This window comes from Sturnus vulgaris, chromosome Z (genome assembly GCF_052056855.1).
Source record: "Sturnus vulgaris isolate bStuVul1 chromosome Z, bStuVul1.hap1, whole genome shotgun sequence".
NCBI lineage: Eukaryota > Metazoa > Chordata > Aves > Passeriformes > Sturnidae > Sturnus > Sturnus vulgaris.
In genome coordinates this window covers 5,261,240-5,331,969 of record NC_142283.1, presented here as the reverse complement: position 1 = coordinate 5,331,969, position 70,730 = coordinate 5,261,240, and the positions used below count along the sequence as shown (strand labels likewise).

The 70,730-nt window shown below is 47.2% G+C and overlaps 3 protein-coding genes across 3 annotated transcripts in view; 1 reads left to right on the top strand and 2 right to left on the bottom strand.

Moving 5' to 3' along the window:
- Positions 1-25,869: 25,869 nt before the first annotated feature.
- LOC148219617 (serine/threonine-protein kinase PAK 3-like) lies at positions 25,870-47,402 on the bottom strand. Its single transcript, XM_088156416.1, has 15 exons — positions 47,282-47,402; positions 45,809-45,919; positions 44,286-44,374; positions 41,216-41,350; positions 40,605-40,937; positions 40,146-40,313; positions 39,670-39,835; positions 39,308-39,371; positions 38,570-38,618; positions 37,689-37,801; positions 36,921-37,038; positions 35,985-36,084; positions 28,441-28,637; positions 27,355-27,492; positions 25,870-25,962 (listed from the first exon to the last, which is right to left on the bottom strand). The coding sequence occupies exons 1-15, from the start codon at positions 47,400-47,402 to the stop codon at positions 25,870-25,872; spliced, it is 1,995 nt and encodes a 664-aa protein (XP_088012542.1).
- Positions 47,403-50,964: 3,562 nt separating this feature from the next.
- Positions 50,965-58,770, bottom strand: LOC148219616 (uncharacterized). The gene is made up of 10 exons (XM_088156415.1): positions 58,692-58,770; positions 58,269-58,306; positions 57,717-57,851; positions 55,829-55,963; positions 55,211-55,555; positions 54,769-54,931; positions 52,937-53,000; positions 52,309-52,357; positions 51,428-51,540; positions 50,965-50,992 (listed from the first exon to the last, which is right to left on the bottom strand). Exons 1-10 carry the CDS (start codon positions 58,768-58,770, stop codon positions 50,965-50,967), a joined length of 1,149 nt encoding a protein of 382 aa, XP_088012541.1.
- Positions 58,771-68,983: 10,213 nt separating this feature from the next.
- Positions 68,984-70,730, top strand: part of LOC148219615 (serine/threonine-protein kinase PAK 3-like) — a 13,338-nt gene continuing 11,591 nt past the window's right edge. The window contains exons 1-2 of the mRNA XM_088156388.1: positions 68,984-69,059; positions 70,494-70,582. Coding sequence (XP_088012514.1) covers positions 68,984-69,059; positions 70,494-70,582 — 165 coding nt within the window. The remainder of the gene's footprint in view (positions 69,060-70,493; positions 70,583-70,730) is intronic.

Here is a 70,730-nt window from a genome sequence, read left to right as displayed (position 1 = left end):
GTTTGCTACAATGCGTGTAGGTACTTTTGTATGTAATAGAAGTCTACAAAACTTCAGAATAGGATTTTCAAAAGCACTACATCTTTATGTGTTCTAGCAGTTTCCCAAACAGTTGGAGACAGGAAAAATATCAAATTCTGGAAGCTCTCAAGTCCTTTCATCTCTAATCCTGAAAGAAAATCTAAGTTACATGTCTGCTGAAAAACAGGCATAACTACATTCTATTAAAAGAGATTTTGTATTTTTTTTTATCAGTTGTCTAGTAGTGGAAAGAAAGCAAGATCTTTCTTGTGACATAGAATGGTGGCAGAAAGAAGATTTGAGTGATTGTATTTAGAGCTTCATTTTTCTTACTGGTTATTAATTACTAAGCTGGAATTAAGTAGCTAGAAACAGCCAGAATTGCTCTAAGAGAGTTATGTCTTCAAAGAGAGTAAGAAGGAGGAGACAGGCAAGTACAGGTCAGTCAGCCTGGAAAGTCGATGGAGTAACTAATCCTGGACTCTATTCCAAACAAATGGAGAAGTAGCTGGGGAGTAATGGTTAACCTCCCTGATGCCTGGGATAGGACAGCTAAATTGACAGGATATGGTGGAGCAATGGATGATGTCTACCCAGCTGTCTTTGGTTTGAGTTGCCAATTTAAATAAACTTATTTTTTCTGTTGTTAGACAGAACCAGGAGCAAAAGAGCAAGGCAGGCCTAAAACTTGAGAGAGTATAAAATAAAATTTATTAACTACACAAACAAAAAGAAAGGAAAAAAAAATTCAGAATAAGATTTTTCAGATCACTCCTTCCCTCCCTCTCCCAATCTTCATAACAACAAAACAAACATATAACAAATACTTCAGTCAGTTCCCAAACTTAGTCTTTCTCAGTTCACTTCTGGAGAGAGAAGCCTCTTCTTGTTGAAGTTGTAGGGATTTTTCCCACAAGAAGGAAAAAGACAGTTCTCTTCTGGTTCTATCTTTCACGATTTGCATCCACCCGGGAACCTGCAATCGTGACGCTCCTCCCAAATCCACAGCCTTCCCAAAGCTGTAGATGTGGGCCATGTCTGTCTCATGGGGTATTACTTTTAAGAATGAAATGTTCCACAGCAAAGCTTCTCTCTGTCTCCTTTCTCTCTGCTCAGGCTTCATCTTCAGAAAACCAAAATCCCCTTCTTTTCTCAGGACAGAAATCCTCAACACAGGTGCCTTTTAGTCAAATCATCTATTAAATGGAACATTTCCATCCCCCCATGTCTCTTTCCATGGTTTATAGGAATATTCAGTACATCAGTTCATCCCTACAATTTCACAAAAAGATTTTCAGCCATTTCAGCATCTTCTCATTCTCCATCCATCTTACAAACTTAGCACTTATATCACTGACCTCAGAAATCTTCTTATTCCCTTTCATATTCAAAGGAAGGCCGGAGGCTTTGCAAATCTTATCTGAGCAGTAAAGAGTTAAAGTTTAACACAACTCCAAGAGTTGTGCCAGGCCCAGGCCGTGCTGGGTGAGGGTGGCTGAGGTGTCACTCAGCCTTTCTGGGGCTGGGCTGCAGCCCCACCCTGCCCATGGCCACCCGGGCAGGCCCGGCCCGGCCGGCAGCAGCAAGAGTCGCCTCCCCCCCATGCCAGAGCCACAGGCCCGTGGAGGAGGAAGCTGTGAAGGTCTCATCACACAACTTTTTCTCCTCCTGGCCATCGGGTCCCCCTCATTGGCAAACGAGGCCCAAGTGGCCTCCAGAGCCTCCCCCCGCATGGGGCAGGGGGAAGCTCGGGTTGGTGTCACCTGCTCAGCTACAGGAAAGACAAAGAGACGCAGTTCCAGATTACCTCCTTCAAAATGTGTGTTCACAGACAGAACTAACTTTCTCTAATTGGCTGTTGCAGGTGTCCCATCCCCCACAGAGGAAATTCCCTTAGGAAGAACCTCTTCCGAGTTTCTTCTTCCTAAGTCAACCTATCACACCAGCTTTAGCCAAGCCTTTGAGACTGTCTCCTACAACATCCCTAAATACAAACTATCAAAATGCCCAGGGAGGAAGACTGAAAAACGGATGGGTGGTTGGGCCCAAAGGATTGTCATCAGGGGCATAAAGTAGAGCTGGAGGCAAGTCCTTAGTGCTCTGACCCCAGGTGCTGATACTGGGGCAGATAATATTGAATGTCTTCATTAACAGCCAGGCTGGAGGAACAGTTTACCTTCAGCAAGTTTGCAGAAAATACATGATCTCTCCATAATTAGGTCACTTACAACCAGGGCTGCAGAATTAGTCACAGTGACTCAAACGGAAGTAGAAAAAGACTGCCCAAAACTCTCAGTTGGAGCACTGCTATTGCTCAAGTGTTCAGCTCACAAAGAAGCCCCTCAGCACTTGCCCAAGTTCCTTAGCTCATCTGCTATTTTAAGTTATTCCAGCAGTTTGCATGGCTGCATCATGAGAAGGTGTGTCATGAAAGCAGTGATGGGGAATGCACCTGGGGCTGGCTGTTCCATGTGCAGCTGCAGTGCCAAAGAATAAAGACTCTTTATTTTCCTTTGCCTGAAGCAAAACCTTCTGGAGATGTGTCAGACCTGGCAGCACATCCTTCCAGCAAGTGGCAAACAATCCCATGTCACTTGGAAGAATGATGAAAATCAGATTATTGGACAGCCACAGGAAAGGTGAGAGTTCAGAAGTCTGTTTGCACTGATGTGTACAACTTTTATGACCCCTGTCAGGAAAATTAATCTCCAAGCACGGGAGGTTTATGTCCAGAAAGGAGAAAGAGGAGTCCTTTTTACATTATTCGGATAAAGGGAGAGGCCATGGGGCATTCCCCTGGGATCTCTCGAGCTTTTGGAAGACACAGCCTCCTTTTTATCCTATTTTTCCACCCGCATTTCCTTCTCTCTTTCCCCATTGGCTGAGGTACTTGACAGGTACAGACTTCCCAGAACACTTGATCCCTGAGATTCCCCTCTAATGTATAACCCTCCCTTTTAATGTTTAATTCTTATAGTATTCATAGTTTTTCCCCATTGCTTCTTTCATCTTTCAACATCCAATTTCATTTCTCAGCAAACCTACAATTTGTTTACAAAGGCAACTATTTTTTTCCATTCATCAATCAGTGGAATCCATCCCATTGTTTCTTTTATCTCTCAGTGCTAGTCTTATCTACCAGCAGATCCACAGCTTGCTTGTAAAGACAAATCTGACATTCCTCTCAGGACCTAGGAAACACAGCACAATAATACCTTCATCAGCATCCAAAGGACCCTACTGCTTCAGCCTCTCCAGTCCTTTTTACTTCCTCTTGGACTTTTGGGTCCTCCACTGCACCATGGCAAGTGCTGGGATTCTAGAACTCCATAATTTCTCTTTTTGTGGCACCTCACAGGTGCAGGATGAAATGGAGACAGGGATGGAAGTGAAACGGCATCTGGAAGGCAGAAGCAAGGAAGCAGCTGCTGGATGGACTTGACAGGGCTGCTGGTCAATCCTCTGCTTCTTGCTGTCCTGGTTTAGGGCAAATTTGGGAGGAAACCTCTGAATGGGGTCCCTCTAGGAAACAGACTCCAGGGGTCCCTCTCCCAACTACTTTGGGAAAATATTTCCTTGGAGAGAAGCAGGAAAAAAGCTTTCTACTTAACAGGCAAAGCACTCCCCAGCACAAAAATGAACAATACAAAACAACAGAACCTCTCACCACTCTGACGAGATGACAAATTCAGAAGAGTCCCTTCCGTGGGTTGCAGCTCGGCTCACTCAGGTTGTTCTCAGTCCCTCCATCCCTGGGAAATGCCACGGCCCAGGCCAGGCCTGGTGTGACACAGGTGCCAGCTCCCACTGCTCCTCTGGGTTTTCATTCCAGAGAAGGTTCCAAGAATTCCAAGAAAAAGAGAAAAACATAGTCCATGGAACTACTGTCCCTCAGCTAGTCAAAAGCTAAATAAAAGCAAAGGAGAGCTCTCTCCTGCTGTCCACTGCAGACAGCACAGTCTGTATGAAGGAATGTGGGGAAGCAAGTGCAGTCTCTGATAACAAACTCTGCACCTCTTCTCTCCCCCTCCAGTCTTGGAACCAGTCTTAAAGCTGCAGAACTTAATATCCAACCTAAACAGAACAAAAAATTTGGGATACAAGCATCATAAATTCAAGCCAGGACACTTGCTCATCACTGGGCTCATCAAGTCTGAATCCAGAGGCCCAAAGTTTGGAGGAGTTTCTGCACTCTTGTCAGAAGGAAAGCCAGTTCCATTCTATAGGGGCTACTGGCACCAAGGCTCCAATAACCTGCACACCCAGCTGAGTGATCCTCAATCAAATGACAAGATTGTGTTGGAAAGAGCTCTGCACTTGTGAATTGCTCTTAGGTTCTTTTCAAAGGCATTTTGGAAGCTCTGCACACATCAACTCAAAGCCATCTTTTCAAAGAAATCTTGAGGAATTATGATAGGAAGAAGAGCTGGCATAAGGAAAAGTCAGCTGAAACAGGAAGGAACACTGAGGATCTTGGGAATCTCTCTCTGCTTTCATTCTGGGGTTGCCACAGGATCCTTTCATGTTCTTGTTGGCTTACATTGCCACTGCATACACACAGCTCAGAATGTCATCAGGTGGAGATTGTCATTTCATAGCTGAAATTGGACAAGATCGATGCAAAACACTCCCAGTTACATGGGACCGACTTAGCCCATGGAGGTCTTACCCCAGCAGCAAGTTGAGAGAACAAATCAGAAAATCTAAAAAGACAAATGAGTAAAATTAGCCATGAAACCGCTAGGATGTGGCCACAAGGGCTTGCCCTTGCACTCCTGAGGATCAGAATTCAAGTGGCTCCTAAAGAAAAATGATCCCATATGAAATGCTCTGAGGAAGACTTTCCCAAGTTACAATCGTTTCTAGAGACAATCATGTGATAGGAAATGATAATTTAAGTCTGTGTGTTTCATCTTGGGGAAAAGTGCTCCCATCTTTGCACAGTTTTCTGGTGCGAGCATCCCTGATGACTTTAGATGCTCAGGTACATCCTCATCAACCTGGGGACTGTGTTTATGTCAGAAAGAAGAGCAACAAGGCATTGAAACAAAAGTGGAAATGACCATTTCAAGTACTCCCAAGCACACCTGCAGTAATAAAAGGGGATGGGATCAGTGCATTGATATACATTTCCCCAAGGGAAGCCAGCCCCAACAAATGAGAAACTAGATGGGAATATAGAGTCAACTGAGAATCTGATGCATGAAAATATGACTTCTTCATGCTGTGTAGAATTAGTTAGAAGAATTTCCATGAAAGGAAAGAAAAGTCATGAAGGGGTAACCATGAAAAATCCTCAGTCTCAGCCCACTCCCAACAGCAACACTCTTGCACTCTCTGCCAAGCTGCAGCAGTCACCAGGCCAAGGGCAGGCAGCCCAGCAGAATTCACCCCATGGTCCCCACAGCAGAGTTCCTTGTGCTGCTGCACTGCAGAGCTGTAGGAGCATCCCCTGTGCCAGGCTACAAAGGAGCCAAGTCTCAGGGTTTAAGAGGTGACATTTTCTTGAACTTCACTTGGAGGAGAACAGAAGGGCAGCAACAGCTCAGGTATTCAATCACAAAACACTCCAGGATGTCTCAGGTATAGGGGCTTAAAAATGTTGGCATGGAGACAATTGAGGAAGTTCTAAAATACTCTCCAAAGAAAAAAGGGACATTCAAAGCCCCACTTAAGTCTATCCAAATATTGTCCTCCCTCAGCCATTTTTCTATCCTTCCCCAGAAGAAGGTTATGGCATTGCTGGCCACACCTCTACCCTGTCGGCTGAATATATTAACAACAGGAAACTTAGGAAAAGGACTGGACTGCAACGTCCCCATAGGTCTGTGCAGGAATCAACATCCATGTCTCGCTAGAAGGTTGTGACAGAGTATTTTTGAGAGAACTACAAAACAAGGTTTCCATATGGACACATTCAAACAATTTCTCTTTAAAACCTGCTGAAGTATCTTCTCTCCAACACTTGTAAATATGTTTTACAAAACACTTGCCAAGATCTGGATATTCCTGGCTCACTAACAAGGTGACACCAAGGTCTACAAGCAGTCCTGGGAGATGCTGAAGATGATTTCTTGGAGCAGACCCTGTGCATTCCTCTGTAACCCTGTAACCTCTGTAACAAGTGGATTTGGGGATGGGGTTGTCAAAACTTCTACGTCTTTGACAGCATAAGGCAGAGGATTGTTAATTTAAACAAGAAAGTTCGAAAAACACCCCTATACTTATCATGAAGACTTTCCATTTGCCACAATACGTTCTTAAATTGTGTACAACTTCATAGTAGAGGTACTGGGCTTCCACTCTCTACAGATCAAGTTTATTTCTATGGACAAACCTAAGGCTTGAAGAAAAGAATTGACCAGAAGAAAACGCCACTCCAAATGCTATATAAACAACGAGAGATAGAGTTATTAATAGTAAAATATCTTTATTGTTAAAGTTCAAAACTTACTTCTTTCAACTTCTAAAACTCATGAAGGTCTTTGAACTAATCCTATATTTTTAAGAAATAATCATCTCCTCAGTGCTATGTGCAAACGTAACCTAACTGCTCAATACTAACTTAAGTAATCCTAAAAGCCTAATCTTCTATTTGAAATAAAAATCCAGAGTTCACTGATTTATAAGGCTGAAGCAGATGTGTGGTGCCAGGACTCCACTTATTGCTTGTCAAATTCAGATATTTGCCTCTGAATATGGGACAGCTTTTTGTGGAGGTACTGGCACCTGCTCTTCATTTCAGAGTAGCTGGGACTACCCTGTGAGGGACAAAACAAAAGAAAATTCGGGCATGCAAACATTTCTACAGAGTTTAGAATCTGATCTCCTTTGCTTTAAAAAAGCCTTGAGCCAGACTTAGCAGTAATCTTGGCCCTGCAGGTCTGGTGTCACACATACCTGTTGTAATTGCTGATAATCTGCTAGGATTCGATGAAGCAGCATCTTCAAAAAAAAAAAAAAAACCCATGAAGAATGCTTCACTATCACTAGAAAATGCAAACCTAGGTAAAATACTGAAAATACCCCTGTTTGACTCTTGAGATTTTCTTCTCTCTGAGCCACCACTTTTCTGGGAGGTTTGCAAAAACAAATCCCCAACTCCCAGCATCACCCAAGATCTGCAATTAAGCCTCTCATAGGGAACAGAAGGAGCACATGCTCTAAGACTCTGCTTGGGACACATCTCACCTTACTCTTTCTTCACAGACAGCTCAAACAAGGGCTTTTGGGCAGGGTCTTGCAAAAATCAGACCCAGCCCAAGCAGTGTCTGAGCATAAATGCCAATTCTGCAGTTTCCTTTTGTCTCACTGAGCAGCTCCAGGGAATTCAAAACACTGCTGTGATGAAGCACAGCCTTCATGGTTTTAACCTTCTTTACCTGATAGGCTTCAGAGCCTGGAATCAGAGACTTCCACTGCTCAAGAAACTGTCTGAAATTCTTGTTGATCTTGTCAATCTGAGAATGTAAATTCCTGTATTCCTCATACTCTGCATTGAAGTCATCCTTGTAGTGCTGGCGTTGCTCCAAGGAGACTATGGCTATGTATTTGCTAATGGAAAGAATTCGATCATTTTTCTATGAATGAACTCTAAGAGAACATTCCGATGTGTTCATGTGCTTTAAGAGAATGTAGTCAGGTTACTCCAGAAGTCTGCCACCTTTCTATGACACTTAATTACTAATACTTTACATTGTAATGCTCTTCATTAGAAAGTGGAGCACGTTTAGAAAATATTGGCACTCATTTCAAATATCAAAGGACTGACAGAGACCACAGCCTAAGGAAGAGAAGAAACATGACTAAATTCTATTCTCCATCTAGATAGGAAAATCTTTTAAATTTACATTTACTTTTGAAAATCCATCTGCAATACATATTTGGCAGGGACTGCATTTGTGGAGTTGGTTACACAAAGTTGGACTTTTGAGCTACATTGATGTCTTGCTGTCTAACAGCAATACACAGCTAATGATAATATTTGATTCTTCTAGTGAGCAGCAGTTACAAAACGAAGCTTTGAACTGAGGCATTTGTAATACAGCCACAAAAAATCTCTGTACAAATCTGAAATTACAACTACAATAACCCAAACCACATCAGCTCTGCAGGAGGGCAAAACTCATCAATGCCTAAAGCCAAAACTCATTAATGCCTAAAGCCACTGATGGGACAAAAATTTTCTTCATTCCCTTCTCCCTCAAATCAACATGAGTGAGGTCTATAAAGCTCATGATACAAATCCCAGATGAAGTGTCAATGAGAATAATAGACACCACTTCCCAACACTGACACACCAATGCTTCTGCTCCTCCAGGCCTGAACACTTGATTCTTTTGAATGACAAAAACTCCCTCCACATGGCAATGAATCCTTCAAAGGATCCCGAGATTAATTGTTACAAGCAGTAAATTTTCAACACGTTGAAATTCAGTACCAAGACAGACAACAGCTTGTGCCAGGGATGCATCCCAGGCCAGATGTACCTGACTGGTGTGCTGGTGTGCTCTGAAAAGAAAACTACAGATGTCTTTCAACATTCTGGGAGGTGCCAGAGAAGAAAGAGCCTGGACTAGTGGCTTGTGCCCAGTGGCATTTCCTAGCAAGAGCCCCAGCACAGGCCTCACTCAGCTGCTGCCCTGCAGGGCCAGACTTGCCCTCAGCCTTGCCACGGAGCATCCCTGGCTGTATCCAATGTGAGCCAGGGCCCTGCCGCGCCTGCTCCAAAGGCCACAGCTGCCCCAGAGCCCAAGGGCTGCAGGAGGCCTGACTGCCCTTGCCAACATCACTGCTCTGACAGGAGCTGGCACCAATTCCCAGCCTTTGATACCACACACACACACACACACACACACACACACACACACACTTCTCTGTCCCCTCCTGCCCTGCAAAGACGAGGGGGGGATGCAACAGCAGTGCTGCAGCTGCCCCTGTGCAACTGCACTGCAGGAAGGGAGGGCCCGTCTGGGCCCAACCCACCTCGGGGCTCATCTCAGCTCTTATTAGCCTTGGAGCTCCTGCAAAACTTCTCAGAGTCATCCTTTCAGAACTGGAAAGAGTTTCTCATGGCACCCCACTGTGAATGGCAAGGCTTAATTGCTATTCTACTCACCTCAAGTAGTCTGCTTGGTTGGTTGTTGCAGAGCATGTGGAGACAATGGAAGTATCTTTTCTTTCTCCTGCAGAAAAGCAGAGTTTTGACACCTTACATCAGGAGATCTTTCAAAAGCCAGAAAATACTCACTGGATGGCCTTGAAAATGACCTTCAGAGCTTCCTTCTCACTGTAAATTACTTGGAAAAAGCTACAAAAATTAATAATGGGGTACACACAACATTCTCTACAGTAGCTTGTTCTGGGCCTCAGAAAGAAGGCATGGCCACTTTATTTTACAGGTTCTGCACTGCCACATGATAAAGCCCAGTTCAGCTTTTCTTTTTTGAAGGCATGAGGTGGCATCTGCACAGCCATTCAAGTCTTGCAGCAACAGATGCAGCTTCACAAAACACAACAGCTTGAGACAGACAGAGGGCGAGAGAGAGACACTGACATCGAGATTCTAACAAGAACTAGAGAAAAAAGCTGGACTTCTTCTCATGCCATGTTTTTATCACCACTTCCTTGCCCATTCCAAAGGCCCAAAGTTTAGATGAAACAAAGTTTGCATGCAAAGTTTCTGCACTCTTATTAGCAGGAAAGTCACATGTATGTTCAATACAACTTGTAAGAAGAGTTTTGCTGCAAACATTTCACTCCCTAAAATGCATTTGCTCTCATGGCTCAGTCCACTCAAAAGCTTCAGCCTAAGCTCCAACTTAAAACACAGTCCAGATTTTTCCTTCACCAGCTGCTCAGAATTCTGTAACTGGCTCCTGAAGAATGATGCTCACATATTTATAGATTCAAGCAGGAATCCTTCCAACGTCATCCCAAGGTTTGCTGGTACTGTGTGTATGTCCAGAAGAAATGTGGAAAGACCATCTGAAAGCACCTGTCTCTACAAGCACACCCCCACTTGCAAGAGGCATCTGCACACTCTAAACATGCCTCCAGGCTAAACCCAGCTAGTAATTTGCAACTTCAACCTCCAAAAGAGACAACACACGAAGAAAGCAACTGAACTCTGCCCTGCTGGCTATGTCCCTGTGATCAGAAATCTTGGTGCCTTTCTGTTTAGCTTTTCAATGTTGTTTTCAGAGGGAGCTACTTGTAAAGCTTTTGAAGAAAGAAATTCTGCAGCTAAGATGCAGAGGAGCTCATGGCACAGTTCAAACGAGAACTCCAGGAAACCCCAGCCCAGGTTTTGTAGCTTTTGGAGTTCCCATGAAAAGGCTGAGTTCAATGAACAATGATGAAATTCTTGAGATTTGATCTACATATTTCAGGAAACTAGTCTGCAACGAAGATGTGTTGGGTTTCTATCTTCAACATGCAGATTTGAAAACCTGCTGATGGAAAAAGTGTTGCCTCACTCAACTGTCAGTTTACTGGAAATTAAAGGGAAAGAAAGCATCCATTCTCTTATTCCTTTCTATCTCCCTAGTTTGCATTTACTATTAATGACATCTGTACAATTAAAAAGAATCTCACTTGCAGCTTAATTTGGGCAGAAGCTTCTCTTAATAATTAAATCTTTACATCATAGTTTTCCAGAGAGGAGTTAGGAAAAGCAGCATATTCATACCTTCATCGAAATCCAAAGGATGTGACTGCTTCAGCCTTCCCAATTCATTTTTCTTCCCGTTTGAATCGGGGATCTCCTTCTGCACCATGGCAGGCTCTGGGACAGTAGAACTCTGGAACTTTTCTTTCTGGTGCACCTCGGGGGTGCAGGGGGAAATGGAGCTGACCCTTGGAGACATGTTCAAAGTCCAAAGGGATGTGGAAGGGAGCACCCAGGAAGAAGAGAGGCCTCCAGCTGCTGGCTGGACATGGCTGGTGAATTGCTGGTGACCAATTCGCCTCTTCTTGCTCATCACAGGACTGGTAAAGTCAGAAGCCAGAGGCCGTTTCTGCAACAACAACAAAATCATTCATTCATTAATCTATGATCAGGATCAGGATTTGCTCCTATTCTAAAAACCCAGCATTTCTAAAGTGACAATGCTTGAAAACACATCTTTCTCAACTAAAAATATCATTCAAACAAGGATGTAGTGCAGGTAAATACATGCTTTATCTGATTCCTATTTTCTCATTTTAAGACTTTGTAGCTAAAAGGCTTTGAGAGAAAGACATTTCTTTCAGCAGCTCTATCAAAGGCTTCCCCAAAATGAGGAGGTCCAGTTGGTTTTTTCTAGCTCCCAATTCCTGCTTGTACACACCAGGGAAAGTCTCAGCTCTTGCTGTCACACACCTTCATGATTCACTAAAGAGTCACTTGGCTGTTTGAGGCTTTTACCCATTAAAGACACAATCAGTGCTTCACTGACACAACCCAGGAGTACAGGGTGTGATGGTTGGTTGTGAATTCACCTCAGGATGAACAAAGACATCAGTCACATGTCAGCAAAGTCTTGTGCTTTTAGGCACAGTTGCCTTCACTCCAGCAGCCACTCCACTCTTCAGACTCAAAAGCTGCTGGCTAAAAAAACCTTAAATTTGTACAAGAGAGTTTCACAAGTGGTGACTTATGAGCCCTTCCTTTTTCCTCGGTGCCCTTCAATCATTGCTCAGCTCCTCCCAAGGACCTTCTCAAAGGTGCTGGCTCACAAGCCACAGCACACAGCCACAAGCTCCCCACGCCCACAGCAAACTTCAGGACTGAGGATGGAGTAGAACAGGACAGCCATGCTGTTCCCAGGCAGAGCAAAGCAGGAGACAAATCAAGGCAGAGAAGGGAGTCAGGGAATATCACAGTTCTGTAGATCCTGTGCTGGTCCTGCCACATGGACAGTGTGGATCTGGAGTAAACAATGAGAATGAAAGCAGGAGAGAGGGAAAAGAGAGAGAGAGGGCCCCATCTGCCCCACCCTGGTGCAGCCTCTTATGTCCAGGAGTCTTTTGACACAGTTTTGTCATGCATGCAGAGCCAGCCCTTTGAGCCCTTCTGCAGGGAATGAGTTGAGAGTGGGGACTGAGCTCAAGTGTCCAGGCAGAGCAGAAAGTTGGCTCAGGACAGTGCTGCTCCAGCCCTGCAGGAGCCTCTCTTCTGATCACAACCTTCCTGTCAAAGCAGTCACAGTGCCTGAGGCAGAGCCTGCTTTGGCCTGGTCCTGCACATTCACATCACAGCTTTTACACCATCAGCAGAGGGCTGAACCTTAATACACAATAGAGAATGCTAAAAATGCACCAAATACCTGAGCAGGTCTTGCTGGAGCATCTCTCTCAGAAGGCCCTGGAGATGTCATCTGGATGGTGCTGATGGAGTTCTGAGATGGAGCTAATTTTCTGTGAGGATGGTCAAACATTTCAGTTTACAAGACCTAAATATCAACTGTCATAGCTCTTTCCTTGCAGACAATACAGAACTTTAGTGTCAAGTCTCAAGGAAACTGCATGAAGCTGAGTTCAGAGAGCTATAGACTGCATATCAGGAAAATGTTCTTGCTCCAGAGGGTGCTGGAGCACAGGTACAGCTCTCCTGGCCAGTGGTCAATGCAGCAGGGCTTCAAGAAGCATTTGGACAATGCCCTTGGGCACAGGGTGTGATTCTTGTGGTGTCCTGTGCAGGGCCAGGAGTTGGACTCCATTACTCAGCATATTCTAACAATCTAGGCTTCATTTCCCAAGGTGTTTTTCCTGAAAAGTCTCTTTTCTTTCCTCTAAAGACTGAACTTACCTAGCAAGTATTAACTTCAAATTCTCCCTATCGATTTCACTGTAGCCAGGCCAATCAGTCTGAAGGGTTGGAAAGAGATGTTCCTTCAGACTGAAGGAATTATCCTTTAGATTCAGGTTGGCTACCTACAGGCAGACATTGAAGAAAATAAACCTTCATTATGGTTGCTGTATGCAAACTACAGAAATCCAGTTGTTGCTAAAGAGCTCTTTGTGAGCACCCAACTCAAACTAAACAATGTCCTTTGGTACAGAGATCAATTATTCCTCTATCACATGAGGTATAAGACCTATCAAAGTTTCACCAATTGGAAACAACTGAGTATCTCTATTCATATCTCCCAAGTGTTTCTTTGAAAACAACATTTAGAACTACAGTGTGTAAGGAGAGGTGGTCAGGGCCAGCGTCCCTCCCTCTTCATGTGGCAGAGCCAGGGTTCATTCCAGCAAAGTCCTGTCCTGAGAAGGCAGTGCACATGGCTTGCTCTATTCCTTTGACAATAAATGAGGTTTGTATCTTCCTCCAGTCAAATACAAAATCTACTCAAAAAGCTAAAAGGAGGCAGGAAAACCTCAAAACCAGCAATATTTAAAGTGGTGGTTTACAATTTCATCACCTGACACCTGCTCAGAGTTCCATAGAAGAGCCCACAGGAAAAATCTCCATCAATTTGACCCTTACAACACATTGAATAACTCATCAACACACCATCACCATCTCTTAAAATTTGGCCTTTTTCTTTCTTTGAAAGCATGGTCTTTGCTGATGTCTGTCTCCCCACAGCTTAAAAAAACCATGGTAGAAGTAACAAAGTAACCCAGAATTAGGAATTCATGCTTAAAAGCAGAACTAAGGTTGTGTTGGAAGGGAAGCAAGTCTGTGAATCCATTTGATAAAAAAATCTGAGCATCCAAAACTGTATCCATTTGAATTATCTTCCCTGGATATTGTTCATAGCTAAAGAGGAAATATTCTGAAGTGATATATTAATGTTTGCATCATTCAGCAACAGCCATGAGAAACAGGGAATATTTAAAAAGGGAAAAATTGCTGGAACAAACGGAACAATCTGACCTGCTGGAGGATCTTTCCAAGGGTACCCTTGTCCTTTTGCCTGACTCCATCTCTCTGCAAGCGGGCAAGTAACTCTGGCTTCTTGTACGTCCTCAGAGCAAGTAAATGAATCACCCTGTCCCTGTAGGGTCGGCCATAAACAGCAGTGCAAGGATTCCCTTCACTGTCTGCAGGCTTCATGGGCGTTCTTTTCTTCTTCCCAGGTGCAGGATGTGAAGAGTTTGGTTGGGCCTTTTTGATGTCTGCTTGTTTTCCCAAAGGAAAGGAAAACAGAAAAAGAAATATCATAGGGGAGGTTGGGAGAAGGCAAGCAAGTTGATTGAAAATGATGATGGAATTCTTGGGGAGAGAGCTGAACTTGCATATGCTTGTGAATCCCTTCCAACTCAGCATATTCTCGGATTCTATGGCAAAGCCCAATCCCCAGCTGGTACTGCATGGAGCATGTTGCAAGGGCACCCTGTACCCTGCCAGCAACCAGACCTGTCTCACCTGGGATTCTCAGTGCCAGCCCAAAGCCAAAATGGTCCCAAGTTCCAGCATTAGTAGTCTCACTATGGCCAGACTTTCATCACAGATACTGAATGTTAAATATTTCCTTAGGATCTATGTAAACTATCACCAAGAATAACACAAATCATCATTCACATGTGAAACAGATAAACCCAATGAGAAATTTGTGAGTTTAGTTTTGTCTCTCCAAAAAGCCTCGATGCTGCTGCCTCAACATGCTCTGCACTAAGCTAAGGCAGAGCAAGAGCTGCACTTTCAGTGGCAGGGATGTCCCTGCAGGCAGGTGACTGCAGCCCCAGCCAGGTGAGAGCCCGTTTTTCTCAGGGCAGCTGGCTGTGCCTAGTTCAGCTCACTGCTGCAGGCAGCAGCACTGAGTGCCTGGAAGGGGAATCTCCACCTCCTGTGTGCCTGGAGCCAGGCTCCTTGGGGAAACAGTACTCAGAACAAGTTAATAACAAATGGCATCACCCAAGAACATTGTGCTTTGTGGACAATCATGGAATCCATGGGGAAGATCATTACTTTCCTTTCAGTTTCTTTGAAAAGAGCCCAAACTGTAATTGTGTCAACAGTTACTTATTAACGACAAAGACAAAAAATATACTCAAGCAAAGTTTTCCATATTGACCTTATGCAATTCTGTGTGGGACTTCCTCAAGGTCATTTTTGGTCAATTTCCAATTAAGTTTAAAGGATAAGCGCAGTGCCTAGGTTCTCCAAATCCAGTTGCAAAACCAACACATTAGCTACCAAGGCAGCAAACTTTGGTGCAGTGGGTGCTCCAAACCAGGACCTCAATGCTCAAAATTCCAACCTGCCAAGCAGTATGGGAACAAGGAAGGACAGGCAGGCTTCCTCAGAGGAAAACAGGCCAATGGCTGAGTGCTGTGACAAGAGATTGCAAGGCTGAGCTGAGGGCAAACCACCTACAGCTGAGATCTCTGAACACAACCCCTGTCCCAAGAATGTGCTGCAAAAATGAATTATCAAGTTGAAAATCTTACAGACATTGAGCAAAATATGAAAAGCAACCATACCTCCAAGTGGGTTATGCAATTTGGCAACCTGCACACCTCCAACGTGTGACGCCTCACTGGTATTTGGCTAAAAGGAGAAAAGAAATGTTCTGTAAAACCTTCAGCCAACATTCCATTGCTGGTGATTCACCAGGTCCTTAATTTTAAACCAGACCTCAATTTGAAAAGTTTTGCTATCCCATCACTAAAAACAGCTACTCTGACACAATTGTCCCTCTGACAGCAGCCAGATACAAAACTGCCCTGAGACAGCGACCGTCACTTAGCCTCCAATGCAGCCAAGTGTTCAAGGAGCAAGTCATCCTTTCCCAATTGCTGGAATTTATAGGCACGGGCTGCCCTTGAAATCAAGTGCCTGAGTACAATTGAAGTGGCCAGAGCTCAGCTGACAAACCAGGAGAGAGTGGTTCCCAAACGGATCACAAATTCGGGTCAGCATCGAACACTGGGATTTATTTGGTACTAAGGAAGCACATGCTGGAGTGAGCTCCAATAATTTCAACAGCAAATGATGAATTTTGACTTTAACAGGCACCAAAACCCATTGTCTTTTCCTCATCTCTACATGCAATTATTTACATAGGTGTGAAATGGAAACAGTTTATCCCAGGTTACTCAGATGTAACAAAATATCCATTGGAGCTCAAAAAATTCCTACAATGTCTATCAGCATAAGCATGTTTTTTAACAAAAACAACCTACTGCCATCCAACTGCTTCATTTTGAAGGCAAAATTGTCTGACATTGAAGCTAAAAGCCGTTCATCTGAAATTTGCCTGAACTTTTCTTGAAAGAGGAGACTCACTTGCAAAGATTTGCGAAAGCAGTTTTCCAGAGCTTTTTAGAAATCCCACAATATTTTGCTTGTGAGACTGTTCATCCTTCATCCATGTCACTGTCATTTGTACAAAGTGTTGCCTCAACACAATTCCACTAATATTTCTCTTTCAATCATCAGTCCTGGTAGAGCTTAGGACAGGGACTGTACATGAAGGGGAACGGGGAATCACCTGAACTTCACATCCTTTTATGTCAGCTTAATGAATGATTTGGCTCTAAGAGCATCCATGCATTTGATAGAAGAATGGGGACAAATCACGGAAGGTGCCAAATCCATCAGCTTGGATTACTTATGCAGCTTTTCATTGCTTGATTAGCCTACATTTTCTCCTAGTTCATGAATTCAATTAATTTTGTCATTAATTGTTTGATCAATCAAAAGCAGTATATTATTAATCATAAGCAGTTTATTCTTCTTAAGCATTGGAATTTTCCAGATTAGAAAGTAGGTAGCTAGTTGTCTTTTGGCAATGTTTGTCAGTCAGATTGCTAGATCACCAAAACTTTTTTTTCTGAACTAACACTGATAACCTTCAATGAACAAAGCCTGGGGGTGTAAAAGGCTGGACACCTGGAATCTAGACTTGGTAGCCCTCCAAGAACATGTTGGAGTAACCAGAAGACTAAGAAGAAACTAATAAACTGTCCATTTCAGCCTCAGAGCTCAAAACAATTTCTCTGGGAAAAAGATAATAAACAGACTGAAAAATGTGGACAAATTAGCATGAGAAGGGAGACATCAATATCCAATACAAGAGAGAATACGAGTGAATTAACGTGGAAAATGATGTAATTTTAAAAACAATGCACAGGAATTTCTATGTTTATTAAAAATGTATCAGTAAGTGGAAAAGCTTTGAAATAGGCATGTATGTGGCTGGAGTTGTCCACTATGCACATGAGCCAAGAATAAAGTAATGCCTTCTCTCAAGACTAAAAATCTACTGTTCCAGGGTTTCATTTAGCCTTACATTTTTGATAACCCTGGTATAAACATGGAACAATGAGAAATCCATGTATTTTGACCAAGAGCCATTTCCAGAGCATGAATTGACTGAATGTCACAGACTGGGGAACCTCTGCCTTCCCCTGGCAGCTCCTCAGTGTCATCCCTGGGAGTCGCTTCCCCCGGGGCGGCTGCCTCAAAGGGGCCCCTGGAGCACCAGTGGGGCCCCAGCCCTGCCCAACTGGTCCCGCAGGGTCAGCAGCACCTGACACCAACACCATGGCCAAGCCCCCAGCCAGTGCCAACCCACAGAGCCCGACACCCGCCCCTCACCTCTTGGTCCTGGCGCCTCTGGGTCACCCTGACGGGCATCGCAGCGGCCTTGGGGGCCCTGCGGGATGCAGTGCGGTTTGGGGCCCTGCGGAACACAGTGCATCGTGCCCAGCCCCGCAGCTCCGCCATCCCGCTCTGCCTCGGGTGTTCCTGCTCCACACAGACACTGATCCTGGAGCAAAATCTGGAAAACGTACAATAGTTGTTAGGAAAATGGCTTCCTTGTGGTTTGGCCTTTCTGGCTTTCAAGGCTCTTTAACAAAAACAGAGATTTTTCCATGAAACAAGCAGTAGCCAACAATCTCTAAGTGATGGCCAGGCCTTGCAAAGGCAGGTTACTTCATGGCTGAATTGCTTTATTAGTGTGTAGGATTCGGTAGGTTTCAGTAACCTCAGACCTAGGCAAGGTTAGCAAGGCTTGGGAAGATGAAGGCACCTGGGATGATGGACACAAAGAATGCAGAATTGATGGGCACGTGGACATTTGGCAGAACCCTAAAGGCAAGGCACAAACTAATAAAGCCAACGCAGCCGCTGTGCTGAACCAGCTCTGGCTGGGTAAAAAGTCATTCCAGCAGAGGCAGGCCATGGCCACCTACTCAAGTAAGAAGAAGAGAAAGACTAAGAGTGAAGCTAATTAAGATGAAAAGCGAGATCATTACCCAACAGCAGACAGAATACTAATTATGAAGAGAATAGGGTAACTGGCAGTCAATGAACACAAATGACTTTGCTGGCTAAAATGTATAAGTATGAAAATGTTCTGGGGCTTGTGGTGCAGGCTTTGTGAACTGACCACTGAGCCTCCCCTTTTCAGCACAGAACTGTAAATATTTACCTTCACTCGGTGCGTGGATCAGCCTCTGGAGCAACGAGTGCAAGATCCAACCGATGTGGAGCAGCACTCGCTAAACGCTCTGACACCTCCGCTCTCTCTGCAGCCACGGAAGGGTCTGACTGCTCCTGCCCTGTGCTGGTGACAATGGCCACGGGTCCTTGGAAACAGGGAGTTCCATGTTCCAGGCTGGGTGGGATGTCACTGAGGAGCTGGACGGGACACACCCAGGGCAGAGGGAATTCCCAATGGGCACATGTGGGAGAGCCCTGCCCTGTCCCACTACTGACTCAGCTCATTTCCAAGTGCAGAAAGGGGCACTCCAGACACCCCTGTGTCTGCAGCTGTGCAAACCAGGGTTAATTAAGTGTTTCTGCACAAAATTGCTGTACTTGGCTGTCTCTGAGGTGAAGGTGCAGCTTAACACCTCTCACTAGGGCAGCAAGGTGCAGCCCTCCCAGCACTGCTCCTTCCTGCCATGGGCTGCTGAGTCTGTGAGGCTTCCAGCACGTACATGCTCACTCAAACATCATCTCTTTGACAAAAGCCACCCGGACCTTTCCTCATGCCAGTCTCCTAAAAGGAAGCAAGCCAGCAGAATGCCCAGGCCCCCATGGGCTCTGCAGGAGGAGCTGACATGGAAGAGCCAGAGCTGACCCTGAACACAATTACAGGCTGATAGTTGTGCTGACTGCAGGTGGCCACTGAAGTTATTGATACATCTGGAAAAATATTTTATAGTCAACTTCTGATGGTTTTACTTCCATTTTCTCCATTCCCAAGAATACTCCTGATTGCAGTCAGCTGACACCAATAATACTCTTCTTCAGTCATTACAGGGAGAGAGAATAAAAGCATGTCATTGAAAATATGTTGAATATGCCCATTCAAAGCTCATTTATCCATGTCACAAAATCTTGTCTTTGTCTTCAAGACTATGTCCATATCTACCCATGTCTGGTCTCCTGGCTGCCACGCTCTCAAGGGCAGTGTAGTTTTTTATAATATAAAGGAAGGAAACAATTTGTCAAATATTAGAGCCCTGATCTATAAGAGAACTATGTGGTTATTTGGGAATGACTGGATAGTGTTGATTATGGATCCCCAATTATGGACTATTGGAAAAGCCTTTGAATGAACCATCAAAGGAATCCAAAGAGGCATTACACTGCACTACAGAATGTCCAACAGGCTGTTGTGGGGTGAATTTTTCCCTTTTCTTTCTGTGGAATTTTTCCCACTGTTATGCTAAGTATTTTGGGCTATACCCAAGCTCAGATAGCTAGTAAGTTTCTCTTGCAGGAGGTGGGGAGAGGGGGAACCTCGGAAAAGGAGAGGTGGGGTAGGGGCCTGCTCTCTGGGGCTCTGGCTCTCTCGCTCGTTTGGCTCGGAGAAGGACGGTTGCTACAAACTCCGCTCTGCCATCCTGACGCCGGGAGCTGCCTCCCTTGGCTGTGGGATCCTGCAACCTCCCTGCTCGGACGCTCTCTCTCTCCTGCATCTCCTGCCTACTTCAGCACATCCTCTTGGAGCATTGGGATCCGTGAGCATCGTCTCCCTTCCGCCCTTCCCATCTGGGACACAGACGCCATTCACCGCAGGGCCCCTCCAGACACGTGGGATCATCGCATCTCCTCCCTGCTCAGCGAGAGCTGGCAGGCAGCGCCAGAACGGAGACTGCACCGCACAGGAAAGGTGTCCACAACCGAGAGAACTGTTCACTGCGTTTGCTGCTCTGTTGCTGTTGATCTCGCAGTTATTGTTGTTGTGTTTTATTTCCCTTGTTACATATATATATATATATATATATATATATATATATATATATCGGTAAAAACTGTTATTCGTTCCTCCATATCTTCGTCTGAGCGAATCGTTAAAAGCCGGTATAATCACGGACAATGACCCTCTAACTAATTAAAGTTACAAAGTGCTATGTTTATCCACCGGCGGGTGGCACAGGAGTCACCTCTGAAAGGCGTGACTGCCCCAAACAAGGTCCTTTGCTATCTGTTTATTCCCCAAGATCTTACATACAACACATATGCATAACCCCAGCACCTCCCATTCCCGTGCAATATTAAAATGAGCCCATTAGTCCTTCACATGTGTGCAGGTCTTCTCTTGAACTGGGTCAGTGTCTCAAAGGATGAAGTCAGGAGAGTCTTCATCAGGTCTCGGTCACCCTCTGGCAGGATCCGAGGCCTCTTGCTTCATGATTAACGGTTTTATTGTTTTATGTTCTTGTCTATGAGAGTTCATAATAGCAGATAATTATACCAATTGGCACTAGCCTAAGCATCTAGTAATTATTAACCTACCATTTACCTACCTAACTTACATCTTGGTCATGGAAACTACTTCTACGCTTAGCAAAAATCTTAACTCTTTAAAACTATGATTCATGAGAGCCCTTTAATTTCAAAATCATAGTCGAGTGAAGAGAGGGGGGTTTATATTACCCTTTACAGAAAGAAAGAGGCCTCTGTCTCTTTTAGCAAATATCTCTCTTTCAAATCAAGACACAGGCTTTTAAGATTTTAAAAAGACATTGATGACAACTACTGCTCTGGAGTTACCACATTTAACTGAACCCTTTCGACTGTTCATCCATGAGTGCCTTCCCCTTGCACAGTAGTTCCATATTTAGTTCTGACTAAAGAGTAAAATGGAGGTCACTGGTTATCCCTGAGCAGAATCCTAAAGTAACAGGTGGTACTCCTAGAAGGAAAGATTCGGTGCTAAAGAAAGTGACTGCCTTGAACTCTATGTTCCTCCTTCCTTCTACAAGAAATCAGGATCTCCAAGCAAGTATGGACATCTTTGGGAGTGTCCAGTTCCCTGCTAAAGCAGCAATAATGCACTGCAAAGCTCACCAGAACAGACAAACACCTGGCAACATCACAAACCAAGTAGCAGACACAACTGCTAGAGAGGTGGCAGGACAAAGCATCTTGTTGCCAGTTCTTTCCAAAGTTGTGAACCTTTCCAAATCACTAAGAGCACACCATGATGAAAACATTCAATTAGCAAAATCCTTAATGTCTGATTTAGTTGTGAAGGGTGGTGGCTAACAGCAAATCATCAAGTTAGAGTGCCTCAAGCAATGATGAGACAAGCTATAGAAGACAAACATGAAGAAACTCATTGGGGTGTTGAGGATTTGGTAGACAATTTGGAAAGGCTGCTACTTAGTGTTAGGCTGACAGGGACAAGCAAAATGGAAAATCTGCTTACAGAGCAATGCAGAGTTTTACAAAAGACTGCCATTCGAGATCACAAACAAAGGAAATAATGCAGGAGATTGTCCAAATTTCTACACATTCAAACACTAAAGGCCAAGATCTTAAATTAACAAGAGTCTTGCATTGCAATGCAGGATGTAGCCAAAAGTATGTATTTTATATTCATCTGTTAAAACCAGGTGGGGCAGTTGTCACCATCAGGTTGGATGTCATATACACACACACACACACACACACACTTGAGCAGAATAACAATGGCATCTTCATCCTCTTTATTCTATGTGTTCTACAGTTTATATTCTCTTAACAAAGCATGATCTTAAGTCATTGACTACATCATAATACCTTATTATATTCATTGCTGCAAAGATATTAGTGTCAATGCATTTGGCACAAGTTTGGCAAATTTTATAAGGCATGCATAAACATTTACTTATGCACATTTTCTAACTAAAAAAATCCTTCATGTATCTTTTGAAACCAGTTTCCATGCTAAAAGCCTTGTCTTCTTCCTTGCTACAGATATACTCGGAATTCATCAATTGCTGCTTCTTCTACTAACTCAGTTTGGCTTAAAGGCCAGCTGTCAAGCCTCTGCAGAGATATTTTAATGTGACATAGGGAAAACTACTGCAAAATGCCAACAACTCAATGAGCATTGCATCTGAGGCAGATGTTGATCCAGCAGGCTCATGGCACACTGATGGTGTGTAAAGGATGCCTGTGATTCACCAGCAGAACACCATTTAACCACTTGCCAAAAAACTCTACAGATCTTGTACAGACCACAATTCTCTTGTTGATGAGCATCTCTTGAAAGACATCTCAAATTTGTTTTTCACAGGACACAGTAAACCAGCACTCTATTGTACTGGGATTTTCACGAGATTGCTCTTGCACAGACCCACATAAACTAAGGTGCTGGTTTGTATTTTTTTTTTTTTTTTTTTTTAAAGTAGGAAATGAAACAGTTATGTAAATGATTCCCTGGTAGGACCTTGGCAGCTTCCTTTAGGCCAGAGAAAACCCAATCAGTGGCTGATTTTTAATGTTGACACACTGTCACACCAATGGAAATGTCAGCTGCTCGTCTGTGAGCACCATGTAAGGACGAACAAAGGCCGGGAAGCTCTCTTTCCCTTGGGGCCTGAGCACAGGTCCCAGGCCGGCCGGGCGGGCTCTGCCCCTCTGCGGGCCTTGGTCGGGCCAGGCCGGGCGGGCTCTGCCGCGGGGCCGGGCCCCTTCTCGGGAAGCTCGCCGGGCCCCGTCCCGCCAGAGCCGGCTCCCCCTCCCCTCAGCACGGCCACACCGGGCCCGTGGCTCGGCTGGAATGCTGCTGCTGCTGCTGCTGCTGCTGCTGCTGCTGCTGCTGAGTTTCAGCAGAAGCCGCCGGGCAGGGGCAGGGGCAGCCATCGACCCGCGGATGCTGCCGCAGTGTGCTGGCCTGGCTGCTGAGATCCTCGCCTGCCCCCAGCGCGGCCCACCAGGAATCCTCCATCGTAAACAGCTCCGGCCGGGACTGGCAGGGATCACAGGGCCCTCTGCAGGCCTCGGGAAAAATATGAACTCTTTCAGTGCACAGATGAGACTTGCAGAGCTTCAATTCTCTCTTGAGTGACAGAAAAGTGGCAGAGTGAAGACACACAGAAAAAACATGAGGACACCAAGGTGAGTGAAGTAGAATTTCCAAGGTGGGAGGGATTGAAGAGATGCCTCACTCTTGGACTGAAATTCTCTTGTAGTAATAGAGAAGATATGATTGAGATATCAGACACTTTTTCCTCTGTAACTCATGGAATGCATTTGTGGAGAATGAAGCGTTCTAAGCACAGTCATGAGCAGAAGCACCCGTGCTGAAGTAAGCAGATGTTGAAGTAGCTGTGGTCCCAGGAGAACTTAAAACAGAGAGAAGAGTGTTGAAGACCCTTTGCCCCCAGGAAAGAAGAAGAAGATCTCTCTTCCAAGAGAACATTTACTGAAACAGTTTCATCCTTACAAATAATACCCCCTGAGTCTGACATGGTGTTGGGGGTTGAATTGTTCCCTTCTCTTTCTGTGGCATTTTCTCCCATTGTTATGCTAAGTAATTGTGGCTACACCTTAAAATGACAGATAATGTTCTCTCCTAGGGGGGTGGCTGGAGGGGGAGGGGGGGGAACCGGAAAGGGAAAGGTGGGATGGGGGGTCTGGAGCGGGGCTCTCTCTCTCGCTTGGCTCGTGGAGTGGGAAGACAACCTGGGCTCTGCTCTGGCATCTCCCCTGCCATCCCAGCACTGAGATCCACGCTCCCTGCCTTTGGACATCGCTCTGCTGCTCTCCCACCTCACCCTACTACCTCCAGGCACTCTGCCGAGCACCACGACCGACACCGTGAGCGGGGAGTCTCTCCCCCATCCCTCTCACCCCTGGGCCGCCGCCATCACTGCAGCCCCTCTTCAACTGCGCGGGACCTGCCCTGCCCCCAGCACCGGGAACTGAGCGCAGGGAGACGGCCTGCGGCCAAAAGGGACTGGAGCTGAGCTAGACTGCTCTGTTCTGTTGTCAATTTTTATAGCTGTTGTTGTTTCTTTTCTGCCTTGTTGGATATCAGTAAAGAACTGTTACCCTTATCCCCACACCTCCTGCCTGAAGGCTTCTGATTTGGACCTAAAATAATTAACAGGGAGGGGGTTGCATTCCACATCTCAGGAAAGCGGCTCTTGCCTTTCCTTAGCAGATACCTTTCAAACCAAGACACATGGCCCATAAATTCAGCTGTGGGAAGGCTGTGAAAAGATGGGAGGGACTTCATGATTGCAGATTTCCTGGACGGCTGCTATGTGTGGAAGTTGCATCCACGAGAGAACTGTTGTCTTGTGGAGAAGTGTCCATAGACTGACAAGAGAGACTCATCTCCCTAAGTGATCTGAAGAAAGACTATTCTAGAGGTGACAAACTGACCAAATTGTTTCTGTACATTGTCAGTGGGAAAGAAAAGATATGTTCAAAAGGTTTTATTCTGTTACTTCTTCTTATTACCTTTAGTTTCTGTTAATGAAGTTTTCCTTTCTACCCTTTAAAATTTGAGCCTGCTTAGCCTTCCCTCCTAACCCTATCTCACAGCAGGAAATGAGTAAATAATTCTAGTGGGTGCACTGGTGATTTGGGCAGCACTTGACCCAACACATCAATTGGTGCATTGGCCAGGAAATTTCAAATTGGCCAACTAAAACCACTACATGAAATTGGTTTTTCTTCCAGATTTGGACTGGAACAAGAGCAACTCAATTCTGATGATGCTCACTCAGATGTGTTACAGCCTAAAATATAAAGAGAAGATCACTGCAGACAAATTTTACTCAAATGATGAAATTCAAATAAAACAATAAACAAAGCAAGCCCAAATTGGAAAGGGGAATAATTAGAAGCAAGCAATCCATGGAGATCCTTGATGCACCAACTTCATGTCAGCTGGTGACATGGGCTATGTCACCCCCTCTGTTGTGGATAAGCTTTCCCCCGGGTGAAGGACCCCAGAGCAGGGCTGGTCTGCACATCAGAGAATGGGCGGTCACTGAGCCTCTCACCAGAGGCTTTCCAACACACACCCAAAGCTTCTCTCTGCCCACCCGTTGGTGAGAGGCTCTGTGCCAGCCTGGCAGCTGACAGCCTTGTGGCTCTTGTCTCCTCCCCAAAGGTGCTAAGCTTGGCTTTGTGAATGTCCCCAGTTCCTGTGCTTTATCTTATCTTCATCAGGGAACAGTTCAGGGCCCCACTCCAAAGGCCTATTCAGGATATGGTGGTATTCTGTTCAGCTGTTGTATTTCAGTTCTAAACATCCTTCAAGAAAATGCTGAAGTCAAAAATTGTAATATTTCAGTCTCTGACACATGGTTTGAAAGAAATCTTCTAGATGATTTGAGGTTTGAGAAAATGTATTTATTTACAATCCTACTCTATAATCCTCTATAATCCTTGTCTACAATCCTACTCTGCAATCCTACTCCTCAATCCTAGTCTTCAATCCTACTCTTCAATTCTACTCTTCAATCCTACTCTGCAATCCTACTCTTCAATCCTAGTCTTCAATTCTACTCTTCAGTCCTACTCTGCAATCCTACTCTTCAATCCTAGTCTTCAATCCTACTCTTCAATTCTACTCTTCAATCCTACTCTTCAATCCTACTCTGCAATCCTACTCTGCAATCCTACTCTACAATCTTAAACTGGTGGTGGAGCACATGGTCCAGATGTAATTATGGCAGCTGTTTCTCCATCATCCTCTTCTTCATGGAAACGATCAGTGGCACCAGGCAGGAAGTAGGCTCGACTGATGCTACAAATGGATGCTGCCCACCGGAAAATAAAAACAACAAGATAAAAACATCAGCAACAAAAAACAATGAATCAAGATATCCAAGCTCAGTGCCTCACAGGCTCAATCAGGATTGCTCTGGTTCACAGAAAGATGCAGAAAGAGAACCAACAGGGCCATCTGCACCTCAACCTTCATGTGCAAGTCTTGCCATCACAGACAAACCTGGCCCAGAATCCCACTCATCTCTTTATTCTGGTGTCTTCATCTTGCTGGGGACTTTGTCCTGCCAGGGCTCTGGAAATGGTGTTTTCTGTCCTTGGGGTTTCTTCCTTTCAGGAAACTCCAAAGACTCACATGGGTGCCTCTCTTTGAAAGACAGGCATCACGCTAATTTCCACAGGGAGACACAGCAGTGTCTACCTTTCCATGCCCTGCCCCTCCTGTGCTGGATGGCACCTTCCTTCCTTCCTTGCCAGCAGGGACAGCCGAGTGGCACTGGCTCCTGCAGTTCCCTCTCTGCCACACAAGCTGGCAGTAACCCTGGGGCAGGTCCTGTCTGCTTGACCATGCCAGGCAGCAGATGGGGCTGGGACAAGTCCCTCTCAGCTGTCCCTGTTTGCATGGCAGAAACCTCTAAGAGTGGGGTGGGGGCACAAACCAGGGCCCCTCAGAGGCTCACAGTGAGCCTGCCACAGCCCCTCCTTCCCACAGCCAAATCTCTGAGTGCTCAGCCAGGACTGGCTTCCTTGGGTTCTTCCATCACCATTTCACACCTCTGGATCCAGCATTGCTCTACTTCAATTCTTGTGGCATTAGATAAAACTGACCACACCACCAAATTAAAAAGCAGGGTGACAGAAACCGTCAGAGAACAGAGCACCTCTCTTCTGAGGACACACTGAGAGACCTGGAGTTATTCAGCCTGGGGAAGAATAGGCCTCAGGGAGACTTTATTGCCACTTTCCCAAACTTCAGTGGGGCTTCTGAGGGAGTGTGGGACACCTTTTTTAATATGCCCAGTTACAGTAGGATGTGGGCTAATATTTTTAACCAAAAAGGGGATTGAGTCAGAGTAGGTCTAAGGAAGAACTTGTTTACTGGGAGCATAGTGCAACACTGGCACAAGTTGCCTTGAGAGCTGGTAGGTGCCCATGCCTGGAACCTTCCCAGATCAGGTGGGACAGGGCTCTGAGCAACCTGATCTCCTTCAAGATGTCCCTGCTCATTGCAGGCCACTTGGACCAGATGACCTTTATACCTCCCTACCAGCCCAGCCCAGTCTAGGATTCCTCACCATTTTCATTTGAAAAGCACAAGATAGGAGGTGAGGAGGAAGGGGGGCCTGATCTGATGCCTTGGCCTCCAGTGGAGGAGGAGCCCATCCCACGGACACTCTTTCACCTGCAGCCCCTTTGCATTTTACCTGCAGGAGCTCCTTGGCAGACCAGCGCCGAGCCTCGTCTGTCTGCAGGCAGCAGCTCAGGAAGTCCCGCAGCAAAGGCGAGAAGAGGTTGGGCTGCCGCAGCTTTGGTCTCCCTCCTGTGGCTATCAGGAGTTGAGGCTGGAGAAAAAGGAAACACGAGGCTCAGCCTGCTCCTTTCACATCTGTCACTGCTCTCCCAGATGCCATTGTTTAACCTGCACTCTGCACTGGCAGTTTCTGCCCTGGCAGAGAGGCTGAGATGACTTTGCTGTACCAACAAAACACCCAAACCCCAAAGCAGCCACAGCTTTTCCAACATGCAGGGGATCTCACCTTGGCAGCTGATCTCATTACTGACCTAGTTAGTGGGAACTACATCAGCAAAAGCACATTTGGTTCCCTGAGGATTCACATGAGCTTAACAGGCATTTTGGTAGAGGGACTTGACTATATGAACTAACTCTACAATTTCCAAGGGTAATTACAGGAAGGGCATCTCTGCAGTGCTTGTTGGTCCCTTAAGCAGAGCTGCCATAAAACAAAACTCATCAACCTTGTTGTCCACTTCTTGGTTAAAAAAAGGAGAAAGCAAACAGAATTGTTTGTTTTGCTTTGGTGGTTTTCCTTTTTCCTTTTTCCTTTTCCTTTTCCTTTTTCCTTTTCTTTTTCTCGTTTTCTTTATCTTTTTCTTTTTCTTTTTTCCTTTATTCTTTTTCCTCTATTTTTCTATAAAATTTAATCTAGGAAGATTCAACCTCCAATTTAAGGATATTTAAAACATATCTAAACATTTCACTGAAAAATTCACTTCCTTCAGTAACACAGTTCCAACAGTGTTCAAAAAGCAAATGAGAAATGTCAGGCATGGCTGGAGGCCATAATGGTATGTTGCTGAAATGGTTACCTGCCACTTCCCTTCTGAGGCCACCAAAAGTACAGCAGATACTGATGAGCTGCAGGGATATTTTTAGAAAAGGACCTTGGTTGAAGTGGTGCCAGCAGATGGCAATGGGATTTTGTCCAGTGGCACAGAGAACATGGGACAGGTGAGAAAGACAGTGGGATCAGTAAGTATTTGCACCTCACCCAGACAGGAGTTTGGTTCCAGTGAGGAACTTCTCGTTCCACCATTTCAATGCCCACGATTCCAAGAGACCAAATATCCACTTTGGGGCCATATGGTTGACCTGTCATGATTTCAGGTGCCATCCACCCAGAAGCGCCGGCCACTGAGTTCTGTCTACTCTGCTCAGGGGTGAGCTGAGCAAAGAGGCCAAAATCAGCTGTGGAGAAAACAACACACCATGAAAGCCAGCTCTAAATAGGAAACTGTCCTAGGGTGATGTTATGGTGTTTCTATCTCCAATCGTGTGTCCTGATTATGTTTGGTATTATGTCCTGTGCTTCCAGGACTGAGTCTGAGAGTGAAGCTTTGTTTTGTCTTGTTATCAGCCGGCTCACCTCCCCCATGGTCTATGTTTAGGAGAGGTTTTAGCTCGGCTTGCTTGCTTGCTTGCTTGCTTGCTTGCTTGCCTGCTTGCTTGCCTGCTTGCTCGCTTCTGCCTTTTTCTTTCCTTCGCTTTGCCCTTGCTTTCTGCTTATTAGTTAGTTCAGCTAGGCAGTCCAACTTTTTCCCTGGACTGTTTTCTCTTCCACCCCGTCCCCTCCCTCTCCTGGATACCATCTGAACGGACGGGGACCTGGGAACCCCAAGAAACACCGGGAGGCTACACTTTGTCACCTGCAGCAGTCATCCCCAGCGCCAGAGACTGATAACTGAGCGACCACTCGCCAGAGAGACTGAGTTTGTCATCCCTTCAGAACGGTGAAAGAGTTTTTTTGTCAGCTGGTGTTGTCTTTTTTCCCTGTGCTGGGGAGTGTCTTGCTTGTTAAATAAACAGGTTTTTTCTCCCACTCTTCTCCGAGGAAATTCTTCCCGAACCCGGTGGGGTGGGGGGGGAGGAGTCGTGGGGTTTGCTGTTTGGGGGCTCCTTCTGGAGGTTTTCCCCCAAATTTGCCCGAAACCAGGACAAATAAATTGGCGCCCAACGTGGGGCTCGAGAAAGTGGGAAAAAACCCTGTTCTAATAATAATAATTTGGTTCAAATTCTTTTGTGTTGGTATAGAGCAGTTATTGGCTATGTTGTTGGAATTCATGTCTTTTGGGGTGGAGGCCTGCATGGGATTTTGGTCCCTAGGGTTTTTTGAAGTCTTAATACCTTTGTGGTCCCTGGGTTTATTTGCTTATCCAGAAATAGCTCCGGTATTGTCCCTAATGCGTAGTTTCTGTAGCAGAGGGGCATTGACCAAAATATCCATCGGGCTGGGCTTGGTTTTAATGGCCTGCAGGAGATTTATAAAGGTGCTGGAATCTGTTCCAGGAATGTATGGTTCTTGGTTGTGGTTGTGCACTCAGTTTGTTAGAGGAGAAGCAGGGGATGAGGCTTTTCAGCCTTTGTTCTCCTTCTTCTCCTCTGAATTTGTTACATCCTTATTAGAGAATGTTCAGTTCCCCCTGAGTGTTAAAGAGACCATCTTTCTGGTGTTTAATATAGTAAGCTTTCTCTATACAGTCTGCAGTTTCTCTAGAATGAGAGCTGAGATTTCTAGAGGGGCTGAGACCCCTGACCCCAGAGTAGAGCCAGGCGTGAGGAATCCTGAATGGTGTGGGAAATGGGAGGATATGGGCCAAATCTTAAAGGAATTTTCTGACCCTACATCCTGGGATTTTCCATGTGAACAAATTCAGAACCCAGCTGAGGTGGCAAAGTACCTGAAAGAGAAGTGCCATGGTAATTCTAAGGAGAAGAAGATCATTGCAGTGAGCTGGGCCCTGGCATATGCTTACCGTACCCTGCTAGATACTGTAGGGCAGCAGACAGAGGAAGGGGGACAGGCAGATAAATCAGCCACTATCCCAGTCACTCAGGCTGCAGCCAACACCCCAGGCTCGAGGCCAACAACTACACCAGACACTGAGCCTAAGCCAGCAGCTAAACCTGTCAGTAAGCCTCAACCAATGGCTGTTGCTACCAGCACGAGAAGTGGAAAGTGCACAGACAAGACTGATCGACCAGTGGATGATGATGATGATGATGCAGGAGAAGGACCCTCGACGCCTCCTGACATAAAACCAGGAGTCAAAGCAACTGGTAAAAGATCAGAGGCCAATATTGAGTCTTTTTCCCTAAAGGACCTCCGTGGCCTAAGAAAGGATTACACCCGACGACCTGATGAGTCTATAATTAGTTGGTTGGTCCGTCTTTGGGATGCTGCAGGCGAGGCTACAATTCTGGATGGCACTGAAGCCAGGCATTTGGGATCCCTGTCACATGATCCTGTCATCGACCAAGGAATGATGAGAGGGCCTAACCCTCACAGCCTCTGGGCACGGGTCCTGGACAGTGTAGCACAAAGATACCTGTGTGCAGATGATCTTTATATGCAGCAGACCCACTGGAAGACGATAGAACAAGGGATCCAACGCCTGAGAGAAATGGCAGTGGCAGAGATTATCTTCTCAGATGACATAACAACTAGGAATCCGGACTTGGTACCATGTACATCCGTGATGTGGCGAAAACTTGTACGACTTGGGCCCCATGAATATGCTTCTGCTTTAGCAATAATGAAGCGGGACGAGAGGGATGAGACCGTGCTTGATATGGCAAAGAAGCTCCGAGCATATGCAGATGCTGTGCATGGCCCAACACATGCCAGAATTGCAGCTGTGGAAACACGTCTGCAGAAATTAGAAGACAAGATAGAGGAGAATCATAAAAGACTCAGGGAGGAGATTAAAGAGGACCTTCTCCAAATCTCAGCAGTACAAATTAGAGGCCCTGGTATCCAACGCAGACGTTCCCCTGATGGGGAGAGGAGGTACACCCCACGAGCTGAGCTGTGGTTCTTCCTACGTGATTGCGGAGAAAGCATGAGGAGATGGGATGGAAAATCTACTGCTGCTCTGGCACAACGGGTGCGTGAATTGAAGGAAGGCAAGACCCAAAGAGGAAGTTCCACCAAAAGGAGAGCAGCTCCAGTTGCCCGTAGCCAAGCTGCCAAGTATGATGATGATGATATGTCTGATCCCCTTGAAGGAACCTCTAAGACATATGCCCAAGGAAAGAAGGATAAACAGGCTTAGAGGGGCCCTGCCTCTAGCCAGGGAGAGGCGAGGGAAAATCGTGTCTTCTGGACTGTGTGGATTCGTTGGCCTGGCACATCGGAACCACAAAAGTATAAAGCTTTGGTTGATACTGGTGCCCAATGCACATTAGTCCCATCAAGATATGTGGGGGCAGAATCTGTTTCTATTGCTGGTGTGACAGGTGGATCACAGGACTTTACCTTGGTGGAAGCTGATGTGAGCTTGACTGGACATGAATGGAAAAAACATCCTATTGTGACTGGCCCAGAGGCCCCATGCATTTTGGGCATAGATTACCTCCGAAGGGGGTATTTTAAAGATCCAAAAGGATTCAGGTGGGCATTTGGGATAGCAGCTGTGGTGACAGAGGGCATCCAGCAATTGAACACCTTGTCTGGACTGTCTGAGAATCCAAGTACTGTAGGACTTCTGAAAGGAGAAGAGCAAAAGGTACCAATTGCCACTTCCATAGTGCATCGCCGACAATACAGAACAACTCGAGATGCTGTGGTTCCCATCCATAAAATGATCCGTGAGCTGGAGAGCCAAGGGGTGGTCAGCAAAACCCACTCACCCTTCAACAGCCCCATCTGGCCTGTGCGTAAATCTGAAGGAGAATGGAGATTGACTGTGGACTATCGTGCATTGAATGAGGTGACTCCACCACTGAGCGCTGCTGTGCCGGACATGCTGGAACTGCAGTACGAGCTGGAGTCCAAGGCAGCAAAGTGGTACGCCACTATCGATATCGCCAATGCATTTTTCTCCATTCCTCTGGCAGCAGAGTGCAGGCCTCAGTTCGCTTTCACATGGAGGGGAGTGCAGTACACCTGGAATCGACTGCCCCAGGGGTGGAAGCACAGTCCTACTATCTGCCATGGACTGATCCAGACTACACTAGAAAAAGGTGAGGCTCCAGAACATTTACAATATATTGATGATATCATTGTGTGGGGGAACACAGCAGCAGAAGTGTTCAAGAAAGGAGAGAGAATCATCCAAATCCTCCTGGAAGCCGGCTTCGCCATCAAGAAGAGTAAAGTTAAGGGACCTGCTCGAGAGATCCAGTTCCTGGGAGTGAAGTGGCAAGATGGACGGCGTCAGATTCCTACTGATGTCATCAACAAAATCACAGCTATGTCCCCACCAACCAACAAGAAGGAGACACAAGCTTTCTTAGGCGCCATAGGTTTTTGGAGGATGCACATTCCTGAGTACAGTCAGATTGTGAGCCCTCTTTACCTGGTCACCCGCAAGAAGAACGATTTCCATTGGGGCCCTGAGCAGCAACAAGCTTTTGCCCAGATAAAGCAGGAAATTGCTCATGCAGTAGCCCTTGGCCCAGTCAGGACGGGACCAGATGTGAAGAACGTGCTCTACTCTGCAGCTGGGAACCATGGTCTGTCCTGGAGCCTGTGGCAGAAGGTGCCTGGTGAGACTCGAGGCCGACCATTAGGATTTTGGAGTCGGAGCTACAGAGGGTCTGAAGCTAACTACACCCCAACAGAGAAGGAGATCTTGGCTGCCTACGAAGGGGTCCAAGCAGCCTCAGAGGTGGTTGGCACAGAAGCACAACTCCTTCTGGCACCCCGACTACCAGTGCTGGGGTGGATGTTCAGAGGAAAGGTTCCCTCAACCCACCATGCCACCAGTGCTACATGGAGCAAGTGGATTGCCCTCATTACACAGCGCACCCGGATTGGAAAACTGAATCGCCCTGGGATTTTGGAAGTAATTACAAATTGGCCTGAAGGTGAAAGTTTTGGTGTCACAGATGAGGAACAAGAACCAGTGACACGGGCTGAAGAAGCTCCACCATATAACCAACTGCCAGCAGAGGAAACACGCTATGCTCTATTCACCGACGGTTCCTGTCGCATTGTGGGGATGAATCGGAGGTGGAAAGCAGCCGTATGGAGCCCCACGCAACGGGTAGCAGAGGCCACTGAAGGAGAGGGTGGATCCAGTCAACTTGCTGAACTCAAAGCGGTTCAACTGGCCTTAGACATTGCTGAAAGAGAGAAGTGGCCAAAGCTTTACCTTTATACCGATTCATGGATGGTAGCCAATGCTCTGTGGGGATGGTTGGAGAGATGGAAAGAGGCTAACTGGCAGCGTAGAGGAAAACCAATTTGGGCTGCCGAAGAGTGGAAAGATATCGCTACCCGGTTAGAGAAATTACCTGTGAAGGTTCGCCATGTAGATGCCCATGTTCCCAGAAGTAGGGCTAATGAAGAGCAGAAAAACAATCAGCAGGTAGATCAGGCTGCAAAGATAGGGGTGTCGAAGATAGACCTTGATTGGGAACACAAGGGAGAGTTGTTCCTGGCTCGATGGGCCCATGATGCCTCAGGTCATCAGGGCAGAGATGCCACATATAAGTGGGCACGAGACCGAGGGGTGGATCTAACCATGGACAGTATTTCTCAAGTTATCCATGACTGTGAGACATGCGCTGCCATCAAGCAAGCCAAGCGGGTGAAGCCCCTCTGGTATGGGGGGCGGTGGTCCAAGTACAAGTATGGAGAGGCCTGGCAGATTGACTACATCACACTGCCTCAAACCCGCCAGGGCAAGCGCTATGTACTGACCATGGTGGAAGCCACCACTGGATGGTTGGAGACCTACCCTGTGTCTCACGCTACAGCCCGTAACACCATCCTGGGCCTGGAAAAGCAGGTCCTTTGGAGGCATGGCACCCCTGAGAGGATTGAGTCAGACAATGGGACTCATTTCAAGAATAGCCTTATCAACACTTGGGCTAGGGAACATGGCATTGAGTGGGTGTACCATATCCCCTACCATGCACCAGCTGCAGGGAAGGTGGAAAGGTACAATGGACTGTTAAAAACCACCTTGAGAGCATTGGGTGGGGGATCATTCAAACACTGGGAGCAGCATTTAGCAAAGGCCACTTGGTTAGTTAACACCCGGGGTTCCACCAACCGAGCGGGCCCTGCCCAGTCTGAGTCCCTGAATATAGTAGATGGAGACAAAGTCCCAGTGGCACATATCAGAGGTTTGTTAGGGAAGGCAGTTTGGATCAATTCTGCCCCGAGTACAGACAAACCCATTCGTGGGATTGTCTTTGCTCAAGGACCAGGTTGTACATGGTGGGTAATGCAGAGAGATGGAACAACACGATGTGTGCCTCAGGGAGATCTGATTGTGGGGTGAGGCAGCATGAGACAGAAGGAAATATGTAAGTGTCAAAGGTCTGAGCAAGTGAGATAGAAGGAAATGTGTAAGTGTCGAAGGTTTGAGCAAGTGAGATGGAAGAAAATGTGTCCGAATAAGTGAAAGATGGAAATTTCTACTTGCTGAAGTTTTTACATGCTGTTTAGTATGTTCACGATATGGAGATAAGGGGTGGAATGTCCTAGGGTGATGTTATGGTGTTTCTATCTCCAATCGTGTGTCCTGATTATGTTTGGTATTATGTCCTGTGCTTCCAGGACTGAGTCTGAGAGTGAAGCTTTGTTTTGTCTTGTTATCAGCCGGCTCACCTCCCCCATGGTCTATGTTTAGGAGAGGTTTTAGCTCGGCTTGCTTGCTTGCTTGCTTGCTTGCTTGCTTGCCTGCTTGCTTGCCTGCTTGCTCGCTTCTGCCTTTTTCTTTCCTTCGCTTTGCCCTTGCTTTCTGCTTATTAGTTAGTTCAGCTAGGCAGTCCAACTTTTTCCCTGGACTGTTTTCTCTTCCACCCCGTCCCCTCCCTCTCCTGGATACCATCTGAACGGACGGGGACCTGGGAACCCCAAGAAACACCGGGAGGCTACACTTTGTCACCTGCAGCAGTCATCCCCAGCGCCAGAGACTGATAACTGAGCGACCACTCGCCAGAGAGACTGAGTTTGTCATCCCTTCAGAACGGTGAAAGAGTTTTTTTGTCAGCTGGTGTTGTCTTTTTTCCCTGTGCTGGGGAGTGTCTTGCTTGTTAAATAAACAGGTTTTTTCTCCCACTCTTCTCCGAGGAAATTCTTCCCGAACCCGGTGGGGTGGGGGGGGAGGAGTCGTGGGGTTTGCTGTTTGGGGGCTCCTTCTGGAGGTTTTCCCCCAAATTTGCCCGAAACCAGGACAGAAACCAAGCCAAAGAATTCCCCACTATCACTCTAAGAATGAGCTGTTGATGAATCTCCTGGAGAACTGGCCATGCTCAGTTTCCTTAGGGCTTTAGCCAAGGTAGTAGGGAATTGGCCAAAAAAACCCAGGATTTTAAACGCTGCTCAGAACAGTGGACTTTATTCCCCTGAAGGTTTACATTTTATCTCCCTCCCTCTGGAAGGGACACACACAGACCAATGCCACCCTTGACTGCTTGTGCTTCCCTATCATACCTCTGTGCATGTTGTAGCTGTGCCTTCGCTAAAAGCAGGGGCCCCTGCACTCCCACCAGCAGCATTTTTGGGGAGCTGGCAGTCACTCAAAGCAGCCCCACACCCCACATCCCTAGAACACTGCCCCTGACCAAGAATATACTGACCCAGCTTGACAGAGCCATCAGTTCTGAGAAGGATGTTGCTGCTCTTCACATTTTGATGGATCACGTCATTTACATGAAGAAAATCCAGTCCTTGCAGGCACTGGGAAGAAAAACAGAAACGTGAGAGCAAACATTAGTGATGTGAGGTCATCACACAAGAAAGGAAACAGCTCTAAATGATTCCCTTTCCAGGAGAATGAGGACTAATGGCAGAACACAGTGCCAGTGAGAGGAAGAGCTTGCTGCTCCAACACCAGCAGAGCAGGACCTTTCTAAGGAAAGGCATGTCAGCATTTGGAAGAGCAACAGCAACTGCTGTTGTAGACTGTGCCCTGCAAACCAGCCAGAATGACTGCTGCTGCAGTGGATGTGCTCTCCATGCAGGGGACAAACGATTTTGCCAAAAAAGAAAACGTCCCTCCCCTTGGTGTGAAGTGGATTACTTTGGGTGACAAGCTGCATGACAAAGGTTTATTGTTGGCATCAGCACAAATTTGGAAGCATCACATCAGTCACATTTCAGAAGCAAACAGCATTTTGGGTGCACTACTTTCCTTTTTGAGACCTGTGAGAAATGAGTCTCTCGTTTTTCTTTGTTATTCATTTCAAATCCTGCCACCAGCACCTTTGTTTTTACAGACAAGGAAAGCAGTGCAGACAGGCTCGAGGTAAACATTTAGAGAGGCAGGGTGAATAACAACAAATACAAATACGAGAGACATAGAGAGAATACAAGAGCAGGAGAGAAGAGTACAGGAATAGAGGACAGTGATTTCTGGGGCACTGGCACACAGTTCACTTGAGATGCTTTTACTTCCCCATAGCATACCAGCAACACAGAAACAAAGCTTGGCACATGAAATCTCTGCAGTTCTGAGCCCCAGTTTCCCAAACAATCCTGACCAAGCCCTTGGAAGCACAGGTGGGATCCCTGACCTCCCGACTGACAGCTGCCATCTCATCTTCAGACAGGTACATCTTGCTGATGGCATCTCTCAGAGTGCCTCCATCCATGTACTCCATCACCAGCCAGAATTGCTTATCCACAAGGTAGCTGAAAGAAGGAAACAAGGCTGTGGATATGAACGTGCATGGCTGTGTTGCTGTTTGGAAAAGACAAGCGTCATTGTTGTTCCCAGGTCTCTTTGTGATGAGGACACAATGAAAGGAATAGACATTCCCTCTAGGCTGTGCAGTGTTTCCAATCTGTGCAGACTCAAGGAGAATGACACATCTGCGATAAATAGATGTGTTAGATGGCCATCAAGCAAAAAGTCTTCTTTAGTAAGAGATTAAAAAACCTGTCACACTGTGTGTTTCTGGAAAAAAAGCACCGTGTCCCTGGCATGCACAGCAATGGAAAAGAGTGGACACAATCCAAGTGAAATCCTTGTTAGTTTACCTGCATGCAAGAAGGTACTTGAAGTAAATCAAGCCCCACAACAACATGAAGGCAGTGAATTTATTGTCTATTGACTTAGTAAGATACAGTTGATCCAGGTTTTGAACAATTTTCACACTACACGTGCCAGGGAAGACTCATGCAGACAAGATGCACTCTCTTCCCATCCATTGAGGATGAGCAGAACAATACTAATTTATTAATAATTAACAGCTCTATTTTCTGCCAGGGACCAATGTGGGTTTTTATCCTGCGTGTTTGCAGTATGTAAACAGTCATGGGACAAAAGCACAACAACTCACCTGTCTAAATAGTTGACCAGGTTGGGATTCCTATTCTTCTTCATGACCATGAGTTCATTGACCTTTATTTCTTTACTTGTCATTCCTTGAAGATTTATTTTCTTTATGGCCACCTAAAATGACATTGAAAATCAGTAACTTGAGAAGTTGGTGGCACAAAACCACAGAGCACATGGAGTGAGTGTTTTTGCAATGACACTGCTGAGCTGATTCAAAGTGCCTTGTGATTAGATATTGGAGTAATTAGGAACTGACATTCCAACAGCCCATTTCTCTGCTCCCTTGGGGGCCAGTTACAGGACACATGGCCATTGATGTTTTGCCTTGTCCATTTGGTAACAAAGATGTCTGACCACACAGTAACAAAGCTCTGCCCACACTCTCTGCTGCTCTGTCTGGGATTCAAAAGTCATCTGTGCCTTGGTACTCTCTGGATACATCCTGGGCTCTAAGCTGGGCTTGTGGTTTTCAGGGACACCTCACACATGTCTCCCTACACGCAGTTCCCAAGTGCAGCACTGCAGGGGGCTAAGGAGCTACCAGGAACATTCAGATGCATTTGCTGGCAGCCAGAAATGAGAATACAGCTCTGAAGCTGTAGCCCCAAAGGGCAGGGAGATGCTCTAAGGCACCACCTTTGTTTTAGCAATTGAGAGCGAGTGAGCGCGTCCTTCTCTGAAAGGAACCGCTGCCCTCCTCGCCTTCCTTCTGGCAGCCGAGAAGGACAAAGACTGTCCCAAAGGCAATTTCCAGGCTGGCACCAGTCTGTGCTTCTTGTGCCTTTACTGCACAGCTCTACCCAAAGCTCCAGCCAGAGCTCACACCAGAGAGGAAAGCCCTCAAGAGCTGCAGCAGAGTCTGCAGGGGCTGTTGACATTCACCTCTCTTCCTCTGGTCTTGTCGAATGCCCTGCAAACCTCTCCAAAAGTCCTAGAAACAAAACAAAGCAAAGAAAGGAGAAGCCATTTAGAATTTGGAGTGAAAGCCAAGCAGGAGATCAGTCCTGTCAGTGCCTAAAACCTGCAGGATGTGGGATGGGAATACCAGAAGACAACTGATACGTTTTCCTCTCAGGTGTGGAGGCACTGTGCCAGCTCCTGGAGTGTTGGGATTTACTGCCTCAGCTCAAAAAGAGAGCTTATTATCTCATCTCGAGCTTCAATTTCTAAACTGTGCTGTTCTTATCCTGACCATGGAGTATTTCATTCAGCAAACTCTTGGAAAGAACTGTTCCTGGGAACAGTTATCTCACAGCTTTCATAGGAGGTAGGTTGCTCTTTCAGGCAAGCAAGATCCTTCTCCTTTCATTAGTGTGGCTCTAGGATTTGGAGGTATTCAAAAATGCTAAGGAAATTAGCACAGAGCTGTCCCACACTTGAGAGACAAGGAGATCTTCCAGGTCCTGTTCCTTGTTGCTGGCAAGACCTTGCCAGCATGGAGATGTCTTTGGCATTGCCTTCTGACCACGTTCACAAAGTCTGACCAGTAATGAGAGATGGGACAATCTAACCTCAGTGTCTGAATATGTTTGCAGCTTGCTTGACTTCACACTTGATAGACATTCTACCAGCAAATCACCTGGCCCATGTTTATGTAAAAGTAACTGTGGTTGGACTCACCCGCTGCCAATATTTTCCAGTTCAGTGTATTTTGTCACAGGATTTTCCATGGTCACTATTTTCCCTGAGGGAAACAAAATGCAAGGTGCTCACTTGAAAGCAGAGATCCCAGCTTCCAGAAGATCAAAAAGGCAGCCCCCTGTCTGGGTCTCTGAACCCTTTGTGCTTGGCTGGGTAACAAAAACAACAACCAGACAGACAGCTCTGCAGCACAGATGGCCAGCACAGAGAGCGATTTTTCCACAGCAGTTCCTATAAGGATTCCTAAATGTCCCTGTGATACCAGGCTCAGGAGGAATATTTGGTGCAGCTATGCTGACACATGCACACAACGCACTGTCCCTCAAATACACAGGACGTACTCAGTAGCTGCAGGTACTTCTCCTCAGTCTCCTGTCGCTGAGCAGCAGCTGTGTCAGTGCTGGAGATGAACAGTCTGCCCAGGCTCCACTTCTCAGGCTGGGGAACAAAGGCTTCTTTAGACAACGCTGCTGCTGCAGCAGGTTCAGTAACAGAGCCTGTGTAGATCTGAGACAAGTAATGAGTTTATCTCAGAACGGTGGCTGGCAGAGATTACTTCGAGATCCCTTTTCAAATGCAAGCCCTCAGGAAGATGTTTTCAGCCACATGCATGGCTCTTAAAATGGATTATTTGCATGTCCACTTCTCCAACTGGATGGGTCAAAACCAAAGGCTGGTTTTACTCAAGTTCAAGGCCAGATTCATGTTCCATTTTCATGTTTTCTGAAGGATAACTGCCACAATGATCATTCCACTTCCTCCCTATGGATTCCTTTCCCCTCTAATGGCTGCAGACACACTTCTTCAAATGTTCTACCTCCTTCCACTGAGATCTCTTTTCCTCCACCATCTTTGGGACGTGCCCAACCTGCAGCATCTCCGGCTGGGACAGCTCCTGTGCCTCACACCGACCACGGGGCTTTTTGTTTCCAGTCCTTTGCTGGAAGTCTTTGCAGGCTGGCAGGTGAGATGTCAACACTTCCACCTCAAGTTAAACAGAACAAAGCAGTCAGAGACTACAGCTTGTCCCTGTCAGCCAAGAGTCATCAACTGTGAGGAAAGGGAGAGAACAGGGCTACAGACAGCTTGTTTCAATCCTCCATCTGGGTCACCATGTCCCACTGTAAAAATACCTCAAGAACAAGGAACACAGTAACCCTACAGAAGGATTGCACCCAGAGGCATCACCCCACCCCCTGCTACTCTACAGTGGAAAGGCAAGAAGGGCAGAAACCACCAGTTTGGTGACTGCACTGGCTATTGCTGTTTCACTCACTTGATTTTGTACAGCCTCAAGCATGGGATTATGTTTCTCTCTGATCATTTTTGTTTCTTCCTCCAGCCTCTTCACTCTTGCCTTCATCCTAGCCTCAGTTTCCTGCAGCTCTGTGTGCAGCTGATCCTTGAGGTTCCGTAAAAAGCAAGAGAAATAGTTCTTGAAAGGAGGGTCTGCCACTCTTGCACTCACCGGGTTTTGTTGATTGTGTCTCTGCTGATGGAGATTCATCTCCTCCTGGATGCTTCTCTTGTCCTCCTTGTTCCTCCTCTTCACTGCCATGGTGGCAATCTGAGCTTCGGACAGCTCTCCTTGTGGCTCTATCTTGATGTTCTGTACACACAAATGCAGAGCAAATCACAGGGAGCTGCCACCAGGCTCAGCTTTTTCCTCTTTCAGCCTCAAAATCAAATTCATTCCGCCACTTCTTTCTGTTTTCATACCCACCTCTGCTTCCATTGTAACCCTCCAATCCTGGTGCTGATCTCTGCAGATTACAAGGCTCTGTGCTTCCAGTGCCTGTGGCACTCCTGGCCTCCTCAGTCCCAAGAGCTCTGTTTTATGTCCCTGTTCCTGCCCTTCACTCTGTCACCTGCTTGAGCCAGGCTTACCTGGACATTCTCCTCTAGCTCTTCCACCTGCTGCCTGAGCTGCTCTTCCTGCTCTCGGGCTGGGCACAGCTCTCCCTGAGTCTGCCCTGGCACCTCTGATAAAGCAATCTGCTCATGCTCTTGCTCCAGAAGGGCCTGCACAGAAAGCAAGAGGAGATGGGTTTCAACTTCCCATACAACATTTGTGGACCAAGTCTCTGAGACTGATGGGCTCACACGTTCCCAAAGCACTGTGCTGCTGCTCCCCTGGCTCATTCTCTGCCCATGGGGAGGCACAGATTCCAAAGTGACACTGGCAGTACAGTCAGGGTCCATCTGGGACTGAAGCTCCAACAGCCTCTCAGGCAGCTGTCAGGGAAGGTGTGGCATTTCTCAAGGCTCTGCTGAGGGCCTCCCTCCACTTCTGCTCTGTCCCCTTTGTCTTTCCATGGTGACTGACACCCAGCCCTGTCCCACAGCTCCATCCTGGCTCTGCAGGTGGCTTCCAGTGTGGGCTCACTCCTTGTGACAGACACTTCTGGAGTTCATGTTCTCTTCAGGCCTGCACCACCATTCCTGCCTTTCTGACATCTACTCTCTTGTTAGAAATCCTGCTCAATCAGGAGATAAGGATGCATGCACAGATCCTCTGATGGAGGTCAGACAGCTTCCACAGCCACCTCAGTATATGGAGGAGGATCAAGGTGTTTATTCTTCCTCTCTTGTCAACTGAGAATTCAGACCAGTAGTAAAGGAGACCCTCATAAGGCCCCATCAACAAATGAACTTAGACACCCTTAGAGATGTCAGTGAAGAAAATCATGTGTCATGTAATGCATGTATGACAAGAGTTGCCAAACACCCCCAAAACCATGGAATTTTTCTATGTCACTAGGACAGGGAGAATTTAAAGAATAAACTGGGATTGCAGGGCAGAAGAGGCTGGAGAAGGATAACATCACTGAGGAGAAAAAACCAACCATTTCTGGAGGGGAAACATCTCTGCCTGCTCGGGATCAGTTAACATGTCTCTGCTCTTCTCCCCCTGAAGGGATGCCTGTAGGGGAGATTTGCAACTCCAACTGCCTCTGACCAGAGCCAGGAAGAATCAATTATGGAAATATTACATAGGTAGATTGATAGCTAGACAGATAGATAGATCTCATTTATGTAATTTCTCTTACTATAATTTCTGTTATGACACACATCAACACCAATGCAACCAATGCCCCCATCAGCAGCAATCCTGAACTTGCTCGCCTGTTGCATCAATAAACCAAACTCCTGGGGAATCTGGAGCATGTAGGTCGTTATGGAATGAGATCAAACCCAAAGAACTGCACTGGGAACTGCACTCTTTCTGCATCTGTGTTAGGGCAAGTTCTTCTCTTTGTCACAAGCACACTGATGGTGCCAAAGTGGCTGTAATCAGAAATTAAGCCCAGCCCCTCCCAGCTCATTTGATCTCTGAGAAGCAACCAGAATTCAAGGTTTTGATTTCCTGCTAAATTCCCCAATCTAGTCCTGGTTGTATTATTGGACAATTGCTGATCCCCAAGGCTGCCAAAAGATAAGAGTGGTGGTATCATGAAAGTGATGTGCAAGATCAAACTGGCTGGCCTGGCATCAGAAAATCTCCTTGTGCTCCAAAGTCCCTGCCCCAAACTACATCTTCTTGTGCAGGAAATCTTGAGCAAAAGCACCTTTGCTTGCTAGAGGAAGAAAATAAACAGGTCTTCACCTTCTAGCAGACCAACAACTCAAAAAACCCAATGATCAAATTGTCACCTACTCCAGCGTCTAAAGCATCTGGACGCACTGAGGGGATCCTTGGCACAGAAACGGCCCTTGTGGGGAGCACTGTCACGTAGGCATTCATGGAAGTGTGCCTAGAAGGTCCCTCATGAGTCTCCCTTTCCCCAGGCTATAGCTCCCTCAGCACCTCCTCACTGGCCTTGTGCTCCCACCCCTCCCCAGCTCCCGTGCCCTTCTGCGCACACGCTCCAGCCCCTCAAGCTCTTTCTGCTTCACAGCTGCCCACATGTGGACACAGCACTCCAGCTGCCGCTGCAGCCCTGCCCAGCACAGGCCACAGCTCACTGCCCTGCTCCTGCTGCCCCACGATTGCTGACACAGGCCAGCACGGCCTTGGCCTTCTTGGCCACCTGGGCACACGCTGCCTCATCTTCAGCTGCTCTTGACAGGCACTCGTGGCTCCTTTTGTCCACCTTCCACATTTGATTTCAGATGCAGCATCCGGAATTCCAAGATACCTCTCCTCTTCTTAGCAACACAGGACACTAGTCCAAGTCTTTCAACTCTTCCCCCTCTGCAGGCACCAATGGCATTTTCATATGCAGTTATCAAGAATAGAATAGACCACACAATAGAAAGCATCAACAGACGCATGTAGCCTCTGGCTTTTGCCCCAGCAATGGGTCCACAACTCTGCAGTTTTTGTCTTTTGCCACACGGGACATGTGCAGGCCCATAAGGGTCCATGGACAACACAATCATCTCTTTGCAGCTTCTCTAAAATAAGCCAGCTCACACTGCACTCTGCTACTGACCACTCTGCCTGAAGAGGCAAAAGAGCAACCTGGCAACAAAGGCACCAAATCTCTGACTGCCACCTGCCACTCCACAATGTGTCTCTGAAATACCGCCACATAAGCAGACTCAAGAAGCTCGTGGCGACAAAGCGCCCCAAAGAGCCTGTGAGGTCAGATCAAGCATTTCTGTGCCTCTTGCTCCTCGGCCACCCTGTGGAGTGGCACAGGTCTCTCCAGACCGCCGTGTCCCCTACGTATCCAACGTGGCTGAGCTCAGTGCCTTGGACATGCTCCCTCCTCTGGGGCTGGGGAGCCTTCATGCTTCACGCCGGCCCCTAGCAGAATCCCAGCAAGCTGGGGCCTAAAGACGACACAGCAAAGCCCATTCTCCAGCTCTCACTGCTTTGCAGGGCAATTCCTAACTCCCCACAGGACTGCAGCACTCAGCAACCTGAGCCACCAACAGCAGGTCCTGGCTGGACAGAAACTTGCAGCTCTGTCTTGCACTAAAGACAGCAGCAGCCACAACTGGCACTTACCGGCTCGCAATATTCAGCTTCTGCTGTGACCACACTTGCAGGTTTGTGGCCGTTTTGCTCGTCTTTGGCCTCATCTCCAGGAGCAGAGGGAGCCAGAGGAGACTCGGCTCTTGGCTCAGGGTTCTGTGAAGAGAGAGAGAAGCATGAGGGACAGGCCATTACCTATCATTTATATACTTAATTCTGTGCAGCTCTACAACCTGATCTACAAAGACAAAATCATCAACTGTCATCACAGTGCAATTCTAAGTCTCTCTGACTAAATTCAAATGGGCTGGTTCAACAGAACTGCATATGGCTCTGAATTCAATATTCCACCCTGGTTACTATCAGCAAGCAACAGTCTCTCTGAAAACTGAGCTTTCAGTTCTTTAAAGCTGTGACATGGAAAATTAGGAAATAGCCAGTAATGCCTTTGCTATTGCTGCTTCAGACATGGAAATGGTTTTTTTTACAGCTCACCCAGTTGGCCCTCCACCCTCTACTGCCACAGGCCAAGCTCACTGCTTTCTCCTCGTTTCTTACACAACACCAACATCAAATGTTCCTTTCTCACTCACCTCCCATTGGGCACCTCTGAATACACGTCTCAGGTGACCTGTAGTGAGCAAGGAAAATGAAGCAGATTCCTTGAGACAACTGCCTGGGCTGATCAATCCCACAAAACAAGGCAACCCTAATACAGAGCATTTTCTGTTTCACTACAGGGGACCAGGATACACAGCTCTTGTGCACTGCCAGCAAAAGAACAGGACAATATTCTTGGCTGTGACTGCGCTTTGGCCTGTTTTGCCAGCAAATTCATACAAATTGGATCACTATAATGAAAATAGTTCTTTAACACTCAATGCTCCTTTTCTGCCCGACACATAAGGCAGCCTTTTTTATCTTCTCCTTCAGACAATGGTTTTTTAAATTGGTTCCATGCACTAATTCTCACTAACTTGCTGGAAAGACTTGCCCAGAAAAGCTTCCTCAAGATCCCTCTGAGCTGTGGAAGTTCCAGTGGCAGTGAAACAGCACAGCATCAGCTCCAGGGTTCGGGAGCAGACACTCATTGCTTTGCAGTTTGCACTTCATTGTAAAGGGAATCACTATTTTAACACTCCAGAAAGGGTCAAGTTAGGCAGGCAAATCCTTTCACGACAAAATTTAGAATAAAGAAGCTTTCTCTGAATTCTTGGAAGAGCTGCAGAAATTTTAGAAGGCTTTCTGAGAAGGCCTCCCAGTTTGCATTTTCAAAGTTGTCCCGCTTGATCCAGCAAAGTGAGGAAATGTCAGACTCTGCTGCCACAGACTCTCCCGTGGAGGGAATTCAACCCCTGTAGGTTCCCGTGCAAATGCTGCCCACAGACCCCTGGCTACAGAAACCCTGTTTTTAGCGGAATGTGTTGACAGGAGCTTTCCCAAAGCAGTGGCATCCCAATGCTCTTTCTGTTTCAAAATCAACTCAATTACTAAGAAAGAGCAGGAAGATACACAAAAGCCAGGTTAGGTTACACTCAAGGGAAATCTCTACTTACGTGCCAGGTGTGTCAGGTAATAGCCGGAATAACCAATGCCATAAACAGTGCAAACTGCAGCAGCGAGTTGCTCCATGACTGTAGCACTGCTGTGCAAGTTTGCAGACTGTGCTGCAATGCAAGAAAAAACAAGGCTCCTGTCACTGTGCAGCTGCCCACTGACAGACGCCTCAAGCAGGAGGATGCTCCTGCACTGAGCAAGCCCAAGAGCTGCTCTGACACTGAGGCCTTCCGTGCCCCAAGGCAACCTTCTGATGTCACCACTACAACGTGGCAACCATGCCCTGACATCACAAAGCAAACGTTCTGCATTGGGCTCTGAATTTATGCAAAGCAGCCCAACCTTCCTTACATCAAACATAAAATAGCCGGGGAAGTTCTCTGTCACAAAGTAGCACAAACTCCCCTGGTGGGCCAAACCCTGTTGTTCAAGGGATCCAAGAGTAACTCCAAGAGTGCCCCAAGCACCTACAGCCTGTACCCCAACTCAGCACTCAGATGGGACCAAAGCAAAGGAAACCAGACCAATAAAATTTCCATAAGCATTGGACAGAACTAGGAGAGAAGGCACTGTTGGCATAAGAGCTGAAATAAATCCTAGCAAAGTTCTCCACAGATTTGCACATATATTGGACATGCATTCCAGCTACCTTCTTAACAGCACCACTCTCTTATTCTCAAGGCAAAGACAGCCACTTGCATACAATAATCACTGAAATGGCTAATACAGGATTAAGCACTGAGAACACACTGAGAGAACACAAATTGCCTGCCAAAACCCTCCTGCTCCTTTCCAAATCAGTTGACTATTCAAGCACAACCCTCGGGCACATCCCCATATTCCCTCTCTCCCAGCAGCTCAGAGCTGCATTGCACAGTGCTTGCTGTGCTGCAGAGAGCACAAAGCAGGCTGGCCTGGTGCCCCTGAATATTTCTGCAAAGCACTCTGCATTTCACACCTTTGCTGTGGCTCCGTGCACAAGTCCAGGATTGCAGGCGCTTCCTCGCAGGGCTGTGTGAGGCACTGTCTCCTGCAGCTGTGACCTGACAAGCTGTCCCTGCCTCCCGCTGGCCTCGGTTCCCCTGGCACAAGTGCCGTGCCTGAAGGACGCTGCCCTGTGCTGGAGCCTGCGGAGCAGCCCGGCTCCCTGCCCCTGTGCCCAGAGTGCTGCACACACTGCTGACCTTGCCCAGGAGTTACAGGGCAGCCGGCCCAAGAGGGGCAATGCTCAGCCAGGGCACCAGCCCTGGGCTGCTCTTTGCCTTTCTCTCCTGCTGGCCACACTCCAGGGGGCCAATGCCACCAGTCTGTGCTGTGCCCAGCACGGCTGCGCTTCCCCTGGGGCCCAGCCAGCTGCCAGCTTGGCTCTGAGAGCAGAGGATTCGCCCGGTGCCAGGAGGAGGCACCCAGGGCCGGGCTGCTGCCTCTTGCAGCTCCAAGGGCCTCCTTCCAGCCTGCCTCTGCCCACTCACGACTGAAGGCCTGCACCTGCACAGGTTGATTTGGCTGCACCACTCCTTTGGTTTTGCCTGCAAGTTCCATTTCCCTTTCTGTCTCAAAAAGAAGCACCAGGGCTGGGCAAAACCTGGCCATTAGGCCATATTCCAAAGGCACTGTGGTCCGGAGAGGATGAATAAAGAAGAGCCTTCCCCACTTTTGAAGCACACCAAGGAAGCCAGAAATGTCACTTTGCCGCATGAAGAAACAACTGATAATTCAGAAAGAAATGTTGAACTTTCTCACAGGCTCAGAAGAAGGGGTATCTTCCAAATGAGTTGAGGTTTCAGAAAATTTATTTATTTATAATCCTACTCTATATTCCTACTCTACATTCCTACTCTAGGCTCATATTAGAGAAAATGGTCCTGAATGGATTGCCACTCTCCTCCTCCTTCCACTTCTTCAGTGACAGGATCAGTGGCACCAGGCTGGATGCAGGCTTGGCCGATGTTACAAATTGATGCTGTAAAAAGGGAAAAAGAAAAAGAGCAATGGACTATGACTTTCCAAACTTGGTGTTTTAAAGGTAGGGGTACTATTTTTAAGTGAAAAGGGGATTGAGTATTTCTAAGGACCATGACGCAACACTGCTCATTGCAGGTCACTCACGTGGACCAGATGACCTTTGCACCTCCCTACCAGCCCAGGCTAGGACTCCTCACCGTTTTCATTTGAAAAGCACAAGATTGGAGGTGAGGAGGAAGGGGGGCCTGATCTGATGCCTTGGCCTCCAGTGGAGGAGGAGCTCATCCCTCAGACACTCTTTCACCTGCAGCCCCTTTGCATTTTACCTGCAGGAGCTCCTTGGCAGACCAGCGCCGAGCCTCGTCTGTCTGCAGGCAGCAGCTCAGGAAGTCCCGCAGCAAAGGCGAGAAGAGGTTGGGCTGCCGCAGCTTTGGTCTCCCTCCTGTGGCTATCGGGAGTTGAGGCTGGAGAAAAAGGAAACACGAGGCTCAGCCTGCTCCTTTCACATCTGTCACTGCTCTCCCAGATGCCATTGTTTAACCTGCACTCTGCACTGGCAGTTTCTGCCCTGGCAGAGAGGCAGAGGTGACTTTGCTGTACCAACAAAACACTGAAACCCCAAAGCAGCCACAGCTTTTCCAGCATGCAGGGGATCTCACCTTGGCAGCTGATCTCATTGGCTGACCTTGTTAGTGGGAACTACATCAGCAAAAGCACGTTTAGTTCTGTGAAGATTCACACCCGTTTGACAGGCTATTTGGAACAGGGACTTTTCTTTAACTGTTTTCAAGTATTATATAAAAGGGAGTTATTGCTCAGATAAGGAACCAACACTTGGAATCTCAAATTCAACACAGATACATTAAGATGCATGCACAAAAGTACTAGGATGAAAATGCCTCTTTGGGCACATAGGATCCACCTGCAGCTCTGTCTCTCAGCAGTCTGAAAATTTCAGCTTCCAATATGCAGAAAAGAAAAGCTTTCCATGTTCTAAACAGCAGAAGTGCCATCCCTTTGGTAATCCTCTGCTCTTTTGGATATTCATGTGAATGCATTAATGGTATGCCCATCCCAGAAAGTGCCAGGAAACAAATGAGAGGTTTGGCAGGCTCTCCCCATCACCATGCTCTGGCTTGATGTGGAGAATGTGGCTTGGGCTATGAAAGAAATATGGTCATTAAGGGTTTCAGCAACACTGCATAAGAAGCAGAAGAGACTCTATGGCCTTTATTCCCTCATGCCCAGGTTTCAGGCAACGTTCCCATGACAAGAAAGTACACAGGGTGTGCACTTAATCTCTAAAAAACCACTGTTTTAGAAACTTTGTTTAATTTGAGTTTCTTTCCTTCATTTCTGCAGAGGTAACACCAGCTCTGAGACTCATGTTTTGTGATATTAGGTCCATCTGCACAGACAAAAGAGCTGGAATGACTTGAAACTCAAAGCAGAGTGTTGCCTGGAAAGAGCTGGGGAGTGTTTGTGTGTGGTAAGGCTTGAGTTCCTCAACTGAACTGAATCAATTACCAACCACTGAACCAATGAACCAAACTACAGCAGATGCTGATGTGCTGCAGGGACATTTTTAGAAGGTGACCTTGGTGGAAGTGGTGTCAGCAGATGGCAATGGGATTTTGTCCAGTGGCACACAGAACATGGGACAGGTGAGAAAGACAGTGGGATCAGTGAGTATTTGCACCTTACCCAGACAGGAGTTTGGTTCCAGTCGGGAACTTTTTGTTCCACCATTTCAACTCCCACAATTCCAAAAGACCAAATATCCACTTTGGGGCCATATGGTTGACCTGTCACAACTTCAGGCGCCATCCACCCAGAAGTCCCAGTCACCGAGCACCTTTGATTCCGCTCAGGGATGAGCTGAGCAGAAAGGCCAAAATCAGCTGGGGAGAACAAGAAATACTGTGCAATTAGAAAACCAAGCAAAAGAACTCTCCACTGTAAGCCTGAGAGTGCACTGTGCAGACTCCCTTCCCTGCTAAAATCTGTCCCTGCTCTGTTTTCTCAGGGCTTTAGCCAAGGAAATATGGAATTGGCCATTTCAAAAATCTCCAAGTTTTTTACACTGCCCCAAGCAGTGGATTTTATACCCCTGAAGCTTTAGATTACAACTCCATCCCTCTGGAAGGGACACACCCACAAAGCAGTGCCTTTCTGGACAGCTTGTTCCTTGTGATGCCTCTGTGCACGTTGCAACTGTGCCTTCATTTGCAGCAGGGGCCCCTGCACTCCCACCAGCACCACTCTGGGGGAACTAGCAGTCACTCAAAAGCAGCTCCACACTTCATATACCCAGAACTCTGCACCTGACCAAGAATGTACTGACCCAATTTGACAGAGCCATCGGTTCTGAGAAGGATGTTGCTGCTCTTCACATCTCGGTGGATCACGAGATTTGAGTGAAGAAAATCCAGTCCTTGCAGGCACTGAGAGAGAAAACAGAAACAGGAGGGTGTCACATTACTCACTTTTCAGAAGCAAATGCCATTTGGGGTGAACTATTATCTTTTTCAGCTGAGGTCTGAGAGAAATGAGTATTTTTCTTTGCCATTGCTTTCAAATTCTGCCACCAGTACCTTTGCTTTTACAGGGAAGGAATGCAGTCCAGACAGGCTCGAGGTAAACACATAGAGAGGCAAAGTGGAGAACAGCAAATGCAAATACAAGAGACAGAGCAAGAATTTAACAGCAGGAGATCAAAGTAGAAGAACAGAGTACAATGAATGCAGGCACACTGCCACGCAATTCACTTGAAATGCTCTTGCTTGCACATAGCATTCTAGTAACACAGAAACAAAGATTGGCACATGAAATCTCTGCAGTTCTGAGCCCCAGTTTCCCAAACAATCCTGCCCAAGCCCTTGGAAGCACAGGTGGAATCCCTGACCTCCCGACTGACAGCTGCCATCTCATCTTCAGACAGGTACATCTTGCTGATGACATCTCTCAGAGTGCCTCCATCCATGTATTCCATCACCAGCCAGAATTGCTTATCCACAAGGTAGCTGAAAGAAGGAAACAAGGCTGTGGATATGAACGTGCTTCACTGTTGTTCCTGGGTCTCTTTGTGATGAGGACACAGTGAAAGGAATAGACATTCCCTCTAGGCTGTGCAGTGTTTGCAGTCTGTGCTGTCTCGAGGAGAATGACACATCTGTGAAAAAGAGATGTGTTAGATGGCCAGCAAGTGAAAAGTGCAGCTTAGTAACAGCCCAGATAAAAACCCTGTCACACATGGTATTTCTGGAAAAAAAGCACCTAGTGTCCCTGGCAGGCACAGCAATGGAAAAGAGGGGACACAATCCAAGGGAAATCCTCTCTAGGATGATTCATCAGCATGTAGGAGACTTGAAAAAAAATCAAGCCCAACACCATGGAGGCAGTGAACTTACAGGCCACTGACTTACTACAATAGAGCGGATCCAGGTTTTGAACAATTTTTAAACTATCTGTGCTGGGGAAGACTCATGCAGACAAGATGTACTCTCTTCCCAGCCACTGGAGATGAGCAGAGAAATAATGATGATGCAATAATTAACAGCTCTATTTTCTGCCAGTGACCAATGTGGGTTTTTGATCTCTCATGTTTGTGGTACATAAATGAACATTCATGGAGTAAGACCATAACCACTCACCTGTCTAAATAGTTGACCAGGTTGGAATTCCGATTCTTCGTCATGACCATGAGTTCATTGATGGTTACTTCCTTACTTGTCAGTCCTTGAAGATTTATTTTCTTTATGGCCACCTAAAATGACATTGAAAATCAGTAACTTCAGAAGCTGGTGGCACAAAACCACAGAGCACACGGAGTGAGTGATTTTGCAATGACACAGCTGAGCTGAGCCAAAGTGCCTTGTGATTAGACATTGGAGTAATTAGGAACTGACATTCCAACAGCCCATTTCTCTGCTCCCTTGGGGGCCAGTTACAGGACACATGGTCATTGATGTTTTGCCTTGCCCACTTGGTAACAAAGATGTCTTTACTGTCACCCACAAAGCTCTGCCCACACTCTCTGCTGCTCTGTCTGGGATTCAGAAGTAATCTGTGCCTTGGTATTCTCTGGATACATCCTGGGCTCTAAGCAGGGCTTGGGGCTTTTAAGGACTCCTTGCAGATCTCTCCCTATGTGCAGTTCCCAAGTGCAGCACTGCAGGTGGCTAAGGAACTACCAGTAACATTCAGATGCATTTGCTGGCAGCCAGAAATGAGAATACAGCTCTGAAGCTGTAGCCCCAAAGAGCAGGGAGATGCTCTAAGGCACCACCTTTGTTTTAGCAATTGAGAGCGAGTGAGCGCGTCCTTCTCTGAAAGGAACCGCTGCCCTCCTCGCCTTCCTTCTGGCAGCTGAGAAGGACAAAGACTGTCCCAAAGGCAATTTCCAGGCTGGCACCAGTCTGTGCTTCTTGTGCCTTTGCTGCACAGCTCTACCCAAAGCTCCAGCCAGAGCTCACACCAGAGAGGAAAGCCCTCAAGAGCTGCAGCAGAGTCTGCAGGGGCTGTTGACATTTACCTCTTCTCCTGTGGCAGTGTCAAATGCTCTACAAACCTCTCCAAAAGTCCTAGAAACAAAACAAAGCAAAGAAAGAGAAGCCATTTAGAGCCTAGAGTGAAAGCCAGGCCAGACAGGAGATCTGTGCTGTCAGTGCCTAAAACCTGCAGGATGCAGGAGGGCTCTGCCAGAAGGCAGCTCTTGCATTTTCCTCTCAAGTGCATGAGCACTGGGTCTGTTCCTGGAGTGTTGGTGTTTACTGCCTCAGCTCAAAAAGAGAGATTATTCTTCCATCTGGGGTTTCAGTTTCTAAACTCTGCAGTTCTTATCTTGACCATGGAGTATTTCCTTCAGCAAACTCTTGGAAAGAAATGTTCCTGAGAACTGTTTTTTGACAGCTATGATAGGGGCACTGTTGCCCCTATGATAGGAGTAGGTTGCTCTTTCTGACAATGAAGATTGAAGTATCTTTGACCATACCTTCTGACCACACTTAAAAATTCTGACTGGCACTCAGAAGTGGAGCAGTCTAACCCAACTGTCTAAATGAATATATGATTGCAGCTCGCCTGACTTCACACTCGATACACATTCTACCAGCAAATCACCTGGCCCACGTGCATGTAGAAGTAACTGTGTTTGGACTCACCCGCTGCCAATATTTTCCAGTTCAGTGTATTTCATCACAGGATTTCCCATATTCACCATTTTCCCTGAAGGAAACAAAATGCAAGATGCTCACTTGAAAGCAGAGATCCCAGTTTCCAGGAAATACAAAAGGCAGCCCCACTGTCTAGGTCTCTGAGCCCTTTGTGGTCAGCTAGGTGACAACAATGACAACAGCAACAACAATAACAACAGCAACAAGACAGGCAGCTCTGCAGCACAGATGGCCAGCACAGAGACTGATTTTGGACAGTCCTTTGAAGAGCTCTCTTGCTAGGAAGCAATGCACAGGGAGATACAGGAGAGAAGGGCATTTTCTGCACCTTGCAGCAGTTTGCCAGAAGAATGCCTTTCTGTTTGTAAACCAGAGCAGCTCATGCTATAGGTAATCACAACGGGGCTTTCAGCATCAGGATCCTCACCCTTTATGAGCAGGCTAAACTCAAAGATGCCCTAGCCCGTGCCCCATGCGAAGAACCACACTGCTTGTCTTCACCCTGGCAGCGTGGATCAGTCACTCGCGTTGGGCTCGCCCTCTCAGCACTGCACATGTCCCCATCTTCCCAGCGCGGCAGAGTGGGCAAGGACAGCAGTGCTCCTCAGGCGCCGGTGTGACACCGACAGTTGCCCAGAGGAGATGGTGACCCTCTGGTGAGTCCAGGCCCTGCCATGCAGAAGCCAGCCCAGACAAGGGGCTGCTGCCTCGGGGCAGCTCTGCTCTGCAGCAGCCAGCTAGCAGCGGGACTCTCCCAGCTAAGGAAGGCTCCGGCCTCTGCAGTCACACCAGCCATCAGGGGCAGGGCAGCTACAACAACAAGGCTGGCAAAGCCCAAGTAGGAGCACTGACAAGCAATGGGAAGAAGCCACAGTCAGCTTGAGCCCCTTACAATCTGCTGCCCCCATTCAGGACACAACAGGATTGGCTTGGAGATCAGACACACTGAGGTGCAGATCAATGCCCTTCTTGTCCCAACAGGTGATGGTAGACACAGAATCAACTGGGCTCTGTTCTCAGCCCTACCAGGTCTTATGTGAGAGCACAGAACTGGCAGCTGTTATGGTCGAGAAGCAGACTAACTGAGTTATGCTTCAGAATCACAAAAGGCTTGATGTGTTTTACTAGAGACTGATCTGAGTTGGGCCAACGGGCAGGATTTGAACAGACATGGGAATGACTGGGAATCAGGTATGAAAAAGAGCCATGGATCTGAGGAATATATAGCAGAGGGGCTGGAGGCTCACTCCTGAGAAATGCCTACAGTGCAGTTTTATCTGATCACACCACATAGCTGTTTCTCTTGGACATATCCTTATAAACATAAAACTAGGATATTAAATACAGATCGTTATACAGGTATCTTGTTTCTCTTTGAGGGCACAGTAAAAACGCATCTGGCTCTCTATTTGTGCTGTCACTTGATGTTCTTTCAAAGGAGTTCTCCTTTGAGGAGGACAAAAATGTAGTATTCTCATAAAAACAAACTGTAGATGTAGTAGTGGTATTTATAACAGTCCATGACACCAGTAACACACCTGCAGCAGGAGAGCTCCTTTGGGATGGGGGACAATAAAAACCAACCCCGCAAAAAGAAAATCACACCCAAAAAACTTCCAAAAGCAAATTTTAAAAACCCCAAGCCAGTCTGAGCTGCCCTCAGAGGCAGCAGGAACACCCAGGATGCTCTTTTGCTGCCTCAGAGCACAGCAGTTCCTCTGGGGAGTCCAACACCAAACTCAGGAGGAACATGTGGTACAGCTATGCTGACACATGCACACAACACACTGTCCCTCAGACAAGAAATACACCAGACTTACTCAGTAGCTCCAGGTACTTCTCCTCAAGCTCCTGTTTCTGAGCAGCTGCAGCCACACTGGACCTAAACGAGCTGAAAAGGCTCCACTTCTCAGGCTGGGGACTGGGAGTGTCATTAAACAACATTGCTGCTGCAGCAGGTTCCATGTCAGAGCTTGTGTAGATCTGGGAGAAGAAACGAGTTTATGTCAGAAAGGCGGCTGGCAGAAATTAGCCTGAGATCCCATTTCAAATGCAAGCCTTTAGGAAGGTGCTGTAAGCCACATCCAGGGCAGCAGCTGAGATTCAGCAGCCCAGGAAGTCCTTCAGAGCAGCTGTGATAGAGACCAAAGCAGGATGGCACTCAGAGGCATCACCCAACCCTCTGCTGCTCTGTAGAGGAAAAGAAAGAAGGGCAGAAACCACCAGTTTGGTGACTGCAGTGGTTATCACTCTTTCACTCACTGTCTTTTCTAGAGCCTCTTGTTCCTGAAGGAGGAGATTAATTTTCTCTTTGACGATTTTCATTTCTTCCTCTAGCCTCTTCTCCCTTGCCTTGAGCATAGCCTGAGTTTCCTGCAGCTCTCTGTGCAGCTTCTCACTGAAGTTCTGTAAACGGCAAGAGAGAGAAAGTTTCTTGCGTGGAATGACACCCACTCTTACCCTTACCTGGTTTTGTAGATCACCCCTCTGACGATGGAGATTCCAGTGATCTTGTATTCTTCTCATGTCTTCCTTGTTCCTCCTCTTTACTGCCATGGTGGCAATCTGAGGTTTGGGCACCTCTCCTTGTGGCTCTGTCTTGATGTTCTGTACACACAAATGCAGAGCAAATCACAGGGAGCTGCCACCAGGCTCAGCTTTTTCCTCTTTCAGCCTCAAAATCAAATTCATTCCGCCACTTCTTTCTGTTTTCATACCCACCTCTGCTTCCATTGTAACCCTCCCATCCCTGATCTCTGCAGATTACAAGGCTCTGTGCTTCCAGTGCCTGTGGCACTCCTGGCCTCCTCAGTGCCAAGAGCTCTGTTTTATGTCCCTGTTCCTGCCCTTCACTCTGTCACCTGCTTGAGCCAGGCTTACCTGGACATTCCCCTCTAGCTCTTCCACCTGCTGCCTGAGCTGCTCTTCCTGCTCTCGGGCTGGGCACAGCTCTCCCTGAGTCTGCCCTGGCACCTCTGATAAAGCAATCTGCTCATGCTCTTGCTCCAGAAGGGCCTGCACAGAAAGCAAGAGGAGATGGGTTTCAACTTCCCATACAACATTTGTGGACCAAGTCTCTGAGACTGACGGGCTCACACGTTCCCAAAGCACTGTGCTGCTGCTCCCCTGGCTCATTCTCTGCCCATGGGGAGGCACAGATTCCAAAGTGACACTGGCAGTACAGTCAGGGTCCATCTGGGACTGAAGCTCCAACAGCCTCTCAGGCAGCTGACAGGGAAGGTGTGGCATTTCTCAAGGCTCTGCTGAGGGCCTCCCTCCACTTCTGCTCTGTCCCCTTTGTCTTTCCATGGTGACAGACACCCAGCCCTGTCCCACAGCTCCATCCTGGCTCTGCAGGTGGTTTCCAATGTGGGCTCACTCTTTGTGACAGACACTTCTGGAGTTCATGTTCTCTTCAGGCCTGCACCACCATTCCTGCCTTTCTGACATCTACTCTCTTGTTAGAAATTCTGCTCAATCAGGAGAGAAGGACGCATGCACAGATCCTCTGATGGAGGTCAGAGAGCCTCCACAGCCACCTTAGTGTATTATATGGAGGAGGACCAAGGTGTTTATTCTCCTTACTTTGTCAACTGAGGATTATCTCACGTACGTATGACCAAAGTCACTAAAATCACCTGGAACATAAGATTATTCCACCTCTCTAGGAAAGGCAGAAACTTCCAGGATAAACAGTGGGTTTCAGGGCAGGAGAGGCTGGAGGAGGAGAAGGCCTCTGAGGGGAAAAAACCAACCATTTCTGGAGGGGGAAACTTCTGCCTACTAAGACTTTGTGGACAAAATGTGTCTCTTCTCCTCTCCCACTGAAGGAATTCCTTTAGGTAAGCTTTGCACACCCAACTGTCTAGGTGCACAGCTGGGAAGATTCAGATAGATAGACAGATAGGTAGATAGATAGATAGATAGATAGATCTATTATAATCTCTCTCTTACTATACTTTCTGGTGCTACACACATCTACACTTAGTACCCAGTGGCCTTCTTGGCCACCTGGGCACACGCTGCCTCATCTTCAGCTGCTGTTGACAGGCACCCCTGGCTCCTTTTGTCCAAGTCGCACATTTGACCTAAGATACAGCATCCGGAATTTCAAGATCTCTTTCCTGTTCTCAGCAGCACAAGACAGCAGTCAAGGACTTACAGCTTTACCCGACTCTTTCAAAACTGCAGACGTCACCACAAAATATATCAACAGAATCTTGCCTCTCCTAGTTTTTGCCTCAGAAGAAGGGTTCAGAAGTGTTTCTTTTGTTTCTTTTGCCACAAGGGACAAGAATGCCCCCCCACAGCTTCGTGGACAACACAATCATCTCTTTACAGTTTATCAAAAGCCAAAAGACAGGTGGGCCAAAAGACTCAGTAGAAGTGAAGAATTACTCAAGAAAACTGCAGACCAGTTCCACAGGTGCCAAACACAGGTTTCCAGAAAGGGAAAACAAACAAACAAAACCTTGTGATCTCCAGCACTACCACATGTGCCTTTGGCCATAGCACTGCAGAAGCCAAGAGACAGAGCTTAACTGGGGCAAGGAGCCAGGTGCTCACCTAGAGGCACCAGCTCCTTGGTGGCTCAACAAGACAGATCAAAGCCCATTTCCCAGCTCTCGCTGCCCGGCAGGGGAATTGCTAGGTCCTGGCAGGACGCCAGCACTTAGCATCCTCAGCCACCAACAGCAAGTGCTGGCTGGTCAGAAACTTGCAGCTCTGTCTTGCACTAAAGACAGCAGCAGCCACAACTGGCACTTACTGTCTCGGGATATTCAGCTTCTGCTGTGACCACAGTTGGAGGCTTGTGATCATTTTCCTCATCCTTGGTCTCATCTTTGTCCTCTTCTCCAGGAGCAGCAGGAGCCAGAGGGGAGTCTGCTGTGGGTTCTGTGCTCTGTGGAGAGAGAGAAGCATGAGGGACAGGCCATTACCTATCATTTATAATCTTATTTTTGTTCAGCTCTAGAACCAGGTCTACTAAGGATAAACCATAGCAATGGGATTCTAAGTCACTCTGACTAAATTAAAATGGACTGATTCAACAGCACTGAAAATTGCTCTGAATTAGATATTTCACCCTGGTTACTATCAGCAAGCGATGTTCTCTCTGCAAAACCAGGGTTTCAGCTAAAATTAAGAAAATTAGGAAATTGCCAGCAATGCCTTTGTTATTGCTGCTGAACACATGGAAATGGATTTTTTTTTTAGCCTATCCAACTAGCCCTCCTCACCCTAATGCCACAGGCCAAGCTCACAGCTTCCTTCACAATTCTTAAACACTAGAAACATCAAAGGTTCCTTTCTCACTCACCTCAGGATCGGCACCTCGGAATACACGTGTCAGGTGACCTGTAGTGGGCAAGTAAAATGAAGCAGATTCTTTGAGAAAATTAGAGAGAAAAATAACATTTTTAGAAGGCTTTCTGAGATAGCCTCCCAGTTTGCATTTTCAAAGTTGTCCTGCTTGACCCCGCAAACTGAGGAAATGTCAGACTCTGCTGCCACAGACTTTTCCATGGAGGGAATGCAACCCCTGCTGGTTCCCTTGGAAATGCTGCCCACAGACCCCTGGCTACAGACATCCCATTTTTAGCTGAATATGTTGGCAGGAGCTTTCCCAAATCAGTGGCATCCCAATGCTCTTTCTGTTTCAAAATCAACCAAATCACTAAGAAAGAGCAGGAAGACATACAAAAGCCAGGTTAGGTTACACCCAAGGAAAATCTCTACTTACATGCCAGGTGAGTCAGGTAATATCCAGAATAAATAAGTCCATAAACTGTGCAGACTGCCTCAATCAGATCCTCAATCATTGTAACATTGCTGCGCAAGTTTGGAACACAAGAGAAAACAAGTCTCTTGTCATTGCGCAGTTGCCCTCAGATGAACAGGAGGATGCTCCTGCGCTGAGCACGCCCAAGGGCGGCTCTGACACTGAGGCCTTCCGTGCCCCAAGGCAACCTTCTGATGTCACCACTACAACGTGGCAACCATGCCCTGACATCACAAAGCAAACGTTCTGCATTAGTCTGTGAATTTATGCAAAGCAGCCCAACCTTCCTTACAGCAAACACAAATTAGCCGGGGAAGTTCTCCTCTGTCACAAAGTAGCACGAACTCGCCTGGTGGGCCAAACCCTGTTGTTCAAGGGATCCAAGAATAACTTGGAGACAGAAAACAAAGAGAATTTGTAAGAAGAGTGCAAAGAAAGCTATTCAGTGAAGACTGAATGGATGTAACAAAGTTTCTAAAATGCAACAAGTAGCAGAAGCACAGTAGTTTGCAGAAATTGTTATACAAGCACTTGTCTTAGGGAAAAAAAACTTGATGTTGCTAATAGGGAATCAATCATGTATATTATTGGTTAGCAGACATCTGAACATTTATGTTATTGGCCATCCAGGCTCACGCTATTCTATCCAGATAGTGAAAATATTACACAAGCTGTATACTCTTCTAATAAATATTTCTGGATATGCCATGTCTGGGGACTGTGTATCGTTCATACGTTGCAGTGCCCCAAGCACCTACAGCCTGTACTGCAACTGACCACTGAGATGGGACTAAACCAAAGGAAATCAGACCTGTGGCCACTGATGCTTCTGACTAAATCCAAGAATGCCTGTTCCTGTACCAAACCTGCTGCACACAGCTCAGCCTGCTGCTTCACTGCTAGGGCATCTCAAAAAAACATGTGGGGCCTGTGCCTCACCCCTGGAGCTCCTCTGGGCACATCTGTGAGCCACAGAGATAGGATTGGGATGGTCATAAGGAAAGAGAAGGAGAAAGTTACAAAAGAATGTGGGAAGATGTAGAAGGTGGCAGGAGAGGGAAGCCAGTGGGGCCAAGTAAGTAACTTCCATCAAAATTGGGAGCTCCAAGGCAGGACCCCACAAATGTGGTATAGAGACTCATCACCTGTGACTTCTTTCTCAGTTAAAAAGAACAGATAAATATCTGGCCCTTAGCTGTGTGTCTAGGTATGAAGCCATGTTAGATTTTTAAATGTCTCCACACAAGTTTGTCAAGTTTTCTCCAAGCTTCCAAGTTCCCCAGCCCCAGGAGCACTAGTGTCCAGTTTTGTTGGTTTTGCAGGGGTTAGTTTTTGGTGGGGGGGGGGAAGAAGCTAGCCATGGAAGTGATATTTCTGTGAGGAGCTGTTAAAATCTTTCTCCCTGCCTGGTAACACCAATCACTGCCTTGCTCTGAGAATAGGCACACTGCTAAGCCACTTAGAAATGCTGGTAAAAAAAAGGTGGTGAAAGCTTGTGCCATGCCTGTGGTGATGATGTGACCAACAGCCAGAAGCATGACGAGTGATTCCCCGATGTGGAGCCTGGACAAGATCAACCTTACAGTTCTGCAGAAATCTTTAAAAGCTGTTTCAATTGATAGAACTTGAGAACAAATGAACTTACGAACACCAATTCTCTCCTGAAAAAAGGAAATTCTTTCCTGAGAAAAGGAAAAGGTGGAAACACGTGAAAAGAGCAACATGGTAACACTAAGGTCGGTGCAAAAGAGGGCGGGGAAGAGAAGGCGCTCTGAGCGTCCGAGCTGAAATTCTCCCGCAAGCCGTGGTGAGGAATATAATACAACAAACAATTTCTCTGTAATTCATTAGGTGGGGGAGGGGATGCAGAATTCACCTGCAGCCCATGAGAAAAAGGTTCTCATGCTGGAGTGTGTGGATGCTGAGAAGCTGTGATCTGGTGAGAGGCTTGAACAGAGAGAGAGAAGCCTTGCTTCCAGAGATAGGAGAAAAAGACCCTTGCCAAGCCATGGGGACAGAGTGGAGCTGCCCCATCTGCCAGGACACTCAGAATGACATGGCTTCTGCTGTGTGACCACCAGTTCTGCCTGGGCTGCATCCAGAGAAATCCCACGTGCCCACTCTGCAGCAATCCACTAGAGCGTGTCAGGTTTTCTGAGCGGGGTGGACAGGATTACATACAATTTCCCATCAGCTCCCCATGCAGAGTCACCAGAGACCAACAGCCAGGCAGGGAGAGCTCCCCTCCACCTTGCAGAAAATAGCCCCCATGGCCCTGTCATGTCTCCTCCATCTTCTCCACAGGGAACACTGTCCCCAGCTGAGCAGGGGGATGCAGGATCAGAGCCTGTGGCCGGCCTGCTGCCCGAGGTGTGGGCAAGACCGTTCCAACAACAGCAGCACCTCCTGGATCCTGTGCGGCCCTGGCTGTGCCAGAGGCTGGCAGAAATCTATGGGTGGAGGGCAGAGGCTGCAGAGGCCTCCATCCTGCACAGCCTTTGTGCCCGTGGTCCGCATGCAGAGGCCTTGGTGGAGGCGCTGCAGCCTCTCCTCAGCCTGGTGCACGGCACCGTCAGCGCCATTGCGCGAGTAGGCCCCGAGCCTGCTGCACTTCCATCATGGCAGAGGACAACGGGCCTGTGGCCAGCACCAGCTCCAGCATCTCCAGCTGCTCTAGCTGCCAGGAGAGGACTCCTGCCACTGGCCCTGCAAGCTTCAACATGGAGCAGGAAGCTGGAATGTCACAGCCGGCCTCCAAGGGAGTCACAGCTGTCCCCAGCCCATACCTGACCCTGCAGAGTGGGACAAGCCCCACTCTGAGAGGAGCCAGAGCAGGCAGCAGTGGCAGATCCGTCTGCCCAGGGCAGCATCTGCAGCCCCTCTGCTCCTGGCCAGGGCAGGGACCACTGTCTCAGGGATTCCCAGCACGCCCAAAAGAGGAGAGCCCCCAGATCCCAGGATTCTCTTTAGCCCAGCAAGAGCCCACCCTGATGGTGGCACGAGTGAGACTCCAGGAACCCTTTAGCCAAGAAAAAGTAAATAAATTCTCTTTCTCTGAAAAAGTCCCTAGGTTCTGCTTTCTCCCCCTTCTAATGTCTTTGCTTGATGCCCACAGCCCACCACTGAGGGACCCTGGAGCCCCAGGACCATTTTGGCAGCATTTCCTCACACAGGAAATCCTGCTGCAGCCGTAATGGTGGAAGAGCTTCTGGGAAAGTGGGTGCTGTGCACCGCATGGTTATCCTGGAAGATGTGTCCAAGCTGCCTGCTGACTTACCTGGAATCCTGTAAGGCTTTTGACACAGCTGCCTGTGCAAGGTCCCTCCCCTCAATGAGAGAGAGATGGATTAGGACAAAGCAGAAATCAAACGGAGTGAGGATCAGCAGATCAGAAACCCTGCCTAAAATAAGAAATCAAAATTAATTCTGAGAAGCAGGAGCAGCCATAGCCGTGGAGACAGACCTGGAAGGGTCACCAGAGGCCACCAACTAGACAGGAACAGCTGGCAATGCTCTGAAAACAGCTTCAGATATCTCAGTGTCTTCAGTTCGTCTATTTGTGGGTTCTTTGCTTGCTTGATTGGTTGGTTGGTTATTTGGTTATGTCTTGACTGGCTTATTTCAGATGATTTCCATTTTTATTAGGATCTGTTAGCTGCTGACATTCTGCTTCAGATGTCTAAGATAAACAATTACATAAATAATTTCCTCAAAACAGTCATTTTTATCTTCCTTCTAATTGAATGTCTCAATGTTCATTTTAAGAGATATAATCTCTCAGCTACTGTTGAAGAGAGCAGGATTTTTTCCCACTGGAAAACAGTTGATGACACAGTCCCTGGTGAATAATTTCAAAATGTTATGTACACTCACAGCAAAGAAATCTATTATTATTATATATATAATATAGGTACATATATATTTTATATATATATATATATATATATATATATATATATGTACCTGCAGGACATTTTTATCATTACTACAGGTATTCAGAAACTGGAAGAAAAAACCCAAATTTAGTTCTCAGTGCAGTATTTGTGACCACTATAGTGATAACTATAACCCTGAAGATTCAGTTAAGTGAATAAATATGAGCTAAATGTTGATGGACCGTAAGATAATTCTGTTAGCGTAAAATAGTAAAAGGCTGATATCATTTCCTTAAATACCAACCAACCAACCAAAAACACTGTCTTCGTTTTGATTTACTAATTTAAATAAACTCATTTTTCTGTTGTGAGACAGAACCAGGAGCAAAAGAGCAAGGCAGCCTAAAACTTAAGAGCATAAAAAAAATTTTATTAACTACACAAACAAAGGGGGGGAAAAAAACAAATTCAGAATAAGATTTTTTTTTCCAGACCACTCCTTCCTTCCCTCTCCCAACCTTCATAACAACAAAACAAACATAAAACAACTACTTCGGTCAGTTCCCAATTTAGTCTTTTTCAATTCACTTCCAGAGAGAGAAGCCTCTTTTTGATGAAAGCTGTAGGGATTTTTCCACAAGAAGGAAGAAAACAGTCCTCTCGTGGTTTCATTTTCACGATTTGCATCCACCCTGACCTGCAATCGTGACGCTCCTCCCAACTCCACAGCCTTCCCAAAGCTGTAGATGTGGGCCATGTTTATTTCATGGGGTATTACTTTTAAGAATGAAATGTTCCACAGCAAAGGGTCTCTCCATTTCTTTTCTTTCTATTCATGCTTCATCCTCAGAAAACCGAGATCCCCTTCTTTCCTCGAGGCAAAAGATTCTTAACACAGGTACTTTTTGGTCAAATCATCTATCAAATGGAACATTTCCATCCCCCCATGTCTTTCTCCATGGTTTATAGGGATATTCAGTACACCAGTTCATCCCTACAATCTTACAAAAGGATTTTTAGCCATCTTGACAGCATCTCCTCATTCTCCTTCTATCTAAAAAACCTAGCTCTTGCTTCACTGACTTCATAAATCTTATTCCCTTTCATATTCAAAGGAAGGCCGGAGGTTTTGCAAATCTTATCTGAGCAGTAAAGAGTTAAAGTTTAACACAACTCCAAGAGTTGTGCCAGGCCCAGGCCGTGCTGGGTGAGGGTGGCTGAGGTGTCACTCAGCCTTTCTGGGGCTGGGCTGCAGCCCCACCCTGCCCATGGCCACCCCTGCTCCCAGACAGGCCCGGCTGCCTCCCCCAGGCCGTGCGGGGGCTGGGCAGGCCTGGCCCTTCAGAAACTGCTCCGAGCCAGCAGCAGGAGCCGGGCCCCCCTCAGAGCCGCGGGCCCGTGGAGGAGGAAGCCGTGAAGGTCTCATCAAGGAGCCTCTCCTCCTCCCGGCCATCGGCTCCCCTCGTTTGCAAACGGGGCCCAAGCGGCCTCCCGAGCCTCCCCCCGGCATGGGGGGCGGGGGGGAAGCTCGGGTTGGTGTCACCTGCTCAGCTACAGGAAAGACAAAAAAACAAGTTCCGGATTACCTCCTTTGACATGTGTTTTCAAGGAGTGAACTAACTTTCTCCCATGGGCTGTTGAAGGGGTCCCAACCCCCACAGAGGAAGCTCCCTCAGAGAGAACTTCTGAGTTTGTGCTTCCCAAGTCAACCCATCACACCCATGAAAAGGTTTCCTTTTGCCACATAAAGAAGCTGAAACTTGCAGACTGCTGAGAAACAGAGCTGCAGGCGTTTCCTCTTTGTGTGCCCAAACAGGCATTTTCATCCCAATACTTGGTGCATGCATCTTTATGTGTCTGTGTTGAATATGAAATTCCAAATGTTTGTTTTCTTACCTGAGGAATACCTGATGGATTTCCTTTCTTTTCTTCCAATTACCATTCTTTTCAAGAACGGGACAAAAAACTTGATGAGTTCTGGTTTATGGCAGCTTTGCATAAGGGACCAGCAAGCACTTCAGTGATGCCTTTCATGTAATAATTCTTGGAAATAAGAGTTAGTTAATATAGCAAAGTCCCTCTTCCAAATAGCCTGTCAAGCTGGTGCGAATCCTCAAAGAAGCAAACATGTTTTTGCTGATGTAGTTCCCACTACCTAGGTCAGTAATGAGATCAGCTGCCAAGGTGAGATCCCCTGCATGTCGGAAAAGCTGTGGCTGCTTCGGGGTTTGGGTGATTTGTTGGTACAGCAAAGTCATCTCAGCCTCTCTGCCAGGGCAGAAACTGCCAGTGCAGAGTGCAGGTTAAACAATGGCATCTGGGAGAGCAGTGACAGATGTGAAAGGAGCAGGCTGAGCCTCGTGTTTCCTTTTTCTCCAGCCTCAACTCCCGATAGCCACAGGAGGGAGACCAAAGCTACGGCAGCCCAACCTCTTCTCGCCTTTGCTGCGGGACTTCCTGAGCTGCTGCCTGCAGACAGACGAGGCTCGGCGCTGGTCTGCCAAGGAGCTCCTGCAGGTAAAATGCAAAGGGGCTGCAGGTGAAAGAGTGTCTGAGGGATGGGCTCCTCCTCCACTGGAGGCCAAGGCATCAGTTCAGCCCCCTCCTCCTCACCTCCAATCTTGTGCTTTTCAAATGAAAATGGTGAGGAATCCTAGACTGGGTTGGGCTGGCAGGGAGCTATGAAGGTCATCTGGTCCAAGTGGCCTGCAATGAGCAGGGACATCTTGAAGGAGATCAGGTTGCTCAGAGCCCTGTCCCACCTGATCTGGGATGGTTCCAGGCATGGGCAACTACCAGCTCTCAGGGAAACCTGTGCCACTGTTGCACCGTGCTCCTAGTAAATAAGTTCTTTCTTAGATCTACTCTGACTCAATCCTCTTTTTGGTTAAAAATGTTAGCTCACTTGCTACTGCAACTGGGCATAATTAAAAAGGTGTCCCATACTCCCTCAGAAGTCCCACTGAAGTTTTGGCAAGTGTCAATAAATTCTCTCTGGGAGCTATTTTTAGCCAAGCTAAATCACTCCAGGTCTCTCAGTCTGTCCTCAGAAGAGAGGTGCTCTCTCCTCTGACTGTTTCTTTTGCCCTGTCTTGTAATTTGATGGTGTGGTCAGTTTTATCTAATGGCAAAAGAATTGAAGTAGAGCAATTCTGGATCCAGAGGAGTGAAATGGTGATGGAAGAATCCCAGGAAGCCAGTCCTGGCTGAGCACTCAGAGATTTGGCTGTGGAAAGGAGGGGCTGTGGCAGGCTCACTGTGAGCCTCTGAGGGGCCCTGGTTTGTGCCCCCACCCCACTCTTAGAGGTTTCTGCCACGCAAACAGGGACAGCTGAGAGGGACTTGTCCCAGCCCCATCTGCTGCCTGGCATGGTCAAGCAGACAGGACCTGCCCCAGGGTTACTGCCAGCTTGTGTGGCAGAGAGGGAACTGCAGGACCCAGTGCCACTCGGCTGTCCCTGCTGGCAAGGAAGGAAGGAAGGTGCCATCCAGCACAGGAGGGGCAGGGCATGGAAAGGTAGACACTGCTGTGTCTCCCTGTGGAAATTAGCATGATGCCTGTCTTTCAAAGAGAGGCACCTATGTGAGTCATTGGAGTTTCCTGAAAGGAAGAAACTCCAAGGACAGAAAACACCATTTCCAGAGCCCTGGCAGGACAAAGTCCCCAGCAAGATGAAGACACCAGAATAAAGAGATGAGTGGGATTCTGGGCCAGGTTTGCCTGTGATGGCAAGATCTTGCACATGAAGGTTGAGGTGCAGATGGCCCTGTTGGTTCTCCTTCTGCATCTTTCTGTGAACCAGAGCAATCCTGACTGAGCCTGTGAAGCACTGAGCCTTGAAAGTCATGATTCATTGTTTGTTTTGTTTTTTTTTCCCTGTGTACAGCATCCATTTGTAACATCAGCCAAGCCAGTGTCAACCCTGGCACCACTCATCATTTCAATGAAGAGGAAGAAGAAGTAGACAAGAATTTAAAAATCACATTGAAACATTACCTGTGCATCCAGCATAGAATAGGATTGTTGAGTAGAATTGTAGATTAGGATTATAGAGTAGGATTATAGAATAGGTTAATAAATAAATAAAGTTTCTCAAAGTGCAACTCATTTGGAAGATTCCCCTCCTTCTGATTCTTTCAGAAAAGACAACATTTCCTTCTGGATTGCCAGTTGTTTTTTAATGCTGCTAAGTCACACTTCTGGCTTCTTTGGCATGGTTTCTGAGTAGGGAAGGGTCTTCTTCGTTTATCCTCTCCAGATCACACTGCCTTTGGAATATGGCCCACTGGCTTGTTTTTGCCCAGCCATGGTGCTTCTATTTGAGGCAGAAAGGCAATGGCATTTGCAGGCAAAACCAAAGGAGGAGGGGGCAGCCAAGCCATCCCATGCAGATGCAGACCTTCTATGATGGCTAAAATCTGGCCTGGAGGCTTCACAGTCATAGATACCCTCATTAGAATTCCACCAGTCTATGCCATTAGGGAAAAGAGGTCAACATCCCTAGGAGGAAGGCATTTGAAAGCTGGGACATTTAAATTCAAACAATGCCAGCAATCCCCGGCAAGCACGGACACAGGGAGCTACTGGCCAATGAGCTGGGTGGTAACCAAATTCAGCCAATTAGGAGACCAGCCACGGAGGGTTTTTAACATCTTCTAAAGAGGAACTGCACTCGGTAATATTGGCTGTTGCTGTGTGAACTACGGAGTGTCGTATCTTTTAAATCTCAACGGTGACAGCCTTCAGCTGTGACTCAAGAGCATTTGCCTTCCTGCCACTTGGATTTGCATCCCTAAGTGCAATCTCTTTGGCTGGAGGAGAGTTTGGCTCAACTGAGAAAGCAGAAAGATCAGTGAGGCTGCTCTGAAAGGTCTCCAGGATGTGGTGCAGAGCTGTCAGTGACTGTGAGGGGAGAGTGAGCCCAGCCTTGCCCAGGGTGGAGCCCCAGCAGAGCCCTGGCAGAGCCCGGAGCAGCCTGAGCCTGGGCAGAGGCAGGCTGGAAGGAGGCCCTTGGAGCTGCAAGAGGCAGCAGCCCGGCCCTGGGTGCCTCCTCCTGGCACCGGGCGAATCCTCTGCTCTCAGAGCCAAGCTGGCAGCTGGCTGGGCCCCAGGGGAAGCGCAGCCGTGCTGGGCACAGCACAGACTGGTGGCATTGGCCCCCTGGAGTGTGGCCAGCAGGAGAGAAAGGCAAAGAGCAGCCCAGGGCTGGTGCCCTGGCTGAGCATTGCCCCTCTTGGGCCGGCTGCCCTGTAACTCCTGGGCAAGGTCAGCAGTGTGTGCAGCACTCTGGGCACAGGGGCAGGGAGCCGGGCTGCTCCGCAGGCTCCAGCACAGGGCAGCGTCCTTCAGGCACGGCACTTGTGCCAGGGGAACCGAGGCCAGCGGGAGGCAGGGACAGCTTGTCAGGTCACAGCTGCAGGAGACAGTGCCTCACACAGCCCTGCGAGGAAGCGCCTGCAATCCTGGACTTGTGCACGGAGCCACAGCAAAGGTGTGAAATGCAGAGTGCTTTGCAGAAATATTCAGGGGCACCAGGCCAGCCTGCTTTGTGCTCTCTGCAGCACAGCAAGCACTGTGCAATGCAGCTCTGAGCTGCTGGGAGAGAGGGAATATGGGGATGTGCCTGAGGGTTGGGCTTGAATAGTCAACTGATTTGGAAAGGAGCAGGAGGGTTTTGGCAGGCAATTTGTGTTCTCTCAGTGTGTTCTCAGTGCTTAATCCTGTATTAGCCATTTCAGTGATTATTGTATGCAAGTGGCTGTCTTTGCCTTGAGAATAAGAGAGTGGTCCTGTTAAGAAGGTAGCTGGAATGCATGTCCAATATATGTGCAAATATGTGGAGAACTTTGCTAAGATTTATTTCAGCTCTTATGCCAACAGTGCCTTCTCTCCTAGTTCTGTCCAATGCTTATGGAAATTTTATTGGTCTGGTTTCCTTTGCTTTGGTCCCATCTGAGTGCTGAGTTGGGGTACAGGCTGTAGGTGCTTGGGACACTCTTGGAATTACTCTTGGATCCCTTGAACAACAGGGTTTGGCCCACCAGGGGAGTTTGTGCTACTTTGTGACAGAGGAGAACTTCCCAGGCTATTTTATGTTTGATGTAAGGAAGGTTGGGCTGCTTTGCATAAATTCAGAGCCCAATGCAGAACGTTTGCTTTGTGATGTCAGGGCATGGTTGCCACGTTGTAGTGGTGACATCAGAAGGTTGCCTTGGGGCACGGAAGGCCTCAGTGTCAGAGCAGCTCTTGGGCTTGCTCAGTGCAGGAGCATCCTCCTGCTTGAGGCGTCTGTCAGTGGGCAGCTGCACAGTGACAGGAGCCTTGTTTTTTCTTGCATTGCAGCACAGTCTGCAAACTTGCACAGCAGTGCTACAGTCATGGAGCAACTCGCTGCTGCAGTTTGCACTGTTTATGGCATTGGTTATTCCGGCTATTACCTGACACACCTGGCACGTAAGTAGAGATTTCCCTTGAGTGTAACCTAACCTGGCTTTTGTATATCTTCCTGCTCTTTCTTAGTAATTGAGTTGATTTTGAAACAGAAAGAGCATTGGGATGCCACTGCTTTGGGAAAGCTCCTGTCAACACATTCCGCTAAAAACAGGGTTTCTGTAGCCAGGGGTCTGTGGGCAGCATTTGCATGGGAACCTACAGGGGTTGAATTCCCTCCACGGGAGAGTCTGTGGCAGCAGAGTCTGACATTTCCTCACTTTGCTGGATCAAGCGGGACAACTTTGAAAATGCAAACTGGGAGGCCTTCTCAGAAAGCCTTCTAAAATTTCTGCAGCTCTTCCAAGAATTCAGAGAAAGCTTCTTTATTCTAAATTTTGTCGTGAAAGGATTTGCCTGCCTAACTTGACCCTTTCTGAAGTGTTAAAATAGTGATTCCCTTTACAATGAAGTGCAAACTGCAAAGCAATGAATGTCTGCTCCCGAACCCTGGAGCTGCTGCTGTGCTGTTTCACTGCCACTGGAACTTCCACAGCTCAGAGGGATCTTGGGGAAGCTTTTCTGGGCAAGTCTTTCCAGCAAGTTAATGAGAATTAGTGCATGGAACCAATTTAAAAAAGCAATGCCTGAAGGAGAGGATAAAAAAGGCTGCTTTATGTGTCGGGCAGAAAAGGAGCATTGAGTGTTAAAGAACTATTTTCATTATAGTGATCCAATTTGTATGAATTTGCTGGCAAAACAGGCCAAAGCGCAGTCACAGCCAAGAATATTGTCCTGTTCTCTTGCTGGCAGTGCACAAGAGCTGTGTCTCCTGGTCCCCTGTAGTGAAACAGAAAATGCTCTGTATTAGGGTTGCCTTGTTTTGTGGGATTGATCAGCCCAGGCAGTTGTCTCAAGGAATCTGTTTCATTTTCCCTGCCCACTACAGGTCACCTGAGACGTGTATTCAGAGGTGCCCAATGGGAGGTGAGTGAGAAAGGAACATTTGATGTTGCTGTTGTGTAAGAAACGAGGAGAAAGCAGTGAGCTTGGCCTGTGGCAGTAGAGGGTGGAGGGCCAGCTGGGTGGGCTGTAAAAAAATCCATTTCCATGTCTGAAGCAGCAATAGCAAAGGCATTACTGGCTATTTCCTAATTTTCCATGTCACAGCTTTAAAGAACTGAAAGCTCAGTTTTCAGAGAGACTGTTGCTTGCTGATAGTAACCAGGGTGGAATATTGAATTCAGAGCCATATGCAGTTCTGTTGAACCAGCCCATTTGAATTTAGTCAGAGAGACTTAGAATTGCACTGCGATGACAGTTGATGATTTTGCCTTTGTAGATCAGGTTGTAGAGCTGCACAGAATTAAGTATATAAATGATAGGTAATGGCCTGTCCCTCATGCTTCTCTCTCTCTTCACAGAACCCTGAGCCAAGAGCCGAGTCTCCTCTGGCTCCCTCTGCTCCTGGAGATGAGGCCAAAGACGAGCAAAACGGCCACAAACCTGCAAGTGTGGTCACAGCGGAAGCTGAATATTCCGAGCCGGTAAGTGCCAGTTGTGGCTGCTGCTGTCTTTAGTGCAAGACAGAGCTGCAAGCTTCTGTCCAGCCAGGACCTGCCTTTGGTGGCTCAGGTTGCTGAGTGCTGCAGTCCTGTCAGGAGTTAGGAATTGCCCTGCAAAGCCGTGAGAGCT

Coding starts and splice junctions, on each gene's coding strand:
- LOC148219617 (XM_088156416.1), bottom strand. CDS start 47,402: ATGGCCAGGTTTTGCCCAGCCCTGGTGCTTCTTTTTGAGACAGAAAGG. Junction 39,372..39,669: donor GAAGTACCTGCAGCTACTGA/GTACGTCCTGTG, acceptor TGTTTCCCTCAG/GGAAAATAGTGACCATGGAA. Junction 36,085..36,920: donor TGGCAGCTGTCAGTCGGGAG/GTCAGGGATCCC, acceptor TTTTCTTCCCAG/TGCCTGCAAGGACTGGATTT.
- LOC148219616 (XM_088156415.1), bottom strand. CDS start 58,770: ATGATTGAGGATCTGATTGAGGCAGTCTGCACAGTTTATGGACTTATT. Junction 55,964..57,716: donor AAGCTGAATATCCCGAGACA/GTAAGTGCCAGT, acceptor CTTTCTGTGCAG/GCCCTTCTGGAGCAAGAGCA. Junction 50,993..51,427: donor CTGGTCAACTATTTAGACAG/GTGAGTGGTTAT, acceptor GCTGTTACTAAG/CTGCACTTTTCACTTGCTGG.